Below are 72,089 nucleotides of genomic sequence, written 5' to 3'. Positions count from 1 at the left end.
TCCAAACAGCTGATTAAAACATCACAATAAGCCACAAGTAATCCATACCTATACAGTCCATCAATTAACATCTGTGTGTTTGAAAGAAACAAATCCATAATTAAAGTATTGTGACTTTAAACCATCGCTTCTAGCCAAAATATGAGTCCATAATCCATAATAACGCTTCCTGAGGTGAAAAAGTCCAGTCCCTGATGTCCTCTGATGTCAAAATCTACCCACATATTTGTTTAGAGCAGTTTTGGCTGGCGTGATCTGTGCATATTTCTCTCCTGATTCAGCTAAGACTACTTTTTTACTGGAAGAAAGTGTTTTTATGGATTATGATCTCGTATTTTAGCTGGAAACAATGGTTTAAAGTTAAAAAGGCCTCATTGATAGATTTGTTTTCGGAAACGTAATTTTTCACTTAAAAAAAGAAGCAAACAAACTAAAAAATCATTAATTGATGGACTGTAGTCATGTAAATTACTTGTGGATTATTGTGATGTTTTTATCAGCTGTTTGGGCTCTCATTCTGACGGCACCCATTCACTGCAGAGGATCCATTGGTGAGCAAGTGTCATAATGCTAAATTTCTCAAAATCTGTTCTGATGAAGAAACAAACTGATCTACAGTTTGGATGATGAGGGTGAGTAAATTTTCAAGCAAATTTTCATTTTTGTGTGAACTATTCATTTAATATTTGTTTAGAGACTTGATCACACACATCTGTATTTGTATTCATGTGTACATTAATTATGCTGCAGAGAGACTCTAAATCAAACCTTCATCACAATTCATTGAGCACAACAGCAGTCTGCTTATGTGGACTGTCACATGGGTGACAGCATGTCAGGATGGATTGACAGCTATAATTACACATATCACTCAGGCCACAACACCTGAAATTAAGCAGACACTCAGTAATGGGCAATCTGGACCTGATCCTGTTCTGACAATTCATTTCCCTGCTGTGGCAGTTTTAACCAAAGGGGAAAAAGGGTTATTCAATGCAAAACTAACAATTATCAAACATTCAGAGCAGCTTCAAGGAACAATAAAACATCATAAATGACAAAAAATATAATGTATGCTAATTGCTTATTTATTGTAATAAGTATATTTTTTTCAGCAAGAATGCATTAAATTGATCAAAAGTGAAAGTAAATACATTTATGCTACAACGTAAATTAATATCATGGTTCATATCATTCATATCATTCATTCATATCATGGTTTCCACAAAAATATGAAGCACCAACACTGATAATAATCAGAAACGAGCATCAAATCAGCATATTAGAATGATTTTTGAAGGATCATGTGACACTGAAGACTGGAGCAATGATGCTGAAAATTCAGCTTTCCATCACACGATTAAATTACATTTTAAATCAAATAGAAAACATTAAATTATAATAATATTTCAAAATATTACTGTTTTACTGTATTTTGATCATAATTACAGATGGGGTTTTTTTACATTTTTATTTTTTGGAGAAATGTTTACTGTCGGAAAAGTGTGGTTTAAACAAACAGCAAAAAAGTACTCAGCATGTCATCTTTGCTCTTTTAACAAATCCAATATATTTAAATATGTTAAAAAGGTCCCTGACAGGAACCTCCAATAGATCAGTGTCCCTACTCAAGACCGAATATATAAGAAAAAATTATTCAAGAATGCCGGGGGATATTCACACAGACAGAATCGGGGTCGGGGGAAAAAGAGAAAGCTGCAGTTCTGGGCTCAAGTTCTCTAAGCTCACTTTACTGCTGGGTATTAACCAATCAAAGATCGTTTTTTTCTCTTCCTCCTCTGTCTCTCCTTACCACTTTTCGCCCGAAAAGGCTGCAGGCTCGAAAATAATCGTAATGAACAATTCAAAAAGAACAATAATGAGCCTTTTATATTCTCTGGCTAAAAAGATTGTAATAATCAGGATAATTATGTTATATTTCTCCAGGTCATCCCTCATTAAGATCAGAGGCGCGGGCTGTGAAACAGCTCGGTGTTAATTCGGTGTCCTCTTTGTAAGAACAAAGTCGTCCTGCGGTCAGGTTAGTCAGAGGACAATCAAACCCGGCCGATGATGTGGTGAAACCATCCCTGTAGGCAGACACCATCAGGAGCCAGAACCAGAAAAAACACATTGAATGAGAACCGGCCGTGAAAATCAAGTGAAGAGCCCAGTGATCTGTCAGAGAGGCAGTGCTAGAGATAATACAACATAATCACTTGTGTCTTTATAACCAACAAAGTCACGGCAGAGGCTGCCACACAATTAGTAATGACAGAGAAACGGCAGCAGTTACACAATGCTTTTTATGTAAGATTACATGCTGATGGATGAACTGATCCAGTTCCGGACAGTAAAAATAATCAAAGCCTTCTGATTATAATGGACTGATATTTTGTCCTATTACTATTATTATTATTTTTAATAATTAATTAGTGTTGTTTGCAAAGCCAAGCATTACATTTACATTAGAGGAACCCAAACCAGGAGGAGACTAGAATATCATAGAGGAGAGGATAGACTCTTTTGCCTTAGGCCAGTATGCAACTAAGCACTAGCAACCACACATAATACCCTAGCAACAGCATAAACATTAAAAAGCACATTAGCAGCGACATAGGAACTCGTTGGCAGCCTCCTAGAACACCTTAACCCACTTAGAAACACCCTAGTAAGCATAAACAACATATTAAACATTCAGAACACCCACATACAGTAGCATCACCCTGGAAACCTTCAAGAACACCCAAATCCACTTAGCAACACCTTAGCAACCACACAACAATGTGATAAACATTCAGCACACTTTAGCAACCTCATAGGAACACCCTGACAACCACCCAGAACATCATAACCCACTTAGGCAGTGAAGAAAATGCACAGTCAATTTTTATATTTGCGCTAGGGATGCATGATATTATCAGACCGATATTGGAATCGGCCAATAATGGCTTTAAATGTAAACATCGACAAAGGAGGTAAGGGAGTTTTTATTCTGATTTATTCTTGAAGGTAAGGAGTTTTTATTCTGATTAAATAAAGCAGCAATGTCATAAAATCCTGAGTATGTTTTGATTTAAAGGTCAGAAGCTATATATAGCTTACATCAGTGGTTCTCAAACCTCTCCACGAAGTACCCCCAGCACTGCACATTTGGTATGTCTCCCTATATCTGACACACCCACTTCATGTCTTGCAGTCTCCACTAATGAGCTGATGAGTTGAATCAGGTGTGATAGATGAGGGAGACATACAAAATATATAGTTATTTTCAAAGCTTTAATGTAATGTCCTTATAAAAGAACTTCATTGTTGTTTATTTAATTCTAACAAAGAAGTTATTGTTAAAAACGAACCTAAATGAAAAATTAGCTTATAATTTCTGCACAGGAGATACTTGGTGTTGTTTCCAAACAAAAGGAAAGATATCGGTATTGGCATCGGCTATTGGCTATCGGGCAAAAATTATTTGAAAAATATTTGCATATGGGATATCAGCAAAAATCCAATATTGTGCATCCCTAATTTGTTCTATGTACATATATAAAGTAATAAAATATTGTTAATTTTCCATCAAAAAAACCTTACAAGAAAAGGCATTCTGTTGTCATTGGTAACTCCTCAATAAAATGTGATTTTCTTTCCTAGGTTTTTTTTTTTTTTTTAAATACACACACTAACTTTTAATCTATCATTTGTGCTTAAAGACACATTTGAAAACCCATTTGAAAGCTAAAAATATTTACTCACCCTCATATTGTTCCAAAAGGCCATTTTTATAAGCAGCTCTTGTCATACAGCAGCAGTTTGGAGTAACCAGGGTTTGTCACGCTCCTGAATGGGGGGGGTTTACACCATAAAACTATTAGTGAATTATTTTTTAAAATATATGTACTTGTAAAATGCCTCAAATTCAGTTTTGTCTGCTTTGTGAAGGTTCAAGCTTTAATTAGGGAGGTCAGACCCCCTAAACCCCCCATAATTCAGACCCTCGTCTTGGAGAATGAATGGGAATTTTCTGAAAACATTGCAATTCGAAAGGCGTGACAAAATTCATTGCTGAAGGCTGGGGTGAAAAAGAGAGCAAGAACTGACCAAAACTAACCTCTGTCAGGGCCTGGCAAGACTTCAGCCTCTACCCGGCAGGGCTTCAGATACGGCTGACCCCTGAATTAATCTCTGTTCTGCCTCCATCACACACACAGCACAACATCCTACTGATGCAATGAAAGTACTTTCTAATAATAAACTGCCTACAAAAAGAAAAATGCATTGGAGGGCCACGAGTCCAGGCCTTAGATACCAAACCTTTTGACCAGCAAAATACAAACCATCTGGAAATCATAAAAAAAAGCCACAAGACAGTGGTTGAGTGATGAGATACACAGGGAAATGATTTGTTACCATGTTCATTCTCCAGATTGAGGATAATATTTCAATTTTGTATTTTGGGAATTTAGTTTCAGTCAGATTATTCATTTGCATACAATTGTTATTTTATTATTATTTAAATGCTATTATTATTTATTAATATATATATTTTCAGTTTTCATTTTATTATTCAGTTATCAGATTTTGTCATTATTTTATAATTATGTATTAAAATGTATTTAAAGCATTTATTAATAAAATTATTTCAAGTTTGTATTTTTTTCATGATTTGTACATTTTATTTTAGCTTGATTTTAACTACAGATTTTTTTTTTTATAGTTTTAGTTAACAATACTGTTTTACAAGTTGTTAAGTTATTCTGAATGATTTTAGCCTGTTGTAATGAGGTTTCTTACTCAAACGAGTCCCTCTCAAGTGCCTATGATATTCTGGTTGCTAGATATGGCTTGGATCCCTCCTTCAGTGTAAGTCTTAAGAGATCTTTTGGCACATTGACGGTTATAAACACACTGAAAAGTAATGTCACACCTCTCCTCAATAAACCAGCCAATTGTGGATATCATTTATATCCATAGTACTCAAAGTTTGCATGTCGAAGTTTGATACTTATTGTTCAAATCCCTAACCCCAATTATGAACATAAGTAATTAGCTCATACTCTGGAATTGTGATTTCTAGAGGATTGCTTGGTGGTTCCATGTATGACTTTGTCCCAAAAATATGTTCATAGATATACTTGGGGGACAAAAAATGGGGGAAAGGATTGTACATTCTGTCCAAATCCATACACCCCTGCAGGTCTAAGAGTCATTTATTACGGCGCTTCCTCTTGGAAGACAAAGAGAATTCAAGCGCTCAGGAACTCAACATAGCCAACGCTTCAGAGCGGTCCAGAGGGACCGAAAGGGAGGTGAGGAGGACGAGAGTTAGCCACGGGCCTGTCCAAATCCCCCTCCTCCCCTCTTTACTAACCCCCCCACACATATGTCCCTTTCTGCCCCCCACCACCGGCTTTATCATGGAACCAAGCGAAGTGCAGGCTTGCCAAAATGGGAAGCTGATCAGGAGGTATGCCAGATCCTCTGCCACCTCGCCTCAACTGCTCCAAGACTCCGACTTGCTTAATTATGATTAATTGCTGCCTGGATAATCAGATACAGACTCAAAAGGTTGGAGATGACAGTCCAAGGACATGCCGAGAAAGGCAAGGTATGTGTTCATTAGGAAAGAAGCAGGTACCTCCACAGCATAGCCTCACCTTCCTTATTTCCAGTATTCCAAATAGAATTAATTCTAAGATTATGTGAGAAGACTCCCCAGGGAGGAGTGTGTGTATTTCCAGCTCAAACACACTACCTCTCTCTATTTAGCTCTTTCTCAGGCTCACACCTCTTGCAGCGCTGTCAGTTTGATGATTGGGGCGCCTTCGGAATGACTGACGGCAATAACAAGTCTTCATTCACTGCCGTTACTCGTTGGGTGGCACAAAGAAAGAGAGAGGACATTTCATGACATATCTCTCAACTTTTCTTCTCAATTAAAGGCCATTAATAAAGTAAACAGAGGAATTTTGAAGAATATTTTTCAATACAAGTAGTGTTCACAGTCACCACATCAAAAACAAGCCCCACCAAAGTAGAAACAACCCAATCTTACAGTATGGGAAAATGCAAGTATTTTATTAGGTGGCAATGAATTTGTACGATGAATTCGTTCAATTTTAAGGAAAAAGCACAAAAATCCAAGTCAAACATAACCATCACTGGGGGATTAGCAGATTGTACAAAAACATACAAATTACAAATTAATATGAATTAGCCACCAATTCGCCAAAACGTAAAATAGTTATGAACTGCCAGGATATTGTGTTGGTCTACATGACTCGTGAGCTAAATTTAGAATTATCTAAAGACATATGATAGCTTTGTACACTTTGAAATATCATTTGCGGTCACGCTCCTTCATGGTGCATTAATGTGTTGCGCCACGCTATAGACATAATTGGTGCCAAACACCGTTGTTCATTGAGTATACCTAGTAACTGAATGTGATGAAATCACAACAGCCCAAGAATCTTCTTTTTATTTAGGGAATTTATAAAAGTCAGGTAAAAACTACTCAAGTTCATATATCTCTAACAAAAACATTACAAGGAAAAGTATTGCTTTGGGATTCCTGAGATTTGTGTGTTCAGGCCTGCAAGTAATTGTGTTTGTTTTATAGGGAATTGGGCTATTTTACAAGCAATATTGTTCTCCCTCCGAGCCATTTAATGTGCAATTGCATTGAAACATCTGCATATCAACTTTAAACATTAAAAAAATAGCTACTCAGTTGGTTTCAAGTTATTTGTCATTTCCTGTCAAGGATTTGCTGTTCTACTAAAAGTGCATTGTAATAATTCAGAATTTTTGTAATGAATGCCACAAACAAGGTCCTGCCTGCTGAAGCGTTTAAGGTGCTGGTTGAAAATCTGATGAGTCAAAATTTGGAAGTTATTTGAACACAGCCACAAGAGACTGACTAAAAGCAAAGCCTAAATCTTTTCCATATGCAGAATTTAAAACTCCTAACCAGTGTCATGAGATCAAGACCGCATTTATAAGAGTGTAATCCTGTCCGGATCTCAGCCCACTGGACTTACATTAATGCAGAAATAATACTGGCATTCTGAAACTCAGAGGGTTTAATAATCCAGTCCCCACAATGATCAGGTACGTTTAGGGTTGGTCTACATTAGAGTACTTTGAAAGAACTGCATAAGCTTCCTTAATGGGACAGTTCAGCCCAAAAAGAACATGTTGACAATATTTATTCTCAAACCCCTATATATATATATATATATATATATATATATATATTATTGATTTTTTTGTAAGGGTGGGTAAATAATGACTATAAACAATAATGGGTAAATAATAATTTTAATTTTTTTGATGAACTTTTCCTTTAAATTCCAAATCAAGTTCAAAGGAATAGAGAAAACCCTCAGTTTGCTCAGGATCCCTTGGGAAAGCCCTGGCCATCTCATCTTGTAGTGATGGTGTGACACACATCCATTAATTATCTGTGTACTGCTGTATAATATATGTAATATCATTTCTACTTGGTTACACTCACAGCCTAATGTTCAGAATCTAGGAAAAAAAAAAATTCATAATTCACTTGCGTTAATGGGCTATGTGGAGTAAAAGCATTTTTACTCATAATTGCATGGAGATTACTTCTAAAACATCTATTGAAAATTTTCTCCAACCATATCTGATTAAATATTCAAGCCCTTACTGCATGTTATTCTATGTCATATTACCAGAAATATTGATCAGCGAAATTATTTAGTGCTCAAACAGTGATCCAAGACTATATTTTTCAGGTACATTAAGCATTAGAGAAGTTCGAATAAATAATGAATCTCTTGATGGACTGTGGTGCATTGGTAGTTTACAGTGGGAACAGACTGTTCAGCGACTATTTCTCTAATGTTGAATTCAGATAAACCATTTGCATTTGCAGTGATTTTGCCATAGGTAAGGAGTGTTCAAATCACTGCAAGTTACAGCCTATCATAGATTATTGCTGTTATAAAAAATAATTGCAACAGGCAAATTATACTAAATATACTACTTTTATAAAAATGAATTATCAGAATAAATAATTATTCTGCCAACTAGTACAGTTCATGGGAACTACAGATGCCAAGAAATGTAAAAACCAGGTGCATAAATAAAAAAAAAGTGTGCAATATATTTATGCATTAATAATTTATTGTAAAAATAATATAAACACTTTAAAATTTTCATATTGTATGTGGCATTACAATGCTGGACCTCGGTTTCAATTTATACATCCTATAGTGTTTTTTCAGCTGGAAACACTTTTAACTGTTACTCAAGACTAAATGTATTTTGCAGGCTTCTGCTGGCTTACATATTACATATGGATATAAATACTAAGTGAATTAAATCAAAGACAAAAATGATGAACAGGGCTATTCATTGGACACCCTGCCAGAGCTTCATGGGATACTCGCAGCAATTTTCCCAGCGGTTTTAAACTAAAGCCTCCGCTGGTTTATATAAGCTAAAGCGAAACCGCAATAAATACCTTGAAACATTGACGGATGGGCTTATTCATTATTTAGCATGTAGAAGAATGGGGACAGTCAGGCCTGATAAAATGAACTATTTGTACAATCCACAATCAATATGTGGCCCTTCTCCCACAGTGCAATGCCACAACAATTATTCTGAAACAGCCACACAGATACGTACACATTCAGGCACTCTGTTACTCAAACGAATGAAATCTTTTCTTTGCGTGAGGTCATTTCATACAGTAACAGAAACTGAAAGCATTTCATTAGTGTAAAAGGAACGTGTCAATTGGATCCAAATGAGAAAAGCAGAGAAATTGTGTTCGATGTTCATGCACAGTAAATCTTGTACATTTGTCTGTGGAGTATTAGCACTCTCTTGGGGAAAGCGTCGCTTCTAAAGACTCCTTCAACCAGACGGGCTTTGAGTCTGTAATCCTTTGTTGACATTTATCATATACAACCAGAAACACGGATTTAAAGATCAGAATTATGCACTTTGGCTATCAATCCAGTCAGGAATGCTACAAAACAGTTGCTAACATCCATTGTTGCCAAAATCAGGTAAGGGTCTTTTTCATGCACTTTGTTTATAGTCTGTATCTGTTCAATTTGACCGATTTTTAAAATGTGAACACTGAATACTGTTGATTAGCAGAATTGTTTTCTTCCTCCCATATCTGACACTGGTCAAATAAACAGATAGTACCTCCTCAAACTCACACCGTTGGTAGAGTCTTAAGTACTCTACGTTCACATGCACTAAACTTACATCAACCTGAAGGAATCCAATCAGTTTTCAGATTTTGAAAGTTTCGCAAGTATCAAGAAAGTGTCATTTTTGCCATTTGAGATGGCTTTCATAGGATGGCATCCAGGGGTAGTTCTGTTTCAATCAAAAGAGTCACATTTTCTGAGCCATAATGCAACATTTGAGCTGGGAACGGCAGCATTTCCAACTTAATACTTGGAAGTGCAATAAAAAGCCAGTGAGACTTCCAACTTGGAAACTAGCAACTCTGATTTCACCATGATGCAGGAGAATGACACCACGCAAACATGGTGGCAACCAGGAAGATATAGAAAGTCAATGAAAAAAATTCACTTTTCAGTATAAAATCTGCACCAATGAGTCAAGATTCTGAAAACTCTGTATATATGAACCCTACACTCTTAAAAGTAAAGGTGCTTCACGATGCCATAGAATAACCTTTTTGTCTAAATGGTTCCATAAAAAACCTTCTGAAGAAGCTTCTGAAGCATCTGAAGAACCTTTCTTTTTCACAAAGGGTTCTTTGTGGCAAAAGAAGGTTCTTCATATTATAAAAAGATAAGAAAGAGAATGGATTGGTTCTTTGTGGAACCAAAAATGGTTATTCTATGGCATCGCTGTGAAGAACCTTTTAAGCACCTTTTTTTTTTAAGAGTGTAAATTGCCATTTTTGACGTGATGTCATATCTACAAAGAAAGCTGACATAGGTTCCTTTTTGTAATATATTTAATACATTTTGCAAGACATTTTGTATGACATGAAATGTAAAGAAGCATACATGAACATCTGTGAGATGTAAAGCAAGGTATTTTAGAACCTGGTTGAGTAAATAGTCAAATTATGTGTTTAAATGCTTAATTTTTCCTGTTGATTGTATTATTTCAGGTCTACACCACTCCTTTCAATCCCGTCGAAATTTAATTCTGATCAAGCTCGGTCAAATTGAGGAGTTAATAAACGAAGGCTTTTCAGTCTGATTGATCCGTCATTCCCGAATAATAAACAGATTATTTGGGTGCATACATATGCAATAAATCATAACTACTGTTGCTATGCGGGGGTGTCCAAACAAATACTGAACAAGCCACTGCTTTTAAGCTTTTAAGGGGAAATAGTTACAAATAGTTCATAGTTGTCTCTGTAAATTATAAGAGAACATATTTTAACATTGAAAATATTACACATCACCTTTAAAGTTTAATAGCTGACTAATATTTCCTGTGTGATCGTAGTATAATTTTTCCAGCCGTGTTTAAGTTGACGTAACATCGAGGTATATTACTGCAAAGCACTTTATAAGAAAATCCAACAATCAGACAATTCATTCTTTCTGCTTTCATTTAATAATCCAACCTGCGCAATGTACACTTTTATGCGACCCATTTTAAAGAGACAAATTAGTCTCGTAGGAAATGACAGAGTGAGTGTTGAGAATGTCTTGATAATGGTCTAGTAATACTCTAGTACTCTGACTTCATATTAAACCCTGGAGCTCATTTCCCCACAGAATGCACAAGAGGGCACTCACATTACTTTTTAATGTATATTCACTGGACTCTTTTGGGTTTCCGCTTATTTATTTCTCAATTGCTGCCAATGAAAACCTTGTTTCCCAGAGCAAACCTGTATATTCGCTCAAGCCCCCAAACACACCGCGTAGATCTCCACTTCTGAGAAACATCAGTGTGTGTTTAAGGGAGTGAATACTCACCGTATGTGTGTGTAGAGGTTAAATGAACTTTAATGGAAATAGGAAGAGTGGTCCTGCACGTCGGTTCGGCGTGGGTGTTCGGGAGGGAGCGGAGATCCAGCCAGATGCCATTCCCATTAAAGCCATGATTCAAAAGTTGGAAGCCACCTACAGCGCAGCAGAGAAATGAAGGGAAAATGGGCTGTTGTCATGCCGTGAGGATTAGGCCACTCTACCGTAGAGATGACTTTCACATGATGGAAAAGGAACTTCATCCAGGTGTAGTTGTTTCGATCAAAAGTGTCACATTTTCTGAGCCACAGTGCAAGATTTGGACTAAGAAAGACAGCGTTTCCAACTTCCTACTTCGAAGTGCAATAAAAAAGCCAGTGAGACTTTTAACTTGGAAAATAGGAACTGATGTAAGAGTATGATGTCACACAAACATGGGGGCACACAGAAAGATCTACAAAATTAATGATAAACATGAACTTAAGCATAAAAATTGCATCAATGATTCAAAATATACCAGATTTAACACCAAGTCAATAAGTTGTGATGCCATAAGTAAATAAGGCATCCATAAGTCAATACGGCATAACACCTTATTGACTTATGACATCAAAAGTAACCTTAAATATCAGATCAGAGAGAACCAACTCCTTATGTACAGTAACAAGTGCACACTTTCATATTTTATATAGGCTGCAGGTCGAATGGTTGATAATTCAGTCATTGCATTATTTCCTCTCTTGGCTTGCTTTGAAGTACTGCTGAAAGCTTTGAAATCGATTAATTTGCAGTTTGTATCAGTATGCATGCCATGAAGGCAGATTGAACTTGTGCTTGATGTCAAAGTTTGTTTGGAGGTCTAAAGTCCACCGTCGGTTCATGTGCATTCATAAATAGCGTTTCGTTACAACAGATGAAAGACTCAAGTCAGTTACGCTGAAGGTTTATATATGCAAGGTCTTTTTAAAAGTATCTGTAAAAATTAATTAGCATCAAACTGTGAAAGAAGGTAAGGCTGAGAGGTAAAATGTGGTCATTTTCACCAGATGAATGAGTAAAGCAATGAGTGCTGTCGTGTCCTTTCAAATATCCTCAAAACTAAAGCACAATTCTGTGATATATTTGTTTTTGAGTAACTTACATTTCTGACGCGATATTGCCAGTTACTTCTTCCATTTTTGCTCCACAAACAAAAATAATTAGACTCAGTCTTCAAATACCACGCTGTAGTGTTTAACGGTTCCATCCTATACGAATCAGTTTGATCAAATGAATCATTTGAGTGAATGATTCAATGACTCGCTCAACTTGAATATGAACAAATCGGTTGAATGAATGGCTCACTGACTCATGCATAAACACAGTTACTTCTCGGCACCTAGTGAGGAGTCGATGAAACATGCAGAAAGTCGATAGCAGATGAGGTGCAGACTTTCAGAGAACATAGCTATTTGCCATCATATATAACTTTATTTTTTAAATAATCAACAACATTGTTTATTAACACAAATAGATCCCCACTTGGTCTCCCTTTAATTTATGTAAATCAACCAATATGACTAAAATAAAGTAAAAACAAAATAAAATAGCTGTTTATTTCAAAATCTGTTCATGTTGCATGTATTGTATAAAACTGGGGAAAATGGCAACATTTTTTAATTGGTTTTGAACTCTATGTTCCACTGAAGCACATTAAAAATGAGATGTAAAAATACATTTACACAAATTAAGTCTTGCTGTGTTAAGAACAAAAAACATTAATGAAGGTTTTAAATGATATACCATGTGATAAGTAACTTACCTTGACTGAAGTTCTCTCTGAAACTTCATTAGGCTATAGTTAAAATGGGCTGCACTGTTTAGAATTATGTGTAATAATGGCTCTCACAGCATGGTGCAAACTGCAGTACTTTCTCTCATTCTGGGCTTAAAGATTCATTATTCCTCCTCCAAGATGAAGAGAGCCAAGGCCTTGAAGAGTTGCTCAGCCCTTTATAAATAACAGCACTCAGCCTCAGTGTCACTGCATTTTGTAAAACAACACTTAAACGCACATTAAAACCCGGGTCCATACACACGTCAGACATATGTTCCACATGCCGGCTTGTTGTAAACAAAAGAATAAACATGCTTGAAACGTGGCGTTCGGAAAGAGGCTTAGAAGGAAGCTGTCGGCTGCAACTCATTGTCTGCAAGAGATGAGAAAAAAGCTGCCCTCCATTCGAAGTGTTTTCAGCGTAAAGCATTAACATAATTTTTCCGACTGCGGTTCTCCCAGGACCTGCTGATGAAGGCTCTACCCATAATTCTAATTGCATGGACTGCATTCTTAATTAAAAGCGGTACAAATGGATTTTATGCCATGCCAAATTAAATCTAAATTCATTAGATATAAACCCCTTTTAAAAATTGATGCAAATATTTGAATTTTTCAAAAGTTTGAGCTCACACTCTCCATTTTAGATGAGCACGCCATTATACAGGAGGAAAATGAATGTCTTTTTGTAAATGAATTATCTAGTTTTTATAAAATATTTAACAAACCTTGGAACGTTGTGTCCTTTATTTGGCCTGTCTTTCATATCCATATGCCTTCAATATATTGCTGTCGACACTGACAGATAAAAGAGAATACCAGAAATCTCATTTGATGCTCTAGAAACAATTAAGAGCGTTATATCAATGCAAACATGGATTTCAGCCTGATGTCTTCAACCATCTTACAATAACATCAAATTAGAAAGAGACAGAGCATCCATAAAAATGCATCCTTTATTCTATTAAACTAGCTAAGATAAAGCCCAGGAGGCTGTCTGAAGATAGAGATGATAAAATAAAAGAAATTACCCATATATAAAATAGCATTTCATCTCACTGAACTTCTAAACACCTGTCCTTAACAATTTGAAATCAAATTGACACTGTTTACTTTTTTCCTTATCTGGTCTCATTTTGCTACATTTTTAAAGTATAGAATTGTGATATAAAATGTATTCCATTAGTAATATATATATATATATATATATATATATATATATATATATATATATATATATATATATATATATTTTTTTTTTTTTTTTTTAGGCCTGCGAATATTATCCAAAATACATTAAACACTGTAATATGGTGAGATATTATTACATTTTAAAATAACTCTATTCTATTTGAATATGTTTTAAAATGCAGCTTATTCCTGTTATTGCAAAGCTGAATTTGCATCAGCCATTTTCCTTCTCAAATGGTTTTAGCGTCACATTTAATCAATTTAATATATCCTTGCTGAATAAAAATATTAAAACAAATGCTTGTTCAGCAAAAAAATCTCTCGTTATTTTGTTAAACGTTGGAGTGATTTCAGCTTATAATAAAAAGTAAAATTGTAGAATTAGAGATGTTACTTTAACCATGGAAACAAAATTATGCCATTTAATCTCTCAATTACTTATACACATTTCTATATTTTTAATATACTGTATATGTATTTTAGGATTTTGCAATAAACTTCAAAACATTACATTTATTAAATATTTATACAATGTTGCTTATTTGCATAAAGATTCTAAACTTTGTCGCATTTTTTGCGACAAACACATATGCACATCATAAACCATCACTATCACTTATGTCACTACAAATCACCAACTCCTGTTAAAAATCAATGGCTCTTGATGGTTTTGCGGCTGCAGATCCCTGCATGTGTGAACGGCCCTTTGGACTTAAGTATGGAGGGATGTGGGATGAAGGCAGAGTGTTAGCAAGAGAACGAGGGAGGAGGTGTGTGGAAAATATGTTTCCACCAGAGGCCAAAGATTTATGGATGCTTCTCTGTGTCTTCTGTACTCTGCAGGGCTGCAGTCTCACAGTAATGGATAAAACAGATGTTTGACACACCAGCACCTCTTCATGGGTCTGTTGCTCTCAGAAAGGCTTTTTTTACAGTGGCTACAGCTTGGTGCAGGACTGAGCGGGGCAGCGAGGGGCAGAACGGAAGTGGAGGTCATTGTGAAACATGAGGCCTGGGATAAGAGTCTCTTCAGTCATGTGTGCCACAGCTGGACCTGAATTCCCACACATACACACACTCCTCATGGAAAAGTCATATTTTATGTCTTTCAATGCTTTTCTTACTCTGACTAGTTAGCACTTTCTCTCCGGCTCCCTGTTTCTCCATCCGTCTCGCCTTTCACCATGCCTTTTCACTACTCTTTGGGATAAATGTTTTCTTAATTTATTATTCTAGAGTGTGTTTGACAACAGTTTATAAGTTTCTGTTTAAATGTAATTTACACAATAATTAAATATCTTTTTAACTGTGTTTTGTGGGTATTTGCTTCTTGCAGTGTGTGTGTATGTATATATATATATATATATATATATATATATATATATATATATATTTAGATTAAATCATTTAATTATAGATAATAATAAATTTAAATTAAATTTAAAGTTCCCTATTGACACATATTGCTGACATTTGACATTTTAGACCAAAATATTTACGCCATTATTCATTATTATTGTGCCAAACTTTTACCTCAAATACTGTTTATTTGGATAAAAGTTTCTGCAAAAAGCATAAATGCAAATACAAATACACAGGATTATTTAAAGAATGAATGTTAGGAAGATTTTGAAAACCCGAAAGGACAGAGAGGAAGGATGTGGTCAACCCCACCACTTTATCCTGCCCTTACTCCCAATCCATCTTTTTCTCAATCATTCAGGAGTTGATGATGTGTGGGCGTGTCTGTTTTCCTGTCCTCACCTCAGCTCTTCCTGTTTCATTCATTTCCAGAGGGGTGAGACAGCTCTGGAGGAGGAGGGAGACAGATCTGGGTCTGCGCTCAGCACCTGAGGCGCCCCGGTGTCATGAGAACTCAACGCAGCCCTGTTCATTTGTGGAACATCTGTAGCACACAGACAAAATTATTAATAACTCTGCGTTCTCATCTGCCAGAAAGGGTGATGAAGTGGCGATAGCAGTCCAGCAGCTAAACCTGAGAAAGGAGAGAAAGAGGGAAGGAAGCTAGGCATTTAGTGCTATAGCTGAGAGAAGATGAATACAGATACATAGCAAAGTTCTTCTTGGTGTCAACACTGTGGGAGGTTTATGGTCATGCGGTCTATAACAATACAGTTCATATTATGGTGCAATTTCATGAAAATGAACTGAATGTAATGCCAATGATAGAATCTGCAAAGAGCATTCCCAAAGAAGATAAAAATCATGGATTGTTTTTAATTGCTAATCACAGAAAACTCAAATCCACTTAGCAACACCCTAGAAACCACACAACAACCAGAAAATTGTAGCTGATGCAACAACATTGTCAAAATGAATTGTTTAAATTAAGTGCATTGTAAAACACGATTTTTCAAAGTTGTTAAAAAACATACACACACACACACACACACACACACACACACAGGACTACAGTTATAATAATAATATACTAATATTATAATATATTATTTGTCGTTCTACTTCAAAATTTGTTTAATTCACTGTTAATTGCAGATTCTTTGTAATTATTTGGGAAATTTACTAACAATTTCTGAGCAGAAATTGTTTTAAGATACAAGAACAATAATAAAAAAAATTGAGTGAATATGAAGTTAAATATTTCTCATGCTATGCTGTATTACTACCTCCATTCTGTACACGTATACACTAAGAACTTTAAGGAGAAACATCTGAGACAACATTAGCTATGAAAAGCCAAGCTTTGAGCAACAATGTGTATTTATAATAATACAAATTTAACGGGTTTTTTTGCATCAAAGGCACCTTATTTTCCACTGTATTACTAAAAAAACAGATCAAAACAGACTGAAGTTAGACTGAAAAAACAACTCAAAAGATCCCTCAGCTGTTGTCTCTTGACCCCACATGGTATGAAAACAAGAGGCGGAGTGTAAAAATAGGGTGGATGTGATTGGCTGTCGTGTTTGAGACCCCTGATGATTGGAAGTTATTCCCGGAGGACGGCAGACAGGCGTGTGCGCGATGAGGAGCCCTCGGGGACCGCTTTGCTTTTTTACAAGCAAAACAACTTTGTGCCCGAGTATACCCCACAGGGTTATTGTGTAGGTATTAGGGAACAGTCAAACAGAGAGAGCAGGATTTGCTGACTTCCTTTTCTACGTTACCTTTGGACGGAGGAGCTAAACTCTCCTTTGGCAGCTTCTGAGAGCACTTGGGGCAGGGTGAACGTGCTTTCTAGATAGTATTCACCAAAGACATTTGTAAATTAATGTTTATTATTTAAATATTTTTAAACATAGTAAATAAACAACAAATAAACAAACAAACAGATAAGTGATTAATTTTTGCATTTATTCAATATTCATTTAAAAGCATTATATTTTGATTCTTATGTCTTTAGCCAGTAAGGAACCACCCAGAACAGCCTAATCCACTTAGCAACACCCCTGCAACCAACGTGTTAAGTATTCAGAATAACTTGAACTGCAGAGCAACACCCTAGCAACCACCGAGAACAACATCACCCACTTAGCTTCACCCTAGTAACTGTACAGCAACATCCTAAACTTCATAATGCTTTAGAAACTGCATAGCAACACCCTAGCAACCACCCAGAACACCATAACTCACATAGCAGCACCCATACAGCAATATCCTAAACATTCATAATACTTTAGTAACTGCATAGCAACACCTTAGCAACTACCCAGGACACCCTAACCCACTTAGCAAGACCCTAGCAACCACACAGCAATATCATAAACATTCAGAACTATTTAGCAACACCATGGCAACCACCCAGAACACCCTAGCCCACTTAGCAACACTGTAGTAACAACACAGCAACATCCTAAACATTGAGAACACTTTAGAGACCACATTGCAACACACTGGCAACCACCCAGAATAACATAACCCACTTAGCAACACCCTAGTAACCACACAATAACATCCCAAACATTAATTTATTTTAGCAGCCACATTGCAACACCCTGGCAACCAATCAGAACACCCTAATCCACTTAGCCACACACTAGTAACCACACAGCAGTGTTCTAAACATTCAGAACCCTTTAGCAACTGATTACCAACACCCTAGAAACCACCCAGAACACCCTAACCCACTTAGCAACACCCTAGCAACCACATAGCAACATACTAATCACTTTGAACACTTAAGCAGCTGCACAGCAACACCCTGGCAAGCACCCAAAAAATAAAAAATAAAAAAAATAAGTAAAAATTATCTTTTATGCCTCTTTTTCACTACACAAAATAAAATAGATTAAACCCAAATCAAAATGTCATGTTCATATACCGTTTTATTTGGCAAGTAGTAAGCAAGATAGCAGCAATAAGCAAAAATGTTCACTCAGCTAGTTATTATTGCAAAATAATCCCCTTCAAGAGGATTCACTTTTCCAATTCCATAACCGACCTTGTTGTACTCATTGTAATTTACAGTACACAATAAAATGTAGTTCACACTGAGATACAATATTAGAAGTGAAAACTCAAAAGACCACCACATCAGTTTGGCACGCTGCTAACGAAGGCTCTCTGTGCCAGCAGTGTGACTGACAGCGAGAGCAACTGGATGGATTAATTAGCATATAATGCTATTTAAGGTCCAAGCATCTGTACCTCTGCAAGTTAGCACACATCCAGCACCACAGCTATCACCACCATCCGCTCACGGCCACAGAGATCTGGCGGAGTCCTTCCTGTCAGACAGCTGCTAATCACCCGCTCTCATAATTGAAACGAAGGTGTAAGATTGCGCAGGTGGTTGCGAGTTTGTGGAATGACTGAACTTGGTGATGCAAAGCTTCTACTGAGGCCATTTTATTCTGAAACATCTGTCTGTTTTGGATCCTTAAAGAAAAACTTGCCCAAGGCATTTCTTTTAAGAAAAAGTAACTGTAGCATGTTGGACATCTTTTTTGATCTAAGAAAGAGAGAACGCTGTGATCTTCCTTTGGATCTGGTGGTTCTTCCCTGGCCGTGTCGTTTTCCAAAGAGCCATTTATAACCATGACTCTATACGATTCGCATAGATACAGCGTGAGCTCCAAAAGACAGAAACCACGTTGAATTGGATGCGATTTTCAATCTTGACATATGCAATGCATGCATCTGAAAATTTCATGTCATTATTTTATTGCACTTTTATTTTATTTAAATGTATTATTTTAATGCATGCAACTGTATATTTAACACCATTGTTTTATTTTAAACTGACTTTCTATATGTAGGATTTAAGAACAGAGCACTTCATTTCACCTCATTTCTACATATGGTAAATAACTTGACATGGTTTATGTAAATCATTAAGGTTTTAAAGTCACATTTACATAGCAGACTCTTTAATTTAATAACTTCTTGACCAGCTGCTTGATTCATTGAGGTTTTGTTCAGGAGCATCTGTGGCCATTACTGTTAAGAACATATTACCTTTCATACTGCAAAAGCTTTTCTATGTATAAGATTTTTTAATGTATAAAGCTGTCTGACCCATATTTGTCAATCTCATTTGCAGGAAAGCACAAGGTAACCTTAATAAAGTGCTCGCTGAGAACAATGTGAAGCCTGGAACCCAAACTCTCAGGGTGACACACACTCACAGGGTTGTTGAATTTCTTTCCTAATGACTATGCAGTCTGAGTTATGGCCAAGGTCCCATCAACTTCCCCGGGAAAAGAAAAAAAAAAAACTAAATACACTATTAGACGTCCATCTGGAAATGTAATGCTTTGGACTTCTGTGCAGTTCTTGGTGAATTACCCCTTAAACCATTATGGTTTACCATAATTATTGCCAAATACAAGACTCCTGCTATGTTCTTTTTAAACAGATATATTATAGCACTGAAAAAATTTATTTTGCAGCAGCCATTCTGTAGTATTGTGAAATAAAAAGTTATGTCAAGTCAAACCCAAACTGTTACTAGCATAAAAGAGCCCTTTCATTATTTATGGCAGCACAAATGCAAAATGGTTGTTAAAAATGTAAATATTTAGTTTTTAGAATACATACTTAAAGTCTGGGGTTACTATAATTATTATTTTTATTTGGAAAGAAATGAATACTTTTATTTAGCAAGGATACATTTGGAGGCAACTAACAAAAAGTGACAGTTAACATTAAAAAACATCTTACCGACCTCAAACAATAGTGTAAATATGGTTTATATAAATAGCTGCTAATGTTTTGCTAATGATAATAAATAATAATAATAATTGATTTCTGATTTCTAATCTTATAAAATGCATATCATGTAAAATAACAAGTCTTTAAAGAATGGGGTCCAAATACCTAAGACCACAAGTCATATTATTATTATTTTGCATTATTCTTTTCTGTAAATAATTTATATATATTTATTTAAATGTATAATATTATTTTGCAACACCATTATTTGCTTCAGGAAAATTAAATCAAAATATTCATATTTTAAAATATATATTTATATAATATCATGTTGAAATGTATGCTTAAGTACATTTTACTCCAAAATTAAATCACAATTTCCAAGTTTAATTAGAATTAAACTTGGAACTGTTTTCAGATGTTTTGACACTAATGTACATTACAGAGCTAAACTGAGAACTGCTCCAGAATAAGAGTGCAATATTTATACTCTTGATTTTCTCAAGGTGTAAATATGGATGTTCAAGGCGCTTAATTGAAAACAGGCATGTTGTTTAGACTTGTAGATCATGTATGTAAACATCATTAGCTTTTTGAACTTGTTCAGTGAAGTAAAACTGCCAGGCTAATTAAAGGCCGTGGAATCGGCTCTGGCTCCGACGGCGGCGTGTTTTGCTGAGCGTGAGGTAGGGTTCTGAACGCGTGGGGCTGCAACTTATCATTTTCCTGTCGGGGGAGGTAAATTGAACCCTTGGTGGGGCACGGCGATGGGTCAACAGGCACAATTCGTCCACCATCAACCACTTTCAAGTTGGATCCGGCAAGGAAGCGAGGGGAGAGAGCTACTGTCAATCAAACAGTGTGACGATCATTACTGGTTTGCAGCGAAGCAGAAAAACACGGTAATAAACAGGTCAGGCTGACTCCATCGGGCCACTCGCACCGCTCAACGAGGGCGCAGCCCTGTGGCCTCACCGGGCATCAAATCCCCGTCTTCCTGTTTGACCCCATTACTACAGCATGATGGGCCTGCCTGTCACCGCGCTGAATGCAACAGTCCGACGCGCCGAATCACTCTTCCCGACAGGTAAGCCACGGCATCATTTATTTCAGCCGCCAGCTACGCTCGACTTCCTGTGGCGACGGGGCATCTTTAATGCCGCAGAAGTACAGAAACCCTCCATTGTTGCTTCCGCAGACACTCTCGCCGAAAGATGACAGGACACTGCGATCTGGAACGACAGAGAGTGGGGGGAAAAAAAAATTGCGTCAGGTGCTTATGCTAGCGGTGATTCGATGAAGGTGGGCCTCATTTGCTCTCCAGTGAGGTGTGAATTTGCTGTCTATTCAGAAGACACCTAATGCTCCCTGTCAGACACACTTTGCATGGCATACATGAACAGAATGATACCAACCATGATTAAACCACCAAATCGTACTTAATGGAGAGTGCTGGGAGTGGGGAATGTTCGCAGTAGCTGGAATCATTCTTGCATACATGCCAGAGTTGAACAATTAAAAAAAATAAAATAAATATATATATATTTTATAAAATTTTTATTTAATATTTTAATACAAATAAATTCAATTCTGGATATATAAATATATTTAAAAAAAATACTTTTATGCAGCAAGGATTCATTAAATCGATCAAAAGTGACAGTAAAGTTCTATATAATATTTTATAAAAATATATATATTTCAAATAAATACAGTCTTAGTGAGCATAAGGCATTTTTTTCCCAAAATCATTAAATTAAACTTTTGAACAGTAGTGTAAATAAAACGTAAATAGTTTCAGCAAAATATTTGTTTTAATAATTATATTTATAATAAATTAAACATGTACAATGCCTGAGATAACAAGTATACATATTTTGAATTTTTTCCTCCTCCACAGAAAAGTTCAACTGAACCATGAATTGGATAAAATCTGATGAATTTGTTCTCCAGCATGATCTGAAAATCATGCAAACAGCATTGTTTTCTTCAATAGAAGACTGAAATAATTACACTAAGTACAAATTTTTGCATATTCTGTTTTTTTTCTCAAAATCATTTCCAATTCTTTTTATTTTTAATGGAATAAAAACCCACATAAAATCAGTCTCAGACATTTGAACACATTTTAAATCGTATTAATATTTTACAATCTTATACTGTTTTTACTGTATTTTTGATTAAATAAATGCAGCTTTGTTGAGCATAAGCAACAACTAACAGTACACGTGCACACACACACACTAAGTATTAATATTTTATGTATTTACACTGTAATACACTGTACATATATACTTTTTCCCTTTAAAATGTAGTATTTTCTCCTGCTTCAAGCACTCATTAAAGAGGAATTCATTCAGATCAATTACCCACAGCTCCTTCCTCGATACAGGCACAGCATTTAATGTAATATGAACACAAACAATGCATGCTGCTGTACGCCTCTATGCTGTGTCTGTTTTTATTTGAATTTGCCTTTGGTCTCAGCTTCGCCTTTGAGGATTAGAGGCGGACGGAAGAAGGGGCAGGTTTGTTGCTGCACTAGTGCATAATAAGAGTCGCGTCTGTGGCCTCCAACTCTACAAAGGCTCCAGATCTAAATGCTATGCAGTATATATGCATTCCTAGTACAAACACAGGCAGAGACTAGAGCCCAGGCGTTTGATCCTGAACCGCTGTGTTCCCCTTTCATCTAGTTCAAACTTTCCAAAACTGTCCCCGTGACTTTCCTCACAGAGAAGCTCTGATTACGACTTGTGATGCTTCTCCAGCCACAGGTACACGAGATCCATTCGCCTCATCCTAATATTCAAAGCCTTTGTTGTTGGGTCATTAAGTTTGCCAGTGGTACTCTCAAAAGATGTCAGTTGTTTCGAGGCACGGTTGGTGCTTTACAGTCATATCTCACACTTAAAGAGAAATTCTCATTATTTACTCACCCTCATGTCAGTTCAAACCCAAATGCTGTTGTTTTCTGTCGAACGTAAGAGGAGAATTTAAAACAGCTCAACTTTCATGTTTGAAGTAGCTGTTTAAATGCAATTCAATGGAAAATACAGTTAAGTAAACATGCATTTTAGTTAATCCTTAGCAAACAAGTCCCTGACCATGCAAAAACAATGTCCTCCAAACAATCGACTATTTAAAATGGCCAAAGATCACATAACCTGATTATTAGCTCATTCAAGTATAGAGCAGACTACAACAGCTCTTTTCAATAAAATTAATTAATTTGACATCAAACTAATGCTGGTGACCTACAGCGATCAATCCACACCTTTTCAAACTCTTACTCAAAAATAAATATATAAGTTGCATAACTGTGATCTAATCATGGGACCGTGAAATACATATGACCTCTTGTCAAGTGGACAATTAATCAATGTTTGGGAAATTCAACTTATACAATCACACAAGTAGATTTTTACAACAACATGCCATTTTTCTAATTTAATACTCTTTTAGAAATTATTTATATTGAAAATACATTTGTTGAACTGGTAGAACAACCCCTTATACAGGAATGAGTGCCATCAGATTAGGTTTTCTTTAAGTGTTCAAAAACAATCATTAGTGGAGATTTACAGATTATGATTATGTTGGTAGGTGGTAACAAGTGACCTTCATTATGAAAGAGTCTTAATGAGTGAGCGACTGATTCATTAACTCATTCGCTTTCGTCAACAACATTGATTCATTCAGGTACTAAACAGTGACTTCCTTCCATGAGTGAATTCATTACATCTTTCATGAAACCATATTGATTTGTTCAAAACTTAAATTAATTTATGAACAAAACAAGTGACTGTGTTTAAAAGTGAATCAATGAATCATTCCCAGAACAGAATCAGTTCGTATCAGAATCAAATCGCAAACATTTGGTGAAGAACTTATTACGTGATCGACGAAACAAATAAAACAAGCAAATTACTTATCATTCGCAAAACTCAATTGTTTCATTTTCAACATTTTCATTCAGGAACAAAACAAGCAAATTCCTTTATGAGTGAAATTAATAATTTACTATTCGTTCAAAAATACGCATTTAGGAATGAAACAAGTGACAGTCTTTGTGAGTGATTCACTGAGTCATTCCAGAAACTTCATTGGTTAGTTCAAAAAAAGTTTATTTAGGAAGAGTAAAAGTGAGTCTCTAGCTATGTTTCCAGCACCCTCTTTTTATGCACATTTTGAAATACCGCATCAGAAATGAGTGATGGAAATGCCAAATTTCGAAAAGAAATCCATTATTTAGCAAAAACTTTTTAAGCTCGCTTGAGGTGGTTTTTGACTCAACAAATGCATTTTCAATATAAATAATTTCTAAAAGATTTTTAAATTAAAAAAATGGCATGTTGTTGTAAAAATCTATTTGTGTGATTGTATAAGTTGAATTTCCCAAACATTGATTAATTGTCCACTTGACAAGAGGTCATATTTATTTCACGGTCCCATGATTAGATCACAGTTATGCAACTTATATATTTATAAGTATAAATTTTGAAAATCCTAACATCCTAAAAGATTCCTATAATCCTAGGCTAAAATCGGTTGTCTAGATCGCTGGTTTGACATGTTCACCGACAGCCGATTAATGGCCGTTGCGATCAATTTTTTCCTCCGATTAAATTCTGGCAGTGTCAGAAGATTTCCGACACTTTCCTGCAGTGTGACATCTCCTACGACGACCGTCAAACCAAGAACCAATAGGAGCACTGAACTAGATGACGCAATTAGCGCGACAACTTCAAACCATTCATTATTTGTAAAAAAACAATATATGTACAACGTAAAGTTTACTTAAAGTTTATTTATTAAGGGGCAGGATGTTTAAACTCGAATAACCAAAATTACCTCAAGTTCTCTCTGTAGAACTGGAAGTCCATAAAGTCCTCTTTTGCCCAGCCATGACTTGCTCCACACACGTCGTCTTTTTTTTTTTTTTTTTTTTTTTTTAACATCAAGGCATGTAATTAATAAAACTAACGCTACACGTTGCTGTTGTTTGCTAGCTACCATTATAGCGAGAGAACGCGGGTCACGTATTGATGACGTAAAACTCCGGACAAGTCTTCTTGAGTACGTCCGTTTTTGTCGCGTCTTGACTGTCGTACAGTCTGACATTAAGACAACTGAGATCCTACAGTCTGACATGGGGATCATGTTCGTACAGTGTGACAAGCAGCAATCGCAAAAGATTATTAAAAATCGCACAGTGTGAGCCTGGCTTTAAATTCGCAATTTAGCATGGAAACCCGGCTACTGTCAAAAACCACATACATTTGGTGAAGAACTTTGGACCAAGAAATGACCCAAGAACTCCAGTCACCATTCGATAAAGCTCCACCATTAGGCCATGCTTCCGACAACACTAAATAATTTTAAAGCAGGTTTAATGTGTTTCTAAGTGCAAAAAACCACATGACTTTAAAAGTCACCCCATTCATCGCCATTTAAACATGCTTTCCCATAGTCCTCGGTTAAGGTCCTCAAAATCCAATCAATGTGTCAGTGAAATGGCTCTTCATCTGCGGAGATTAAGAGTGCCTCTATTACCTCCGTTTTAGCCGTAGACCCGGCACACATTTCCGCACAGCTATTAGTAACACCTGGAGTCTTTCACATTAGTTGAGGATCTGGCATCATATATTCCGGCCTATTAATGATTATTCTGACTTCTTGGGATAAATGGCTCAATGTTTTTGATAATGAAAATATACACTCTGCTCCGAGAGCCCGTTCCTGCACTCACATTACCTTTGTAATGTACTTCATGGTTGATCATATCAGACGACGTCATAACTTTTACCAAGACGGACTTATTAACTCAGAAATGCATTTCAGAGAGTCTGAGACTCTTCAAGCTTAAAGTCCCTGATTTAATGAAAGGTACTTACTGTCTCTGTACTTTATTTGAAGTGATTCTCTGCCGCTTTTAAATTGGAAAAACGTCAGAAGGTTTCATTGTGGAGTCGAACATGTGAAATACGGCCTCTTCTATGTGTAGTTAATTTTGGAAGCTCATTTACAGTGTCATTTATGATAAAATCTTCATATTGGATCTCATGTTAGAATATGCTACAGCTGTGAACAAGAATCATGGATGAGGATTTATGTGAAACCAGACATTTTTATAGTTGAGTTAGGTTGGCCAGCTAAACCAGAGGTCACCAATTAGCAAACCACCTTCTGGGTCCAGACCTAAGACTAGTTCCACAAGGACCATGAATCATTTATCATAAATTAATATTATTTTTCCCCACACAGAGAAAAGGCATACAGTGCTAGGTAGATTAGCATACAGTGCTAGGTAGATTAGCTACCTACAAATTAGTCTGTTACTAATATTTTATTTGTTTACCTGCATGTCATATGAGCATTAACTAATGTCAGAGAATCGCAAACGTGCAAATTTGTTACTTAATTATTAATTTATCACTTGGGGATTAGGTGAAAGAGGTTCGGCTGACAAAAACAGTTTGAGAATCTCTGCATTACATGTAAATAAGAAATCATGTTTATTTGTGCGGTTGAAAGACTAAAGCCTTCCAAATGTAAAAGGTGAAAAAAAGAAGAATTAGGGAGAATTATGAATAATGTATTGCTATGTTGTGAATAAGTAATCATGCATTAAAAAAGTAACTGGAGTCCGAAGTGTTTTAAAATGTAATATAATATTATTGCATGCACTTAATTTTTGGAATATGATTATGTAATCCAGATTACATGTTATCAGTTACTATGAGCACTTCATAAATGGCAATAAAAACATACTTTTATTTTTTCTTCTTTTTTTTACTCCACATTCACCATTTTCTATCATTCTGATCTCTCTAAAACTGCAATTAATACAATTACACTATGAAGTAAGACATAATATGTTTGAATGGAATTTAATTATTTGCATTCCTATGCTGGACAATTGAGCAATCCTGTAAAGATTATTTTGACTTTCATATTTAGAATTTCTTACATACTTGACTTGACATGTGCATAATCATACAACATATTGGCAAAGACGTAAAATCTTGAGTAAAATAGAGTTAATGGAGAAATCAATATCTTACCCCTTATCTAAACTTCTTAAAGCGGGCAGAAAGAAAATAAGGAAAACATGTAATTTTGCTTATATTAAATATTTGCATATTTAAAATACAGTCCATAAACTGCCAGTAAACTGGCAAAAAAAGTGAAAAGCAAATAAACTAATAAACAAAACACATTTTTTTTTTAGGTACAAGCCCATGAACTCAATAGGAGCTTTTTGTATTGCATTATGTGCAGAGCCAAACTAAACGTACTAGTGATTTTATATTACAGTGGAACAGAATCTGAAACACCGCTGTGGAAAATAACCACACTTTGGTTCTATCCCATGACTGGCAGCGGTATGCAAGAGGGACTCCAACATTTTCCAGAATTATATGTGGCTCGTATCATGAAAATTGATTAGTTCAGGGAAAAATGTGACACCATTTAATCGAGACCTTAAATAAAAGATATAATTCACAGGGCATGCTGAAAATTGTCACTCTCAGCGCTTTTATGACTGTGACAGCCTCTATGACTTCAAAGAAAATGTCACTGGCAGCAAACGACGTGCTACTGAATAACGTCGTTATGGAGAGGAAGACATTTAAAACTTGACGGTCTCTACAATGGAGGGAGTACTTCTGCTGAACATACATTTTCTCCAGCCGAAGAGGCTAGACAAAGATACCCAGACCCTTGTCTTCTGTCACATTCACATTTCAAATGAGCTTCTGCTGGGTAATTTCTACCTTCCAGAGTTTATCAGCCAGGTCCTCCTAAATTAAGAAATCATTGGCTCTGGGAGCCGAGATGACCATGTCATTTACAAAGTGACATGCAGCGCTCTATTACAGTAGACTTTACCCAGCTAAAACCAGCCTAAGATACCCAAGCTACAGTAGTTATGTTGATCTATTTAATGGGTTTTTAGGCAAATGTCAACTGATCAGACTGGAAGACTTACTTAAACAACTTAAACCACCTAGACTTCACATATATATACATATATATATATATATATATATATATATATATATATATATAAAATAGTGTTTAATGACAACATCAGGACAAGACATGGCAGGACAAGGCAAGGTTTGGAACTGAACAGACAGGACTATAAATACACAGGTAAATCATAGATAATTAGACAAACACAGCTGGACAAGAATTAACTGATGATTACATATAACAAGGACAGGAAACAAACCAAATATGGACACAAGAGGCAGGAACACATGACACACACGACAGAAGACTGACACATACAGTATACAATTTATTTTTCGAATTTGTAAGTAAAACAAAGATGATTCAAGTACATTTTACAAGTATTTTTTTTTTTTTTTTTTACAAAAAATAAATAAATCTTTATACTTCAAAAATTTCCCGTTTAATTCAATGGTTTATTTACTGTTTTTTTTATTATTTGTGAAATTTACTAGCAATTTCTGAGTGATTTTTTTTTTTTGATAAAATTCTATTACTGTATTAAACTTTTACACCATTAACAACTTTGCTTCTGCTAATGTATACATTACTTTCTGACGATCTGAGAACTGTACTTCAATAATAGAGTAGAATTTTAATGTATGTATGTATGTATGTATGTATATCTATCTATCTATCTATCTATCTATCTATCTATCTATCTATCTATCTATCTATCTATCTATCTATAGTAACTATTTATTGGGGAATAAAAATATATATGCATATATATATACATTACTAAGAGTTGTTCACATGACTTCTGCGCTTGCTGGAATATGTTGGAAAACATATTTCACATACTCTAAATGTAGAATTAAAAAGAATATTAAAATAATTTTAACCAAGAATTGAATGTCAAGACAAACTTTGGATGCGTGATAGCCTTGGTCTAAAGTTTTTTACAAAAACAAACAAAAATGTTTGAAGTGTCCAAAAAAATACACTTAATTTTCTAGAATGCCATTTTCTGTTGAACTGCAATCAAGTAAATTCTACTTCCTGTCATGCCAATTTCATTCAAATACCCACTCAAGAAGTTTCATGTTTCAGTTGCTCCTCTGAATTTATAGAATTCCTCATTTCTGTTTTCTGTTTTATATGCTGGACATTGATGCGGTGTACTGTTCTATTGTTTAAATTATTCCAGGATATAATTAAGTGCAAGATGTTGTACTCTACAATGCTGACAAACACCAGAATAATAAGTGAACTAACTCCTTGATTATCTTCCGTATTAGTCCGCAATTTGAATCTGAAACTTTTCCTCTTTAAATGCTAATCTTTCCATCCGAATCTCTGCCTAATCTTCTACATCTAATTACTATGATACAGTTGATAAAATACTACTGCTAGGTTTCCATCTGAAGCTTGTACACAATTAGTGTAGACACAGAAAATAAATCAATATTCCCAATTCAACTGTAAAAAACAATTAAGGAAAGTGGCCTGGCTGCGAAAATAACAGTGAATAATAGTTATTATCCACTTCGCAATTCACCACGGAGAGCCGTACCCAGAATGCACCCTGCTCAAATGCATGACTGCAGCTAATACCAGACGCATGACAGAGGTGACAGATGCCAATAACGCCGTTCAGAAACATGCGTGTGGAATTGAGAGATTTAATGAAAAACAAAGCGAAATGAGTCTCGGCCGAACCTGAACATGGAAAGTTGGGTGAGGTCTTACGGATGTGGCACATACGAAACAAGCCACGTACAAGGTCATGCTTATTCTCTTGCATTTCCTGAGTTTGGATAAAAGTGCTCGCCCTCTATTGTTTTACTAGATTCTTTTCGCATTTCTATACCGGCCGTTCACTCATCAACTTGTGGGGAGAAGAATTACACTGCCATTACGTTTCAAACAAAACAATGTGTCGATACAATATGTTTTATAAGGTCAGGAGAAACCCTGAAATAAAAATAATTGAACATTTCCTTGCTTTAAGCAAATGTGTACCTGCAATAACATGATAAAGTTTAAAAGCAAATTAAAGAAGAATGTCTTAAAACAACAACACCATTTCATAATTTACTTTCTCATTGTTTTATAAAATAATGACATGGTACCATTACTCTCTACTTATATATAAAAAAAAAAAAACCCTGTAAGACTATGATTCAATACTTCATACATTAGAATGTATATTATAACTTTATATGTGTATAACATTTCTACTATGTCCTGGCAAAAGAAACGCTCCTCTTCTGGCTATAGAGGCAGGAATGTAATAAATGTTCATCCTCTCATATCATAAAATCTGGTTGTCAGTCTCTGCTTGTGAACGGTGACGGACACACAAAGAAGAGCGAAGTGAATCTATTAATAGGAAAACCACCCTCATTAAAGCTCCCGGCTTATTTTAGGAGCAGGATGAAGACCCATAAACCTCTTCATGATTATCACGGTATTTATTTCAATGTTAGTGCATTCTCAAATAAAAAGAGGGGGGAAAAATGTCTTAAAGGAGATACAAATAAATGTATAAATTTGATTGAACCTCAACTTTGACTTGAACATGACTTCATGATTTGAACTGATTTCACACCAAAATAATGAAATAAATGAGTGATGTCAAAACGATTAATCGCGATTAATCGCATCCAAAATAAAAGTTTTTGTTTACATAATATATGTGTGTGTGCTGTCTATATTTATTATGTATATATAAATACAAACACATACAGTATATATTTTGAAAATATTTACATTTATTTACATGTATATAATTATATTTATATTATTTATATTACAGATTATATGTTTAGTATATAAACATAACATGTTTTTCTTAAATAAATACACGCATGTGTGTGTATTTATATAGACATAATAAATATACACAGTACACACACATATATTATGTATAAAAAAAAATATTTTGGATGCGATTAATCGCAATTAATCGTTTGACAGCACTAAATTAAATACGTAAAAAATTGTAGTAGAAATCTTCTGTATAGTAGTAATGTTTTATATGTAATTTTAAAATATACATATGAAATACAATTCTGTATTATTTCATTAGTTTCTTGTTTATAGAAATAAAGAATGTTTGGTCGAATTTCACCTTCTAAATTAATAAATAAATGGAAATATATATATATATATATATATATATATTGTAGGTCAAGTTTTACCTTAGAATTAATACATAATTTTAACTAAATAGCTAAATCCAAGTCTAAAGCTAGTCAAATAAAAATATATATTTTTTTAATTATACACCTAATTTTCTTCTGCATTCATAATGTATTATTCAAAAATATAATAAATACAGCATTCATGATATAATTTTCTTAATTTTGACTTTTGAGGGACAAATATAACCAGTTTACGAGTCATCTAAACAATTCAAAATTCACATCACCTCTAAATTGAGGTTTTATGAAGTGACTGAGTTGACTGTACCTGTAAGTGAGATTTATCGTGACCCTTGGCTACTGTGCGGTAACCACCGTCTGGGATCTCCTCACCAGCCCTGCAAACACACTCAATGTTGGTATTACTTTGATGCCAGAACTCCAACTTTTATTGGCCAAAAACCTGCATTACTGGATGGCTACACTGCATGACACACACCACAGTTTTTGCTCTGAGACTATATGAATATTTCAGCATGTCAATTAGCCAACGGATCATTTGGCTTTCCAGAGAAAGTAAACAGACATAACATAGTACACAAACATGGTTTTACAGGCTCCGAAACGCAAACGCAGCCTGTGGAAATACACACCATTGACACGATCATCAGGCCATGATGTCAATAAAAACTCCTTCGTATAAACATTACTTTTGGACTGTGTGAGAAAGACGGACAAGGGGATATTTAGTAATATGCTTGGATCTGGTGACATTGAAACGAAACGGTATATTTAGTCAGAAATGGCCAGACAAATATCTTAAATATTTCCAGTCATGTACGGTTTTAAGTGTGCTTTTTCACAAAACATTAGCAGATTGTTTATGTCTCATGCACCGCTAGACTATCGCTTCAGTTGTGTTCCAGTCTGAGGGTGTAACTTTAGCTAAAGAGTGGCTTGCCAGAGGAAGATATTGAACATGGCTCAGGCTGTAATGCCACAGGTCTTCTCTCCCAAATCCCGCCCTCCAAAGACTTGTCAGCCAATGAGAACAAGCAAATTAGCTGACAGGTGTCTCAAAGCTTTCTGATTGGCTAACAATCTGTATTTCTTTATTTTGACTTATTCGATTACATTTTTACAAACAAAAAATGATTGTTCAACATTGCTAAAAACAAAAGTGTGTTTTAACATATAATCAAAATAGGCAATTAAGACTAAACGTCCTACAGTAATGGCAATCTAGATAACGTAGTAATATGTACTAATTGCTCATGTCATGCCACTTTTTTACTCAGTAAATAAAGAAGAACGAGTTTAGACGATCACTTCATTTGACAGGTGCTTTTCTCATTCTCTCTCCAGGTCTTCTGAATCTTTTGTTAATATTATTCTCATTCTGACTTTTCCCCCACCCACACTTTAAACTCATCTTCTGTTTTATTTCTGACTCCCTCTCTCTCTCTCTCTCTCTCTGGTAATAGATTTGCTGTAAGAGTGAGGTGGCGATCAGACTCCGCTGGGTGCTTCGTTAGTTAAAGGAATCCAGCAAATGGATTTCCATAATTCAGAAGAATCATGAAAAATTCAAAAAGTAAAGTTTGTTCAAAAGTGCTAAAATCTTCTCTTGGGTACGTTGCCTTATTTATGTGACATTTCCACATCTCTCATTTTTACTTGTTTGAGACATGCAGAATAGACAAATAAGACCTAAAGGTCTAACTATAATTATAATCTAATGCAAAAAAAAAAATCATAATACTGGAAATCAGAAAACATACTTGTTAATGTTATGAAATTGTTACAATGTCATAATGGAAAATCCTTAATAGTCTTAAATTAGGCTTTACTTTTTGTGAAATTTAAGATTTAAGATTTAGAGCAACATATTTACTTTTTCATCTAATACCAAGTACTGTCACAGCCGATTTTAATGGCATTTAAATACAAATACCTGTAATAAATTTGATTTATGTGGAAAAACTGATAACTATACCAATATAAAGGTACATTATTAATAATAGTCCTAAATTGTAAATCATTACATTCCTTTAAAGTTTTCCATTAGAAAATATAAACATGATCAATCAACTTCTTTAGTTCCCAGTCATTTCAAACACCACAAAAAAACTATTATAAATATAAATAATAAATGTCTAAAATAAATATATTTAGTAAAGTGAAATAGCTAGGTTTTAGTTTTGTTAACTAAAACTAAAACTAAAAAAAAAAAAAAATTATATTCTAGAAAGTTGGTTGAACTACTAGAATGACTAAAATCAAAACATAAAGCTAAATATTATAAATATTATTTTTTTATGTTTTTAAAGATTAAAAAAATTATAATAAATAACACAAATTTGAAAATAAAAGCTACTTTGTTCCTAAATTCATAAAGCTATTCCTAAATATTATAACAGTACATAAATAATACTAAAATAACACTGAGCACCATTTCAGTGGAAAAGAGGTGTGAGAAACTGAGAGAGAGACCCATGCAGTTCACACGTTATTCAGAGCAGGTATTTAGTGGTCAGAGCCCCTCAGCTGCTGTCCTGTCACTGCCTCTTTGTGTCTCATGCAGCTAAACCGACTGTCATCATTTCAAACAGGATTTACAGCAGTCAGACCGCAAAACATGAGCTCTAACCCGCTCCAGACCTGCAAACGATCACCAGAAACTTAGCACAGGGAGAAAATCCCCAAACAAACTCTTTTGTTAATGTCATCCAGCGCTCTGCTGGAGTTTTTGGTTCCTGGGAGAGCATAAGTCTGATTTTGTGAAGCATACTTGATTCTTTCCAAGTGAAAGACACATGGGCTGCTTAAATGTTTTACCGGTCACTTCTACATAGAAAATGACCTTTCAGAGTAAATCAGTCAAACAGTGGATGGTTATAGACCTATAAAGAATATCAAATTTATTGGCAAATTATGAAACACATATTTTATTGAAACTTGGGGGCAAGTTTCAGGGAGGCGCCAGAACATTTTTCCAGTGACAACGCTCTCTGTTGAGTTTTAGTGCATTTTAAAGGAGCTTAACGATGACGTAAAGTCATTTTTTCTCTGTCCCCTCTCTCTCAATTGTGTTCCGTTGCCGAAAGCGTCTAATGAATCAAGTGACTTAAATGGGCCGCAGTGTTCACGGCGTTTACAGTTCTACAGGTGTGTGACTGGGTCAGAGTTTCTGCAGTTCGATACACAGAACACAGTCACAACGTGGGGTTTGGTGGGTAACCCCATTACAGTCTGAAACTATTTATTGGGACTGAACCATGTTTGCTTGAGTCTTATGCAAGTAATAAAAAAAACTCAACCAATGGATTTCAGGGCGGGGCTATCTGTTTGTCTGACTGATGAAGACTAGAAACAACCGGAAAAGAGAGTGGGAAATGGGATCGGGAAAGGAAAAACGAACAAACCTGCACAGCAATAAAAATAAAACAAAAAAATAATAATTGTCTGCATATCAATAACAAGAAAATAAACAAACAAACAAACATATTAATTAATTAACAAATTAATAAAAAATAAAAAGTCTACATATCATAAATGAATGAATGATTGAATGTGTGAGTGAGTGAGGCTTACATGGTCTACATATATCAATTAAAATAAATAAATCAGTGCACCCACCTCAGGTCATACATATATGCATATAATAAATAAATAAATACACAAACCCATATCTACGTAAAAAAAAAAAAAAAAGTCAAGGTCTAAATATCCAATTAAATTAAATTAAATTAAATTAAATTAAATTAAATTAAATTAAATTAAATTAAATTAAATTAAATTAAATTAAATTAAATTAAATTAAATTAAATTAAATTAAATTAAATTAAATTAAATTAAATTAAATTAAATTAAAATTACTTTCAAGTTCCGCATTTTATCCATTCATGTTTTCCCTGAGCAATTTCTAACACCATGCTCTGTTGTTTGAGAAACAGGAACAGGAATTCATATTAGTGCCACAAGTGGCTCAAAAATTACACACTTCACCTTTAAATTATCAGTTGACACAATGGTCTAATTAGTGAAAATTGATGTCATAGTCCTATCTTCCACACAGCCTGTTTACACCAGTGGTATTGTTTGCACGATACTAACGTTTGCTAAACCCAGCCTGAGGCCATCATTATGCATGGAAAATCATTCCTTTTGGACAAATTTGCACTCATCTGTATGGCTGTAATCACATTTAAACAATTGGACATGCTGAGATTCTTCTTTCAAACAACGTAAAGCTCGTGTTTGGCTTTAACATCAGTCGTATCACATGCCCTGGAAACACGGTTGTTTGGTGACCCATCTTCAAGCATTTATATTTCCATTTGAAAACTGCTTTTACTAATGTGGGTAATTGTAGCTTTAAATAAGACATACTTTTTTACTCTTTGACAAGGTGACAGCGTTCGATGATGGCACACAATGGCAGCTAATGACTCCTTTGTTCCAGTAAATTGCGGGAATACTCATTACAGCTATTTTAAATGCGCCCAGTCTTAGAGCTTAAATTGGGCAGTACTTAACCTACTTAAACATAATAAAACGTCCCAGCTGCTTCAGTCCTTGGCAAACTTACGCAAAGATGCAGAACTTTGATCTCAGAAGTCAATTAAACGCTTACTAAGATTTTAAAACTAGAGCAGAATCATTTTGCAGGATTTATATGCATTTGTTTAAAAACTAAGAGCAGTTTGATTTAAGGGTGACGTGGCATTTCTGCAGCACTTAAATAAAATGATTGCTTTCAAACAAGTTTCTGCAGATTTTTATCCTCCTCCACTTACGATGCAAGTCTATGGAGCATAAATAAACGTTAAAATGAAATCCATGCTTCAAAAGTATAATGTAACTTAAACCCTACATGCATTACCATGAAATAAACAAATTGCTTACAAGCCTTGATAAGTTATTTCCAATCTTTTTTCTTTTTTTTTCTAGTTGTAGAAGTTCATTCATCTAGAAATGGATGATCTAAATAACTTTATAAATGAAATAACATACCTTTTGCACAGGAAAATCTGAATGATTCAACAAATATACAAGTTAAACTTCCAAAGAAATAAGTACGTCAGATGCCAGGAAGGGATGTGACATAATTCACAATATCAGAAGCACATTTGTTTCTGAAAAAAAGCACAACTTTTGCTAAAGTACCTACAAAAACGGTCCAGCATCAATAGACTGATTTACACAACTATACAGCTTGAAGATTATTTTTCAAAGAATGATTTACCTAAAACAATACAAGCTAAACCGTTCTGCTTTTAAACAGTCAGGTCAACCTGTCCCAAACTTCACCATGTAAATGTATTATTATATATGTGTTTTTACAAATTTGGGGACAAAATATAAATTATTTGGTAATCGACAGCAGAGCACAGAACATTCCTTTAATATCTAACGTTTGCCACATATAATAAATAAATAAATAAATAAAATCTGTGCATTAGGCCTAAATAAGAAATAATAGACCTGCCACACTTCATAAAATGTTTAATATTAATCAAACAACAATAGTGAAAAAAATATTTTAAATTTGTAATTAATTTTGTACTTATTTAGGTAGAAAGACAACATTAATATAAATTGAAAATGGTTATTATTAAATAAAGAAAACAGTATTTAGTTTTAAATATTTAATTAACTAATTATGTGCTTGAAATTGAGTAATAAATGACTAAATTATATATACAGTATGTATATATATATATATATATATATATATATATATATATATATATATACAGTATGTATATATATATATATATATATATATATATATATATATATATATATATATATATATATATATATATATATATATAATTGGCTTTGAAATTGGTGCAAGTGTGTGAAATATCACTGGTATTAGTATTCATTATTAATAGATAGAATTATGTAGAAATTGAAATAAATAAAAAATGAATTATTATTGAATAAAGTCTATCTATCTATCTATCTATCTATCTATCTATCTATCTATCTATCTATCTATCTATCTATCTATCTATCTATCTATCTATCTATCTATCTATCTATCTATCTATAAACCTCTTTCATGTTATTTGTAACTCTAAGAATGAAGATACATTTTTCTCATGTTTGTATGTTAATTTTTTTTTCTACATTTTTTCTATGTCGCACCATAGGACACAGTCCAAATTTTATTTGTCAACTATATATGTATATATATAACCTAATTTTAAGAAAGCATGACACTATAAACAAGCAGTTGATGTCATACGGATGTGTAATAAACTGTAATAATAACAGGAAGCTGTCAATCAAATGAGTGAGAACCTTTAAACATCAGCAGGGAAGGATGACATCACCGATCTCTCAAAACATTACATTCACGTGCAAGTTTGTGTGTTGCTGTAGTTTGTAAGTGACTAAGGTGTTCATCTTCTCTTCTCCCCCTTTAAAACACGGCAGATGCCAAGCGAAGTACCAAGATGCCACAGGCATTCGCAAACACACACGCTGCCGGTGAGAGTGGGTAGGTGGGTGAGGACGGGAGAGGATGAGAACCTCCCGCGGGGCAAGTCTGAGAGAGCGGGAGGGATGGAGGGAGACGGGGATGACAGTGGAAGAGACTGAATATGACTGTGTAATATTCGCCGTGGGCCTCAGAGGCAGAGTCCTTATAACTGCCTGTAAAAGATGCAAATTTGGTGAAATTATCAGCTGTAGAGCCGCGGGCTGTTTTCCAGCGGCCCTCTCTCGGCCCCCCGGCCCCCGCGCTGGAGGAAGTATTAGAGCGAGGAGCAGAAAGAGGCAAAGTTCAGTTAGCTTGGGGCGAGCCCCTAACCAAACTCCTCCAATTGGGGACATATGAGGACTCCTTTTACTTGAAAGACCTCTTATAGCCCTCCACCACTCAAACCAAACACAAGCAAATAGGAAATAGAGATGCAAAGAGCGGAGGAGAGAGCAAGTGCCAAGGAGAAGCAACTGGAAAGGAACCTTCAGGCGGGTTACAGGGTCTCACAAAGCAATAAAAATACACATAGATATAAGCCTGGAAATATTCATATGGCTTACATACAGAGTCCTAAACAAGGATGGGGTGTTTCAAAGTCGAGATGAACTCAAATTCACATTTTTAACGCAAGTTTTTGGTGCACAAAAAGGCTTGTTTTGGTAATCAAAATTACCTGTGAAACAATTTTAACAGTTTAAGTCCCATCTCAGAAATACGTCAGATTATGAAAGTAAAATTGGTTGCAAAAGGGTTTGTGTCGATTTAAACATGAGGCATCTCAACTTGCCATGATAGTGAAGTGTTACTGTTTTGGATAAAAACAACTATATTGTATATACTATTGACTAAATTGTGGGTGTTTTTAATACTTTTTTACATATTTTTAATGCATGTTGGCTTGTTTTGAACAAAATCACCTCCAAAACGATTCGCAAATCCCTCTTTTTTAATCTATTTTAACATGCAATAGATAGATAAAACAAAATCTTGGCTATGTTTTCCTCACTGAATATCTTGTTTCATTTAGAAATGTACCGAAATTTTTATGCACGTTTTTGGTGCACATAAAGGCTTGTCTTGATCAAAATCACAAAACAATTCTAACAGTTTAAAGCAAGTCCCATCGTCCACTTTTTTTTTTTCAATCAGAAACATGTCAGATTATGGAAGTAAAATAAGTTGCAAAAGGGTTTCATGTTGACTTAAAATGTGGCATTGCAACCCTAACCCTAACCCCAATTTACATTGGAAGCAAATGTAAATTTACAAAGAAGCAAAAAGCCATGCTTAAATGCAGAGCGGGACATATCCTAAATAAGAAAGGGTGTTTAAAAGTCAAGATGAAATAAAAATTTACCTTTTAAATGTTTTTGGTGCACAAAAAGCTTTTCTTAATCAAAAACATCACCAAAATTATTCACAAATCCCTTTTTAAACTATTTTAGCATTCCATGCAATCAAATCTATTCCAAATGGATCAAATTAAGTATTTTTTATCTCATTGAATATCTTGTTTCATTCAGAAATATGTAATAGTTTGGAAGTAAAATGGGTTGTAAACAGGTTTCATGTTGACTTTAAGCTCTCATTGTCATGTGACATCACAGTTTGGAGTTAATACCATCCTTGTCATATAAGTTTAATGTAAAAATAACTGAATTGTCATGATGTGAAATGATTCTTTCTGTGATGTAAAAGTTTGGTATTACTGCCCTCCTCTATGCATAGACATAAAGAGTTCCAAATGGATCATTATTTAAGCAAAGGTACAGGTTACAGATGTGCTCGTCCAACAAAGAGCCTCTTTCTCCTGAAAGTATCGACTAGGAAATAAAAGTCCACATCCAGGGCTGTAAACATGAGCTAATCTTTTCCTAAAAGAGGGGGAAAGGACGTTTGTGATTGGAGATGAAGTCCATTATGTGAAGAGCTGCTCTCTGACGGTGATTGGTGGATCTGAGGGTGGAATCGCTACATTGAATGATGATTGGCGTTTATTGCAGCCCAGCCTCGGCAGGTTGAGTCTCAGGGTCTCAGAGGAGTAACCAGTGTGGAGTGATGGGGTGGTCTGCTTCTGTGCCGTCCCTGATGCCTGATTAAAATCTCAGTCATATTATCAAAAGCTAGGGGGCGCAATCAGATGATAAGATTGACAAATGATTTTAAAAGGATGGTGGTTCTGAAACAAAGAAGGTGTGTCTATGCAAAAGTAATATTATGTTTTGATCCCAATCCGACTGAGCCTCATTTTTGCCTGCATAGGTAGCTGCCTTCCAAGGCAGGATCCTAACCGAAATGGAACCTTATTAGTGACTGATTTGGAACACTCTACAAAGGCAGCATCTCGGCACACAATTAGCACTTCTCATAGAAGTCACTATTTAATCCAATTTTGAAATTCCAAGTCTGAAATGATCATGTTGCTGAACTATAATTTTACAAGGATTAAAATAAAAATAAGATGTAATATAATAATGATTAAAATAATAATAAAATTATAATTTGTTTTAATTTAAAACATTTTTACATTTTTGATGGCTAATGTCTGCAAGAAGCATAAATATGTAGCATACACATTTATTTTATTTATTTAGACTACTAAAAACAATTTGTTAAAAATAAATTCATATCACTAAGCTTGCATGAGAGTCTAAATATCATTAAGAAAAAATATAAAAATATAATTAACAAAACATGGAAAATTCTAAAATATTTTTTGAATAAATTAATACATTATACACACACATATAGCAGCAATAATCATAAAAATACATAGCACATATTGTTTTTTTTTTTTTTTTTTACTTTAATTAGACCATTAAAAACAATTAAATTCAGTACTTTATGCTAGGATAAGCATCAGATGACAAACACAAGTATGTCCAAAAACGTAAGAACTGTTAATATTTACTTTTTTTTTTCTTTTAGATTTCTTTTTAGAAGTTGTTTATTTCAAAAGTTGTCAGCTGCTACTCAAAATATTGGTTGTGACTCAAAAAAGTTAACTATAGAAAAATTTAATAAAATAAGCTGTAGTATAATTAGCTGTACAAATTGCATTACATCCCAAAATAAAACACTGTTAAAAAGACAAAGGTGATGTTGTGCTGAATACAGAGCGATGTACTCTTGTAGAGCAAACTGTTGCATAAAGAAAGGCCACGACACCAAACGCATCTAAGCCACATTTAGCCGGAGGTGGATGGTGTCGGTGGCCACCCTGCGAGTGCGATAGGGACTTAAACATTTCACCTTTAACTAATTGTGTTTTTTAAGCTCGGGTTCCTGTAATTCTGCAGGACGAGGTGATCCTGGGAGGAAACATATGGTGTGGGACTTCTAAAGCTCTTAGCTGAGGCCCATCACACGGAGATGTCTCCGCAAACGGCGAATGTCACGAGCAGGGGGTGCACGAGCTCTCCACTCACCCATTAAAGCAGAGGAGAGGACAAGAGGAGAGAAATATCCAAGGCTGCGCCATTTTAGCTGTAAAGAAGTTAGCGGTTCAAATAATGCCAGAGTCTCGCTCCCCCCGGTAAGCTGTGTGTGATCTGCTGGGACCGAGTGATCTGAGATTGCTTTTCCCACCAATCTCTTCCAAATGTCAGAGTTTTTTCTTCTTTGTAGAGGAAGAAGGATGAGAGAAGCCATACAGCAATATACGAGAGCACGACACAGGTGGAGACGAACGCCGATGCAGGGATAGAAGCGGCCAGGACATGAGTGGAAGCACCCTCTTGAGACAGCACAGGTTGGGCTGTAAAAATCCCAGGGTCTCACACACGCACACTTGCATGCAATATAACAGTAGTAGGGACAAAAGCGGCTGCGTCACATCAGCAATGTAAGAAATTAATGTTCACTTTCAAGCCCACAGAATCAACTGATTTGAAATTGAGGAAAACCTGTAGAAAGGAATGGAGACATGAAGAAGAGAGTACTTCACTCTCACTGAAAACCATTATTAAATTAGTCAAACTAATTAAATGCATCAGTTCTGCAAAACTAGCATCACCAAATTAATTGCAAAAATAATTAGCGTTTTCAGACATGTTTCCAGAAATAGATAGTCCTGATCTGAATGTCTATATTGTGCTGGTTGAGATACTCAAACAAAAACAAACAAACAAAAACGGCAAAGCAACAGAATTCAAAATTGAATATAATTAAATATCAGTTCCAATTAATTATAAATCAGAAACACAATTAAATATCCGGTTCAAGTTGTAATAGGACAAATGTAAAATTTTAATTTAATTTATAAAATAACAATGTTCATGATTGCTCACATTTTTCTGCAGTACAACTTTGCAAATCATATTTATTATATGAACACATGAAAAATACAACAAAGGGAATTTCCAAGTTGGGGCAACATGATAGTATAATAAGCATTTAAAAACAAGAAAAACAATGAAATATATAAGTAATAAATGTAAGTGTATGTATATATATGTATATATAAGAAACTCAGTTTTTTTCTTTTAAACCCTGACTGCCCGTTTAGCACTATCCGAAAGCACTATAGGATGGATCATAATTACGGATATTAACTGTAGAAATAATTTTGCCTGCATATTGTACACTGTTTATGAAAAATACTTCTCATTGCATGTCAAAACTGTGCATCATTTCCCTGTTGCAGAACGAGAAGACTAAACTGCTTAAAGCATTGATTAAACACCTAATGCACATGCTTTGCTCTTCACTTTGTTGCTATAGCACAAAAAACTCCTCTTTATCAGTAACTGAAAAAGACTAAAATACATCTAAATCTGTTCAGTGTATTCACATGATAATTATGACTTCTGAGCTTGCGAGAAGGAACTTTCCAGGAGTCTTAGAAGGCAGCGATAGTTGCATTTGATGCAGAACTGTTCAACTGACTGAGGGAGAGAGAAAGAGAGAGCGAGGAAGAGAGAAAGCATGTAACTGTGGTTGGAGTAATCCAGTGTGTATACCACAGGGAGGAGCTGTGGTTCTGCCTTCATCAAACACACTGAATTAAGTCTCTCTCTCTCTCTGAGAGCTGAATAGAGTATGTCTTGGCTCTGCGCCTCTATATGAGCAGTCAGAGTGGTTTTGAAAGGCTTTCTGAAGACTAAAAGTCTTTCCTGTTAGTGTGGACTGGAGAGACTAACGAAAAATAATAATCCTTTAAGTAATCATATTTGCAAAGGGTTACTTTGCATTTTAGAGGAAATTTCAATAATAAATAAAATCCATAAGTGGATATGAAAGCAATTTGTTCATTGTTTTATCCTTTAAAAATCGATGCATCACAATTCAGTCGAGAAATTGACAGTAAATGCACTTTCGTGTTGGTTTTGTTCTCTAAATCGTTCGAAAATACTTGATAGATCACAAGATCAACAAGTCAAATATTTTTGAATGAAAAGTTAACATTCTGCTTCAATGAAACGTTTCATTCTTTTCCAGTGGATTTATTTTTCTTTGCTTTAAACATGTCATCATAATAAACCCTCTCGATCCCTTCCTGTTGTTTTAACCCCTGAAAGTATGCAAGCTTGTTTTGAGATGCATAAAGCAGTCAGACGGCACACAGGGAGCTCTGCGAAGAACTCTCCGGCCACATGTTTCACAATCTCCAGTCCCCCGATGAGAGAACTCCATCAGTAAGATGCCATTCCCAAAGAGTATCCGTTCTCCTCGGAGACGTGTCAAAGTCACTATTTCAAGCTCTCAACGCCTGATCTGAACTGCAAGGTGGTTCCTATTTGCGCTCGTGTTCTGTTATTGTGGGGTTTCACTGGCACATGTGGTTTAAACGAAGCCTGCTGAAATATGGCGAGGAGAAAGGCTTGCTGTTGTGTTGTTTATTTAGCCCAATGTGGAGCATTAAATAACCCAGGAGAAAGTTTTATTGCACAGAGGTTGCTCAGGAGACTTTTTTTTCAGATATCAGATGTCTCAACTTTATCTCAGATGTTCCTAGGGAGACATTTTTGACAAATGAGAAAATTGTTTACATACTGTGCAATGATAGAGCAACAAAAATTCAAAATGTAAAAAAAAAAACAAAAAAAAAACAATACTTCAAACTTTCACTTTAATTCAATATTACTTGCCATTCCTTCGTTATTAATTGTGCATTTCTGTCATTTCTGAGTGTAAATTGATTCTACACCACATTTCTTTCAGGTTATAAAATTATCTGTAATAGAAATAATTTAGAAATAGACTTTGGATTTCAGACTTGAGATTTTTTTCAGAAACTCCAGCAGAAACAAAACTGAAAAGCCAAAGATTTCAGTAAAAATTCTAATTTTCTCTCATTTACTGACATTGCTGTCTAGAAGAAATAATAGTTTTTTAGGCATTTCAGGTTATAAAATAAGCTTAAATGATTTGCTTTTGCAAAATTTGATGAGAAATGTTTGAGTTCCTATTGAAATCACTAACTTTTGATTGCACACTTTGGTATCGGTGTGACATATTTTCCTGAAACTCAAACTGGGAAGCAAAAGTCTTAAGCAAAACTTTCCACTCTCTCTCCATTTAAATTACATTGCAGTCTAGGGGAGAAACAATTGAGATATTATACAAATCTCATCTGAGGTTTTCTCTATCCTGCGGGAACTTGTATCTCAAAGTAGAGTTAATGAGCGCACTAGTTAATTCTCCATCAGAAAAGTATCATAAAATCGGTTTTTATTTTTTTTTAATCTTTCCAAATCAATTGACCCCGCTCTTTGGGTCAGTCCTATTCTGTTGAGATGTGCTCGGGGTTGTTGCATTATTTCTCTTGATTAATAGGGGCCCTTGGATGCAGCGCTCTGACCTCACATCAGTAAACTTGCTCTGAACACAAGCCGGTGGTGTCGGTACATCTGCGAGCGTTGTGAAGATGGCATATTTACTGCCCCTGCCAGCGGGGTCAAGCCTCGGGCCTGTTAAACGTAGTGGAGGATGTAAAAAGCAATTATTCATCAACGTGTGACCTTTAAAGCCGCCATCGCTGGCTCCTATCTGCTCTTCCTTATCATAGGTGATGATCTCCTACTTGTTCTGTGAGTTCAGCATACACCGTACGTCCCACTCAGAAGAACGGCACCTACAGCAGTGAGGGTTTACTGGATGATGTAGATGCATTTGGTCATTTTGAGCACATGAGTTCTCAAGGACAAAGGGGTGAGATTGAGTTCAGTGTACAGGATTTTTAATTGTTAATTTACTACAGTATATATGCTCAAGACAGACAGTTTTGGCCATTGCCTCTTATTAAGAATATGTTTTAATATAAATGCAGATATTTTGAAGAACAGTTTTTGCCCACGCAGTGAAAGTCAATGGGGTCCAAAACAACATTGGACCCATTTACGTTCATTACATGGGCAAATAAACAAACATATATACATATATATATATATATATATATATATATATATATATATATATATATACACACATACATACACATTGTATAAAAATTTATATATTTTTTTCCCAAAATGTAATAAATCCATGACGTTTTTTTTTTTTTTAATTCATTGATTCATTGAATCAATATAAAAGTGTTTTTTTTTTTTGCATAAACTAAGGAGAACATCACATTTCGGAAATAGACTCACTAAATGGAATTTCAAAAATTATTATTCTCTGAACTTTTTCCCCAACTTCCATTTTATTAGCCAAACAATTCCGGTCCCAAATGTATACAATTTGAGCCAATGTTGCTGTGTTGAGATGCTCAAAATTATAACAATATTTTAATTATTATTTAGTATTTTTTATATTTTATTTATTTATATTATATGATATATATCATATTTATATAATGATTTTTACTATTATTTCAGGGGAATTAACCTTGAATGTTACAGATGCCTCTGCGTATTAAATTGGTTTTGAAGAAAGCTTTGTAATAGAAAAAATAAGACAAATCACTTTTGTTGAACTTAAAAAAATACATCTCATAATAACCTACCAAGCAAGAATGCATTTAGTGTAAATCCTATAATCACCATATACAATATGTGTATACTGTTCCAGCTCTAACCAATCAGATGCAAGTTGCCACTCAAAAACACCAGCAAAACCAATCACAAAATTAAGTCATGCAACTGTTCATTGTTGTAATTTCTAAACTACCAATACCCATCCATTCTGTATCACCCCATAATCATCACCCCATAATCCCAAACTACACAGGGCTCTCAAGAAATTAGAAAGGTTTTTTGATGTGGGTCGGGGGTTTTTGAGATTAAGAGAGGATAGCAGAGAATGTCAAGTTCTCCAGTCATCCTAATAAAAACACAGCAAATAAGATGTCGTCCTGTTTGTATTCATTATAGTTCTTACATGCACACACTCTTGCATTAAACATTAGACAGCCTCTGATGTCTGCTTAACAGTTTAATCCCCCCCCCTCACCATTCAGCCTGTCATAATAAAACCAGCCAAGCACACAAAGTCAAATATAAGCACCGAGAGGGAGGGCGTGCATGCGTTCTTTCGTTCGGCGCTTCGCTTCGTTCACACGAGTCAGAGAGGAAGCGTCGTGATCTCCCCTCTTCACCTCGCACTCACGCAGGGCCGATCGCACCGTACGCCTCAAGTGTGACACTTCAATTCAATCTTCCCAGCGTGCCGGGGCTGGCCTATCAGCTGGCTGCAGGACGAGCGCGGCGTGCATGTGGCGGGACGATAGCAGGCCCTTCAAAAGACCCCCTCCTCTGGAGCCCCTACAATGGAGCCCACTTCTGTCAACAAAGCACTGAACGAAGGAACCCACATATCTACTCTATGGAAAAGATTAACTGTAGCAAATCCCTTTAGCCTGCCCTCAACACCCCCTTCCTCGACAACACAGCCCTTATTCCTCTTCTGGTTTTGTTTTTTCTATACATGCAAGTCATTTGCCGGATGCTGATCTGGAAGGAGAGTGTTAAAAATGAGTAGAAGGGTTTAAAAGTGACTGATGAAACTAATAGGACAGACAAAGATGAGAATCTCTTTATCGTGTTAGTTGTTAGTTGTTCGACATGCCAGCGATGAGAGCAAATGGAAAGACTTTTGCTTTTTCCTAGGAAAAAGACACATTAATCTCACCCATGTCTCTTCTGGAGCCCTAAGAAAAGGACTTTTCTCAAACTGCTCAGAATTGCTAATATTCCCAGGATAAGATGTCGCAATGTGAACTCAAAAATTTCTCATTATAAACCAATACACCTGCTATGCTATTCACATATTCTCTATTTTTAGAACTTCAAGATGTTTTAGGAGAAACATCTAAGACAATGGTGAGTTCTTCCTGTCTAAATGAACCTCCACCCTCCACCTGGCTCTTACCCACCTAGAAAATAAAGACTCCTATGTTAGAATGCTGTTCATTGACTTCAGCTCGGCATTCAACACAATAATCCCACAACAGCTCATAAATAAACTAAACTTGCTGGGCCTTAACAATTCCCTTTGTAATTGGATCCTGGACTTTCTATCTAGAAAACCTCAGTCAGTCCGTGTCGGCCACAATACATCGAGCACTACCACACTGAGTACAGGTGCCCCTCAAGGCTGTGTGCTCAGCCCGCTGCTCTTCACACTGTTGACCCACGGCTGCACTGCCAAGTTCAGCTCCAACCACATCATCAAGTTTGCTGATGACACAGCAGTGGTAAGTCTCATCAGCAACAACGATGAAACACACTACAGAGAAGAAGTGGCACAGCTGGCTGAATGGTGTGGCACTAACAATCTGTCCCTCAATATGGGGAAGACAAAGGAGGTTGTGATGGACTTCAGGAGAAACTCTGTTGACTACCCCCCACTGACCATCGACAGCTCGACTGTGGAGAGAGTCAGCAGCACTAAATTCCTGGGGGTGCACATCACAGAGGATCTCACCTGAACCACCAACACCATGTCACTCTCCAAATAGGCACAATAGTGCCTACACTTTCTCCCCCGGCTGAAAAGAGCAAGTCTCCCTCCACCCATCCTCACCACATTCTACAGGGGCACCATTGAGAGTGTGCTGACCAGCTGTCTGGGACGGGAACTGCAGTGCTGCTGACCGCAAGAACCTCCAGCGGACAGTGAACACAACTGCAAAGATCATCGGTGCCCCTCTCCCCTCCATCCTGGACATTTTCCTTACACGATGCGCCAGCAAAACCAACAGCATCGTGAAGGACTCCACCCATCCCTCCCACAGTCTCTTCCAGCTCCTACCATCAGGAAGACGGTACCGGAGCATCAGAGTCCGCTCCGCCAGACTGCTCAACAGCTTTTTACCCCAGGCTGTGAGAGCCCTGAACTCAAACCACCCCGCCCCCCTCTGAAACCCCATGCAAACCCCTACCTGCTGAAACATGGACCACGCCCCACCCCAAACCTTACCACACCAAAGAAAAAACTGTATGGAACTTGTTTGTGCAATTCGAAGTGTGCTACACACAGGTGAGTGGACCTGTACAAACCACCTGTAGTAACACACTCTCCTCTATGTGCACTAGACATTTTACACACACTGCTGCGTGTACACAATCCCACAAAAGACTCAGCAATAAAAGTATGTTTACATGCTCATGCACTACAAATCATCCTGCACTGTTCCCCAACCAGCTGCTTGACTCAAAATGTCTCTCTTTGCACATGTACTGTATTTATGTGAAGCATTCGTAGTTTGTATTTTTTATCTTTAATTTTTTTAGTTTGTACTTATAGTTAAAATCTGTCAGTAGGTTAGTTGTATATAGGTTTATAGTGTTTTTTTTTACTTCATTGTTGTATGTCTGTATTTATGTAGCACCGTGGTCCTGCGAGGCACGACATTCAACTTGACTTGACTTGAGTTTCAGAAGAGAGCTCAGCAGTCTCAAATGATGAACTCAAAAGTTTCTCATAAAACAAATCCTCAAACCAGTTATGCTATTCACATATTTTATTTTTTCAATATTGCATAAAAAGATATACCGTAAAAAGATACTCAGACATTCTGTATTTTATTTTTAAGGCATTTAGGAGAAAGACATGATCTATAGGTTCAGAAGAGATCACAACAATATCTCAATATGAACTCAATGTTCCCAACTCCTTAAACAAGCAATGATGTCCACATATTTTTTTTAGCTGTTGACATAATGTCTATTTTATTTCTCCAAAGGAATTTTAGGAGAAACATCTGAGACAATGGTGATTCTTAAATGTAACATACCTGAAGCCTCCATTATTAAAAAAAAAATAAAAATAATAATAATACACCTTCCTGATCAATCCATTTCTACTGTAGAATCTATAGAAAAACACATATAAGATCTCATTAATATCTCAGATTATTCTCCTAAACAGTAATGAGATCGCAAGGATATTTTTCACCTGGGAGACCCCAGCAGTCTTCACAAGATCTCATGTGTGTCAAATATTTCTCATCAACACTATTTTTCTGAATCTGAATCTGAATGTCATGAAAATAATCTACTGCCAGTATGTTTTTTATACTCTGGCCCTAATTGTTGTGCAACATATTCATTGTAAGGAATTTTAGGAGAATCATCTAAAACAACTGTGATTTTAAAATAAACAAAGCTGAGACCTCATTAAGTCTCCCAAGCTATAAAAGAGCAATTCCTCTTCCTCTGGGAAGTGAAAGAGTTGGACAATAGGAAAGAAGGGAAAAGCAGTGTAGCTGAATGGTTGAAGAGTGAGGCACTGAAGCTCTCCGAAAACTACTTCACAATGGCAGTGATCCATTGCAAATACAGTTTAATATAGAGAGAGCACATCCAACGGCTCGCGCGCCGCGTGGGTTGAAACCACATGGCCATTTCTCCATTAATTCCGGAGAGGAAGAGAAAGAGAGAGAGAGAGAGAGAGAGAGAAGAGAGAGCAGGGAAATACGAAGTGACTTGCATGCCACCAGTGCGAGGTGGAAAAGCTCTACAAACAGTTCAATACCGCTGCCACTGTCCAAACAGCGCTCTCCACTCATTAATTTTAAAAAGTTGTGTGAATCTGCCTTGAACAGTAAATATTTAACCAGCACTCTGCATCGGCTGGCCCTCGTAAGCTTAACTTTAAACACACACACACATGCAGGCGCTCAGACCGAGAGCGGCTGAAAACTAATTACCAGAGGCAGAGCCACTTGTCGGCCGCCATAAGAAATAGAAGGTCAAAAGAGTCAGTTCGGCTCTGACAAACAGTCACGCTACTGAATGATACAAATTAGCCATAGGGCAGCTCTCTCGCTCTGCCATTATGCGCCAGGAGAGAAGAGAGCGGCATGATCCATACATCAGCGCGTGATCGTTAAGATGCTCGAAAAGGGAATGCTATGAATACAAGAGTCGCTGGAATGAGGCGGACTTTCTTACAGGGTCTTAATGATGTGTTTCTCGAGCCCTTTAACCATATACTGTGAATATTCCAGCAGCTCCTCCAAACTTTGTTTCATTATTGACCTCTGGCCCGAGGAGGATCTGGCAAAGCAGATGCGGAGCGATGCAGTAACGCTGCATATGAAATCATCTGGTGCAAAGTCGAGCGTTGGCTTGATGGATTTCTGGGTTCGGCTCGACGATTTAGCAGCCGTGCCTCTCGGACAGGAAATATTTTACCTCCTCTTGTGACAGCGTGAAACGTATCAATCTGACCGGACGGAGAGGGGAGGGAGGGTCATTTTGGGGAAATGAGAGCTGGTTTGCGGATGGAGCGATTGATAGTTCAGAGAGAGAAAAATGCTACTGGGAGAGCGGGAGTCTCTGGTGATCGCCGCAGACTGATGGATGACCAATGGGGTGTGATTTGCAGGGATGACTTGATAAAGAAGATGAGTGAACATCAGTGAGAGTTTAAAAATGAGTAGTGAAAAAAAAAAGACTCAAGTATGAGGGAAAGTCACATTGTAAACTTCACTTCTTGAAGTTGTGCCGCAGCAGAAGTGATATTAAAAGATGAAATGGTTAGGGTTGTGGCTTTGTGGTTGTCGAACACATCATGTGTTCGAATTTGGCCAATACTGAGTAGTTGTTGCTTGGAGATGAACAACGGTAAATTCTGCTTTGAATTAATCTGAAACTACTTTCGTTGGCGAAAATAGATAAAACAATTGTATAAATGCTAGCTACCCAATATTAAATTCTTATAAACATTCAGTTTCTGCAGAAATGTAGAAATATTGCACTATGAAAAAGCACTTTTCGGTGCTTTTGTTAGCGAACGCATAGTTTCTCAAGGCAACGCAATGCATTTGTGAGAAAATGTAAATGTTTTGCAACAGAACGTAAAGTTTCTTGAGGGAATGCTATAGTTTTGCAAGAGAACCGTTCTCGAGGGAACGCAATACTTTTGCAAGACAATGCAAATATTTTGCAAGAGAATGCAAAGCTTCTCAAGTGAATGCAAAACTTTTGAGAGAGAACGCAAACGTTTTGCAAAAGGTTTCAAAGTTTCTCAAGGGAACACGATACTTTTGCAAGGGAATGCAAAGTTTCTTGAGGGAAAGCAATACTTTTGAGAAAGAACACAAATGTTTTGCAAGAGAATGCGAATAATTGCGAGAGAACGTAGCATTTCTTAGGGAACGCAATGCTTTTGCAAGAGAACGCAACGTTTCTCAAGGTAACACACTGCTTTTGCAAGTGAATGCAAATATTTGCAAGAGAACACAAAGTTTCCCAAGGGAACGCAGTACTTTTTTGCAAGAGAACACTTTTTTTTTTATGAGCAAACACGTTTTTTGAGAGAATGCAACAATTCTTGGGGAAAGGCAATACATTTGCGAGAAAATACACATTTTAACATTTAAATATATATATATTTTTTTCTCATCTCTTATTTTTTTCATTCACCATGATATGTAGGGGCTCTGCACATTTCCAATGAGCCTGGGTTGCCATGCTAATCACAGTTTTGGAGTATAGTTACTACTACACATAACTACAGATGTTACACCTTTACTTACAGTTTAAGCCATTTTCAGAGACTTAAAATCTGTTATTTTTTACACTAACATTGCGACTAATGTCAGGTTACCACATGTTGTAGCATATAAAATGGTCTATGGCAGAAGCAATAGCTACAATGGGATTTTTCACACACAACTACAAAAATTCTGAATATGCTGTAAGAAAGCGTATATAACCTCAACATGTGATTCTGGGGAGTTTCTGGTGTCAGCACGTCTTCACAGTTTGGCTAATGTCTGACCTGGTGCTCACAGTCATGAAGTAATGGCCTGATCGTATAGGGCACCTGGTGTTCATTTAAACTATAGGAAATATCCCCCACACACAAATCCATGCATGAATACCAGCACAGAGCACTCCCACAGCCAGCTGCAGACCACTATTTGATGGAGAAAGCGTGTTTCTGGTTAGCACGGCCACAGGAGTGAAATCCTGAAAATCCCAAAGTCAGATCCTCACCATTAACCAAATTCAATTTGTCATTTGAGTAATTATCCATGATGGTAAGAGCCCAGCGATCATTCCTGATGAAGGGGGAAAATAGAGGATGAAAGACAGAAAGGGAGAGAAGGAACGTGAAGAAAATAAAGGTGGAAGACATCAGAAATTGTTCCTCAGCTGGTTGCTGTGATGTGGTGAGCGGGATGACAAACACACACACACACACACACACAAACGTAGTGTTTGTGCCAGTATGGACGGCTGTGTGAAGCTGTCCTGGGACTGGTGGGAGAGAGAAAGGCTCGCTAGTTCTTGGCAGAGCGGCTGAACATCTGCATTTGGGCGTCGCAAGGGGAAAACCACGTTCTTCAGAGAACCGGCCTCGCGAGCTCGGGGTAGAATACATTTGGAGGTCAGCGTGTGTGGAACAGTAATTATCAAAGAGAAAAAAAGTCAAATGAAAGGAAAAGAAAGTGTCCAAACATGCAGAACGGACCATGGAGTCACGACCCGAACACAAAGCGAGAGACAAATCGCCTGTAAATGTCAGGGCTGCAAACGCTGAATATTTGCACACTTATCTAACCAGCTCTGAGAATTCACCATAAGCTGTTTACATACATCTTTAATCGGCTCAATATCAACATTTCAAAGAACGCCTGAACATGCACAAGTGCTGAAATGCGAAGGCGATCCAAACCCATGCGGTTTCCTTTTGCTTGGGTTGGATGGTCAAACACGGACATGTGTTGTCTAAATTAGTACTAACTTTCTTAATCATCACTTTTGTCTCGCGCACAGATAATCACACATGCCTGCTGTCTTCCAGCTTCTGCAGAAACGTTAATTACGAATGATTAAATATCTCGCTGCCGCTTGGAGACGGAGGTATATCTCTGGCTCGCTGTCAATCAAACACAACATACGCACACCAAAACCTTTCCACTGCATCACAGAGCAGTATGTTCGCAAAAACGTCTTATGTTTCTTTCCCACATTTCCAAACAGAGCCGAGTAGAGGAGTTATCTGAATGCATAAACTTCAGGTGTCAACAGCGGTGGGACGAGAATAAAGCAAAAATCAATCAATAAATCAATAAAAATAACTTGTCTTTCTAGGGCACATCATTTCTGGGTCTGGAGAATGAGATTATGCCCATGCCTGGTTTTGCTAATTATGTAAGGGAATACTCGGATCCTTGAGCTGTCTATCAGAGCGCTACCCCAGGTGATCCAGAAATGAATGTTTATCTTGGACCTTCAAAAGGAAATGACATCATGAAGGCGTCCAGAAAACAGGAAGGAAAGATGCTGCTGGCAATTATAGTCTGTGATAAAAAAAGAGGGAAGAGAGTTGAGCTACAAAAAAATAACGGAATTAAGATAAATATTAAGTATATTATTCATATTAATATTATGTTTTATTCAAAATCTTGTTTTTATGCTTTTTTTTGTTGCTTTTTTTAATTAATTATTTTAATAAAATATTAATGTATACTTTAATAATAATGTATACTTTAACAACAACAACAATATATATTGATAATAATAATAATAATGTTTATTATTAATATTGTTTTTGTTGTTGATGTTGTTGTTGTTAAAGTATAAAAAAGCTACTTATATATATATATGAATTTCAGAATAAAATGTGTATTTATTTATTTTTTTTTAATCCCAAATTGTAAGATCTGTTGGTATTAAAGGTGCAATAATTCAGATTTATCCAGGTCTACTGGACAATATTATTGGGGAGATCCTACTGGTGTTATCCCACTGGGAATTGTTTTCATTCATCTGACAAGTGTGCTTCTGCTTTATCAAACACTGGAAAAAATTAAAGACATTTTATGAATTTCCTGTGAAGCAAATTATTTAGTTTGGGATTATTAAAAAAAAAAAAGAGCTGAATGAATGAATGCATACATACATACATACATAAATGGATGGATGGAATATTAACACATGAAAAGGTTAGAAACATTATTATTATATTAGTAATATTCCATTAATATATTTACATCTGTAAATTTGTATGTAAATTGGTTTACATTTTACAAGCTATCCATACATTCATAATTTTCATGTGAGTGTCTATCCAAAAGACAAAAGAAAGAAAGAAAGAAAGCTGTGCACAGGCACAAACGCCCCAGCAGGCATGGTTGTGAAGGGCAGGTGATGATTTGTGCGGTTATAAGCACTAAGAGCCGCAGGACTGTATTTCCAGTCACTAGACTGTGGTTTACTCTTCTGTGAGATCTGCTCAGAAAATACAGACCTATTTCACTCCACACAATCACGTGTCTGTCACTCAAAGCATTTTAAGAGAATTTTATTAGCGCCTCATATGTGGCTAATTTATGATCCACTAGCAAAGACTGACATGAACTAAAAAATGAAACAATGTTTTATTATTTTGAGTCAAATATCACCTTGCCTTATTCTCAAAGTATCGAGGGAGGAAATATATCTGTTCACAATGAGCTTGAGGCCATCGTTTATGCACCAGACACAAGCAGATATGTATTTGTACAAGTATACAGGAAGAAATGGCTTTAGGGCTGCATGATATTTCTGTGATGTACATTAAAAGAAATCACATTTATTAAAAAGGACTATAAAACTTACTGGTCATACCTGAAAGGTTTTAACTTTAGTAGAGGTTCTCTAAAAAGCATATTTAGCCGGCAAGAGATATATCCTTTATTTCCACGTTTCACTTAAAACAGGACTGCTGTGGAACAATTATCCAGTGATGGTATCAGAATATAATAATAAATGCATTACATATAATATGTATAAATAAGTTAAAAAAATATTGTTATTATTATTTTTTCTCCTTTTATTATTATTATTATTAAAATTACACACATACATATACATATACAAACATATCAATAAACAAAATTAATAAATAAACAGAATACCATGGTATACTACAGCGGTATATTTTGTTGGTGTAAATTTAAATAATTAATATTTAATTATAATTATTTATATATACAGTATGTGTGTGTGTGTGTGTGTATGTATGCATGTATAAATATATATATATATATATATAATACATTACATCAGTAAATTATGTACTGTAAGGTACTGTATGTACTGTAAAGTGATACCATGGTATTATCATCAGGCTACTGTCTAAAGACATATGGTATTACCCTGGTTTCCCATGGTATATTTTTAAGGGTTATTATAAGTTTCTCTCTCTCTTCCTTTCCCTCTCTCTCTCTATTTTCATATTTAATGCATCCCCCGTTTCTCTCTCGCCATCTGCCCTCCCCCCTCTAACATTCTGGAATTTTCATGAGACAGGACAAAAATGGGCATTTCCCTTATTACCATCTCACAGTGGAAATCAAATATGCAAGGGAAGTAGTGTATACACTAATTAGTGCGGAATTCATAATTACTGTGCTCATTGATGGAGATACATTTGAATACGTTCGGGTCCTAGGGGACCCGCACAGGCTGTCCAGAATAGGCAGAGAGAGAACAGGAAAAAAAAACTGCCCTCAGCCCCTTTTTCTTCTCGAAATTAGGGATCTATGGCATGCCGTAGCGCCGTGCGACGAAAGATCCAAAGTACCCACAATTTCTTTAAATATAATTAATCAAGTGGAGCGTGTAACCTAATGAATGTATTTGATAACAGGGCCTATTCAAATATGAGCTTTATCTGGCTGCTGTTGGGTTTGCTAAACGCGTCTGCAGCGACAGGAAACGCGGCACCGTGATGCTTCCTGTTCGCGTCTCCTGCGTGTACACGCTCGTCAACGAGAGGAGGGGAGACATGTGACAGCAAAGACGCTCACTTTAATTGCTGTAGATTAATAACAATTAGAGATGCTGGGTAGAGCAGAGAACTCGAGATGAGAAACATCACAGCCCTGGGAAGACACACACACACACACGTCCAACTCTTATTATCTTGATGACATTCAAGATCTTCAGATCAATTAGGGACATGAATAAGACAATAATACAGAACAAAGTACTGTGGTGTTACCATGGTGCAGTGATGGTACATGATATAATATCGCAAAAGCATTATGGTATATATACCATGGTATATGCATGTGATATAATAATACCATTTTATTGCCAGGTTATGTATGTATGAATGTATGTATGTATGAATGAATGGATGCATACAGTACATACATACATACATATACATATATACACTCTCACACACACACATATATACACACACACACATATATACACACACACACACACACACAGTATATACACACACACACACACACACACACACACACACACAGTATATATAAACTTTCTTTTAATAATCTTTAAATATTATATAGACATTTAAATATAATAATAAAAAAATTACAAAAACACACCAATTGACTAAAAATATAACTTACTAAAATAAAAAATGAAAATAAAAAAAAATACAAATTAATTCAAAATCTATAATTGTATCACATTGATAGTAAACTGCGTCACCACCATCATTTTAGGTTGCGGTTGTTTATTAGAATTATTTATAATAATTATCATTCAGTGTTATATCTATTAATAAATACATATGCCACTGTTAAATAAGTAAATAAATAAATAAATAAATATGTATGGTGAATGTATTTCATAACACTAAATAACAGTCCCCAAAACTGCCATGGTATTTTTATTTATTTATTAATTTTAAGTGTTAAAAGTGCAAATACAAATCAGGATGAATCTATGTGCTGGTGTACAGACAGTTACTTGCCCCCAGTATGAAGTGCTGTACTGTGTTAAAGTCCAGTTGGGGGTAAACTGCCCTGGCAGCCGCTGCTGGTCCAGCGCCCAGAATCTGAAAGGATGATGCCCATCGCCAAGCAGAACCCAGCGGGTAACTGGAGACATGAGCCTGGAACTCTGGACAGACTGCAGCCAGGAGGAACATGCACTTATAAAACATACATTTGAGCAGTGTTTTTGTCTGAATTTATCTACTTTTTAATATATCTGTGCACTATTTTTTACATTTTCTGCACTGACAGAGAAAATCTTGGAAATTTTTGGAATGGATTTAAATATAGCGAAATATAGAGAGCTGTGAACTGTGCTGGAAAAAGTGCTTTAACCAGTTATTGTTTCATATGGTTCAACTGTCTCTCCCAGCACCTGTCTCCAGTGTGATAAGTCTGTCTGACATGATAGTATGTGTTTCATCTCACCGCTGATGGTGTGACTGGAGCTCCGCGTGAACTCCACCTCTGCGCTAATGACGCGGCTGGGAAGTTTTCTGTAATTAGGCCCCACGCAGGAGCTCTTGCAGTTGGGATTGCACATGCAGCCATATGTGGGGCCATTGTTGCATGCATTAACATACGGCAGGTCAAGTTAACATATGCAGACTAAGAAATGACTAATGACTTATCACATGCATATTATTTTTGGACTTTCCTAAGAGCGTGCAACCTTTCAGAGGAGCATGTGAGAACGCGAGAAGAAAAGAAATTAGTTTGTGCCTCATCAACTGTCACGATTCCCATGAAGAAAGACAGAAGGAGGTAAAAATGTGAAATGACATGTTTAGAAAGGAGTAGAACATGTACAAGTAAAAGTGGTTTGAGAATGAGTCACAAGGATCTAATCACACCATAATATAATAATAGATTAAACAATTGTATAATTATAAATTATTTATATATATATATATATATATATATATATATATAATGTTACATATATATAATATGATATTATTATGTATTATATAATATAGCATATAATAATATATGTATTATTAAAATCCAGAAACCCTAAAACCTAAATGACTGTAGGAAAAAAATTATTTGAACAGCCATACAAACCCAAATATGCATGTTTTAGGAGAAGACATAGTGTAAGTGCTTTTATAAGACTATAAACTTCACATTTCAATTCACTGGAATTGAGCTTAACCCAGAATACACCCACACCAAATAGAAAAAAAGTGAAGAAACAATTCCTAGTAAATTATTACAAAGAACTGGCAAGTGACACATTGAATTAAACATGAAATTCTGAAGTTAAAATAAATAAAACTGAAATAGTATTTTCTTGTATAATAATCTTTGTTTAATTTTCAGCTTCAAAAAATATTTTTTTACAGTGCAATATATGCACTAATATGCTCCCTTTAGGGGTAGATAAGTTACACAAGTGAGGGTGCTGTTAAGGGAACAAGTTTTGAACATTTCTTTCTGAGAGTGTTGGATGCATCCGTTGCATGAGGTTTATTGCTTGTATTGAGTGTATTGGCGGTGAGGAGAAGCTTTCATTTGGCAGGCTGTAAAAATGTCTGTTTGTGTGTGTGTGTGTGTGTGTATGTGTGTGTCAGGGCTTGAGTTTTTGTGATGGAGGAAGCAGGTATTAGCTCAGAGACCTCGGTGGTCCCTGCTAGCCATCAGTTTCCCCTACAGCTGCAGTAAGATCCGCACAGTGAATCTGCCACACTGCCTCATTCATCAGCCTCCACATCCGCACCAGCACACACACATTCCAATAACACACACACACACACACACGTACAGCTCGCCGCTCGCTTGAACTTCAGCACGTCCACTGCAAAGCGTTCCAACACAGAGAGAGATGAGCAGAAAGGAAAACACGGCTTGATGAAAGCCGTTGTTTATTACTTACGATCGGCACGCTTGCGGTTCTTTCATGCTCTCAACTGAAGCGTCTCCGGTCAACGGTGCAACTTCCTGCCGCCCGCCTGTCTTACAGGAAGTGTTTAAATGTTGGCAGGAGAGTTGTGGAATGGCCTGTGGAAACAGAGAGGACGGGGTCAGACCCGAGAGGTCAGCTGTCGAGACCTGCTGCATCTTTGTCTTTCTCCCTTACAGTCTTTCTGTGGACCTGATGCTACATTATTTGGTAGAGCACATTTGCACTGTCAAATCAGTCGGCCTGCAGCCGGTTGCACAAAACTATGTTAAGATCACTGGTTTATTTGTTTATTTATTTTCAGATTAAGTGGTTTTGTGCATCTGTGTCATATTCAGTTTATGTGCTTAAACTATAGTTGCAGTTTTCAGTGAAGAACATTTCACCTTCAAAACTACTTGAAAACAATATTTTTATGAAAATAGACATTGTCTATATTTGTCTTATGAACTATATGTGACCCTGGACCACAAAACCAGTCTTAAATCGCTGGGGTATATTTGTAGCAATTGCCAAAAATACACTGCATGGGTCAAAATTATTGATTTTTCTTTTATGACAAAAATCAGTTGGAAATTAAGTAAAGATCATGTTCCATTAATATATTTTGTAAATTTCCTACTATAAATATATCAAAACTTAATTTTTGATTAGTAATATGCATTGCTAAGAACTTCATTTGGACAACTTTAAAGGCGATTTTTTTCAATATTTTGATTTTTTTTTTTGCACCCTCAGATTCCAGATTTTCAAATAGTTGTATCTCGGCCAAATATTGTCCTGTCCTAACAAACCATACATCAATGAAAGCTTATTAATCTCAATTTTGAAAAATTGACCCTTATGACTGGTTTTGTGGTCCAGGGTCACATATATTACTAAGCAGATTGTTTTGTGAATCTGTCACAGTATAATGCAACTTTGTAAAAATATTTTTTGTGCAACCAGCCCTACGTCTCTGTCACATTTCTTCTCTTGACCTCAAGAATTCACTTTATTGCAGAAAAACTACTTAAAAAAACTGCTTAATTCTTTATATATTGTGATAAAAGAGATCACTACTGTGTGAAAATATACTGAAACTTTCAACTTGAGACATCATAAAGCATTATAAAAAGAATTGTTCCCACTGGTTGCAGCATTGTCTGATAATCAACCTATAAACAACGTATAATTCTGCTCATGAACAAACTAAGCTGGTTGTTTTGTGAATCTGTCACAGTTTAATGCAACTTTGCAAAGGAATGTTTTTGTGCAGCTGGCCCTACTTCATCATATTTACGCTCTTAAACTTTAATATCCATTTGATGGCAGAACATTTCACTTTTAAAGGGGTCAAATCACATGAAAACTACGTTTTCCTAAATCTTTTGCAACAAAAGAGTTTATTGCAATGTGAAAATATACAGAAACTTTTGGTTTAATACAGAACTATAAAACGGATTGTCCAACTCTAAATTCTGGTTGGTTGCAGCATTTCTTGACAACCGTAAACAGCCTACAATTCAGCTCATAAACTTTAAATGGATTGTTTTGTGAATCTGTCACAGTATAATGCAACTTTGCAAAGGAGCTCTACTTCTCTGTCATGTGCAGTTTATGCTCTTGAAATTTAATATGCATTTAATTGCAGAACATTTAACTTTTAAAGGGGTCAAATACAAAAATACTTTTTTAAGTAATATTTTGGGATAAAAGAGTTCATTGCAATATGAAAATATACAGAAACATACAGTTTAAAAAACAGCATTATAAAAAAGGTTTGTTCCGTAATTTCTGATTGACTGCAACATTGCCTGGCAATAGTGAACAGCCACAGTTCAGCTCATAAACTATTGGGTTATTTTGTGAATCTGTCACAGCATAATGCAACTTTTTGCAAAATAAACTTTTTTTTTGGTCATATGCAGTTTATGCTCTTGAACTTTAGTACCTATTTAACCACAGGGTCAAAAGTGTTCATTACAGTGTGAAAATACACATAAATTTTCCCCTTACAACATCATAAAGCATTATAGAAAGAATTGCTTCAACTCTAATCTGATTGGTTGTAATTGTGAACGGTTTACAACTTGGCTCATAAACTATATTACCAAGCGGATTGTTTTGCAAAATTATTATCTTGCAAAAGAGCTGTTTTTGAAAGGCAAAAACAGATTTTTGAGGAGTGCAAACCATATTAGACCTGAAAACAAAGCATTCAAAGTCAACATGAAATCGATGTATACTATGTATTTATTTTCATAATGCATGTTTGGAATCATTAAATAATCCATGCATAATATTCTTAATATACTGTAATATTTAATAAAAAATGATTTGGTCCACATATTAAACAACATTCCTTGGCTGCCTGACGTCACCGAGAGGTGAGAGCAGTGAAAATTTTAACCAATAAGTGTTACCTGTCGACTCTTCACGATCCAATCAATTCCCAATAAAATGATGTGCTGCCCCTTATTGAATGGAACATGTCTGTGAGAATGATACAGAAAGTAATAAATATCACATTACAGCAATATAATTGTGTAGCAAATACAGTTTCATACTGACTTTAAAGACACAGCAGTACAAAAATGTCTAGTTTAAGTGTCAGTTAAAGGGTGGAAAACTGTCATTAAAAAAATAATTATGACTGCTTTGGTGCAAAAAAACACTAACATTATAAGTGGACCTCAGGGGGAAAAATATAAAACAAAATATATATTTATGATATGACCCCTTTAATAAACTACAGTGAGGTTATGATTACGAATAAAAGCATTTTTTTTATTTGTGCCAGGATAATTGCAGCTCTCGCAAATGAAACACAAAGCCCTGGCCCTTAATTTTGATCCTGGAATGAGAATTTCTTTGTCACACTTCACAAACACCCAGATAAATTAAATAACCGTGTGTGCAGTAAAAGGAAAATATGTGCATTCAAAGACGGCCTATACTGCCGGAGCAGTCTTATTTAAATTGGATGGGAAATTAGTGAAAAAGGCCTGGTCATTTTCGTGGAGAGAGCCGATCTGATGGCTGGGGTAATTATCCCGCTAAAGCGGCTAACTGACATGTATGGTCACATAGGTCAGTTAGTGTAAGACAGATTTTTCCCCTCTCCCAGTGCTTACTGGGACTCATTAAGTCCTTTAGACCAAACAGAGATAAAGAGTATTGTTAACATACAGAAGCCCTGGAAACTTACAGACTGTGGCAGAGAGAGAAAGCAAGCCATCCGCAGTGATTTGCTTTGTTTTTTTTCCACAGAAAAAAATATCTTGATGATGCGATGAAATAAATCACAGGGGCTGAAATCCAGAGGTAACATCTTTTATGGACTTCTTCATGTCATCCATCTCCGGGCCAGGAGTGAATTATCAGAGCCACAAAAAAAGATCTATGTTTTCTGACTTCCAATAATGGCTCGGGACAGAGATATATATTTATTTCCTCATAAGCTCGACAGGGCGACGGTGAGTGATAAGTATCATTATTGTTTGGCGAGATTGTAGTTTATGTCTCATCACCCGAGATGTTGGCACACGCGTTTTCAAAGGAGGAAACAGATCAATTTCAGCCTGACATCCAGGAACATATGCAGAATGTAATAAGGAGGAGAGAGACGATTACAGACCCCTGCATCTCACTGTAGCCTCACATATACCTCCATAAACTCACATATGGATGCAATTTCTCTCTTCGCTTCGCATCTAGAGGAAGGCTGCGTAATATATCATGAACAAAAAGTCAATTTTGAAGGATAATCAGCCACTATATAAAGTATTCAATATCATATTCAATGTCACCTAAACAATCTTATTTTTATTTGTGTTTGTGTAGTTCACATGAGAGGTTGTTTTAATGTCCGTAATATTATTATATTATATATTTTCATAATTTAGCTGGACAGTAAACACTGATTTTGCCCACAAACACAAACTTTCATTTTCACACTTTTTAATTTCAATAAAATGTGTAAATTGTCCCCAACTTTTTAATTGGGCAGTGTTTTGGTGATGCTTCACAATGCTGCTAATCCCAAAATGAAGTAAATAAGAGATTTTCAAGGTTATGTACAGTATTTGTACATGGGAGAGTTTTGTCTCCTACTATGAATTACATTTGTAATGTTTATGAGGAACTACTTTCAATGTCATTTATTTAGTTTTATGGTGTGACGCCTCCACATAAAGAAAGAGATTTTAAGCAATGATAAGCATAAAATAAGATAAAGCATATTTGTTTATTTATTATTTATATGAATGCATCATATATGTTTAACTTTTGCCAACTGTCAAAAAGCAAAAAAAAAAAAAAATCTCCAATAGTACAATAACAGAGTGATATTAATATTTTGTTACCTGCAAACTGCCTGGTGCATCTTCATTATGGATTTAGGATGGCTGGCATCATATCAAATCAAAAATGTATTGATACGAAAATGAAAATGAGTACCACATCGCAATCCCATCCGAACCAGTAGATGAAATGACAGATGTCCTGTGTTAATAATTATAAATCAAACATCATTTAGTACACTAATCCCATTGGAATAGTGCTTTTGAACAGACGAAAAACAAGGAAGCGCACAAATCAAGGAATCAGACTCCACCAACAACCCACAATCTTGACTGCATGAACTTCCTTTTATTTAATTTCCTCCTACATACACACACTCACTTTCAGATCCAGACTAAAATTGAAAAGGTGAAGTGTGTTTTATTTCGTGCTGACCCTGTCTTGATTAATACCGAGTATTCATGAATATAAACAGCGGCATATTAGCGTGCATTAATGGCAATAATAAATGCATAACCTGCTGGTTTGCGGCCTTGACCGGTATGAGGAGCGCCTCTGAAGAGCATCGCTCACCTCAGCGCTATCGTCTTTGCTCAAGGGGGCCTGCACGGGGCAGGATTCTATTACCACAACTGACCCCTGTCTCTCCAAAATGCCCCCTTCCCTCTTACTCAGCTCCGTTCCCCCCTGAAGAGCATCTTGGCGGTCTCTGTCGCGCTTTGCTCCTCTTCACCTCACTGCTCCTGTAACTCTGAGCTCATTAACCGTGCGGTTCCAAACGGCTGCTGGCATACATTGGCGCCTTTATCTCCAGCAGCCCCTTCAGATGCAGGCATTGTCTCTTATTTTTAATTAGATTGGTTCATCAGCAAGCTGATGGGGATATTTGTGCACTGGGCACTGGTACAACATTGAACACACTGATTTCTGTCTGCACAGTATATACAGGCCTATATAATTGTGCAATATGTTTGCAAATGTGTCATATTTGCCATGGGAGACAGGAAAAAATAAAAACATGTTTAGCTTCGATATTGTGCCAAAATGAGAATGCACTAGGCAGTTTGCAATTTGTTCTGATATTTTATAAAGTCTATATTTAATATTATACAGTATCAGCTCTTTTAGTCAACTTTTTAATGTCATTATTTTATGAGTTCTGCAGTGTGACAAATATAATCTAGCCATTAATATAAGATGTTAATATGAAAACACAGGTTATGTCATGCATTTTTTCCCTTTAATGACTATTTTATTGAAGGTGATTTTCCGGCTCAATTTGAAAAAAATGGATAAAATTATAAAAAAAAAAAAAAAAAACATTGGTGTTGAAATGAAAATGACTAAATGACATCTGAAAATGTATCTTTTACACACAGATTGATACTTTTACAAAATATTTTAACAGAAAATACGGTCAGTGCCTCAGTTTGTAAAAAAGTAACGAAAATTGATAGAAATGCACGTACAGCCGACTTGATTTATAAGTGCAGAACTGCTTTTACACACCTGTACAAGTCCAAATTGTTTTACATTAATGAAAGGACATTAAATGTAAAATTTGGTTCATTGTTGGCATACTGGCCCTTTTCTCTAAAACAAGAAAATCAAAATTGAACCTATTTAACTACACATTCATGGTCTTAAACATGTTGGCACATCAAATATGTAATCATGTTGTGGAACAGCTTAGAATTAGGCTCTTGTTATTTTTTACTGCTGTTGCAATTACAATATTTGTAACACTAGCCGTGTAAAAGTGTTCCAAGATAAGCAAACATACAGGAAAGGTATTTTATTATAAGATCCTGTCATGTCACTTGTTTAACACTTGACCTGCTGACTCTCACATGCATAAATCATGAATGAATAAACATGAGGATTCATAATACGGTTGGCATGTGTGTTTATCCTTTGCCAAGTCAAGGTATTAATGAAATTAACTGAATTTAATTAAATAGCACTGTATGTAAATTACATTTGAGACATTTGCAAATTAGGACAGCCCAGGTTTGTTTTGTACATTATTATTCTATATATTTTAATTTCTTTAACAGAAAATTAATTGGGAATCAAATTCTTGACAAGAATAATTTTCACATGTTTCTCCACCGAAGAACAAACTTGTAAAAAACTCTTTTTACCTGGATTCTCTGAAAGCTATAAAATATTAATCATCCCAAACATGACTCTTAAATTAGGGTAAATTCCTGAGAGAATGGGATCAGTCATTAAAACAACATCATTAGGATGTAAGCAGAGCCCCAAGGAGAGACCGGGCCCGACTGCTGATCATTTCTGCTATATTTAATGAACAGTCAACGATACATAACTTCAATATTGGCAAAACATAATAATGAGGCAATTTCACAGAAAATATGTGCAACCCCCCTGTTTTGTCACACTTTGATAATACACTTGATTGCTTAATCACGCAACTTTGTGTAAACAAACAAGTCTTGGGATTTCGGGGTTGGCACATTTGTTCAGTCACCTCTTAAAAGGTACTTTTTAACAATTAAACACATTGACTAAAAATGAAACTTTTACAGTTGATTGACGCTGATTTAGCTCAGGCTTGTGACAGAAAAGGGAGAAAGACATACAATATACTCATATTTAAAGTCTGATTAAATCAAAATCATTAATGCATCGCTGACGAAACATATAAAAGTCTCAACAGCAATTGCATGAAAGGGTCTGTAAGGGGCCACACAGGAAACACTCACGTTCATTTTTCATTCAATCTCTTGTCTTTTGCCTGAAGCACATTATAATTTGGCTGCAAATATTAAACTTTCTTTTATTTTTGTTTTCCTGAAGTATGCCTTTACAGTTATGATGTAAGACTATAGCTCTACGTAGCATTAAATAGTCTTTAATGGGCCGTGGTTAACTCCAGCAGTCTAAATTTCTCATAAAGTGACACTTTTATAACTTATTTAAGCAGGAGTAACCTGTCTTGTGCAATCATTTCCAAAACAAGGTCCAAAAACAACATCAGCCGGTCCATATTTCAGCTCAGAGGGAGAAAAAATAAATAAAAATACCTTAAAGGTGAAGTGTGTACTTTAAAATACTTTGTGCAGAGACTATAAAATTATAAAATACTATTTTTTTTTGAGTGTGTCGTCACATTTATGTCATCATCAAACAGTCTCCAAACTTATTTTACTTCTGTTATGTGTTATATTTTGGAATGAAACATGTTAGTCAAAAGGCCAAAATATAAAATAAAATAATTTCTGATTATTCATTCTAAAAATAAAACTTTGTTTTTCTTTGGAATTACATGCACTGATAAATCATTAACAATAACAAAAGGGTCAAGTTTGATTTTTTTATGAAGCAAATTGCATTAAAGAAATCAAATGAAATCCCAAATAAATAGTTTAAAATTATAAATATTATGTATACATGAATACGTATATAAAGAGACTAATATAATACTACTGCAAATATTATTTATATAGTAAACTTAAACATCTGAATTTATGAAGGGATATTCTGATCTATTTATGCTTTTTTATATACAAAATACAAGTATATATTTTAAATAAGTTTTTTTAATATACATTAAATAAATTATCATGATGGTAAATAATGCCAATTTTAATTTTAAGAATATTTATTTGAAAAAAGCAGGATCTGCACTCACTTGTAAACTTCTTAATGATTTGTAGACTTTTTTTTTATTATACAAAAAGCACAAATGGATCAGAATACAAAAAAAAAAAAAAAAAACACTGGTTTTGAAGGCCTGGATTTAGTTTTATCCACAATATGAATCAAATTGCATATGTCTTGAGGTTGAGCAAACAGCAGAAAATGTACATTTAGGTGAAGTTTTACTTCAAAATAAAATATATTTTAATTTCATGTTGACTAAGAAAATAGAACGCACTGGTTTTGAAGGCCTAGCTTTAGTTTCCTCCACAATGAATCAAAATATAAGCATCAAGCTCCATGATGCCGAAACGAAGCCATGAAACATGTGCGGTTATTTATTATGTCGGACAAATGCAGCCATGCCAGGCCAACGATAAACATGTCTACCTCGTGTCAGGCCTGTGGAGTGATAAACAGAATTCAGCCATAACACTCCTAGTAACGTAACCCCTTTACTTCTTGTAAATCCAGTCAAGTGTGAGAAATAATAAGTGACCAGAGGATGACCCACTCCTCAGTCTCACTGTGGATAAAACCTCTGCTGCTGGCTAATAAAACCACACACAGATCAAATGCAATAGAGTGGCATGACACATGAATCTGTGTTTGTGGCCTATTACCTGTGAGTCAGCATTTGCGTTTGTGTAATCGGCTTCAGAGAGAGACGGAGAGAGAGTCGTGGATAACCTTTGAGGGGGGATTACAGTGTTAACAACGCTATTATCAAAAGCGCTGATGGGCAAGCCAAAGGGAGACCTGTATGGGAGAGAAAGGACAAATGCTGTAAACAATGCATTAATGCAGAATGTTTTAATAAGTTAACTAGCACATTGAAATCTGCTTAAACATTTTACATGACCGCTTTGAAGCTTAAATTGTGCAGATGGAGATCTTAAATGAACCATTTACTCATTTCGTCCAAATTTCTTTTCTTCTATATCATCTCAAATAAATTGGGACAGGGGCTGTCCAGCTCAAAAATTACAGAAGGATGCATAATTCTTTAAATTCTGAACACAAAGGTAAAGAAAATAGAATATCAGAATGCAAAACTGTTAATCCAGTCAATACATGTGTTATTATATATTTTAATAATGATAAATAATGCAATAATAATACAATATTTAAAATAGATTAATATAAATTAATAAATAATATTATAAATAATAAAATAAAATGTATGACACAAATTGCAGATTATATCAATTGTATATTCTAATGATAATACTACACATGTTTTAATTATAAATATAATGATATCACGTGTTATTATTTTTGTAGTAGTAGTAGTAGTGGTAGTAGTATATATAGACAGACTCATGCAAATTTCATAAGGATGGATGGATCAAATGACAAATAACAATAATAATCAGAATTAATTTTCAGGTGAATTATTCCTTTAACCCCACATTCTGAATTCTACTTAAATTAGCCTGTACAAAATATCTCATGTGACCTTTTTGAAGCTTAAATGTTGCAGATAAGAGAATTAAAGTCAGAAATAGCAGTGAAATTATTCATCTTTACCCTTACTGATGATGAGTTATGTTATATATGCCGCGTTTAACTATTCATATTATGGAACACGAGTGAAACATGGAACGCAAAGGCCACAAGATGTTTGTCTGACACCGAAATAAGTCTCATCAAGCCTCCTCTACCTCCATTACAGATTATCATAAATGTTTCACATTCACCTTTACCGTGGTGGAGATATTAAATCAAAGCAGACTTTCCCTGTTCCTCTCAAGTCAGCATTGATTAAAGATCTCCCGATAAAGGGTAGGCAAATGTCAGCTTAGTAGTAATTGAAAGAGTGTCTGGAGTTCTGATGTGCTGACCTAGGAATACAACGGAAAGCTTTTCCTGAGGATGTGCGGATGGAGATACTGTACGTGTGTAAATGTCGAAACTCTGTGTAGACCAGCAAACTGCTATTACACTCATTATCATATAAACACATAGATAAAACTAATTATCACTTCATATGATATTAGTTTTCCACAGAATGTCACCTGTTGTGGGTGGCTCAAAAGGGCACTTTTATGCTACAGACATGAATGATAAAGGAAAAATAAGCCATTAATAATTGGATTGGACTGGTGGACTAATAAAATGTTATGAAGAGGCACAATTATATGTTTATGGTGGTTAATGTTAAAAGGGAAGTTGATTAAGAGTGGTTCATTCACTTTATGTGCTTTAAACATTTTCATTTCACATCATTATTGATTTGATCAGTTTCAGTGATACAAATCTCAAAAGAACCAATTCACAGAAAATAACTGAATTTCCCTGTTTGCCTAAAGCTTTGGATTCCAGGTAATAATGTAAAAAAACTTTCAGTTTCTTGCACAGACTGATCATTTCGCTTCATAAGACTTCGACATATCTTTAGGAGGTATATGGGTCTTAATTTTGCATTGACTGATATGTTTTTTTTTATTATTATTCTTAAAGTGCCAGTAGCTAAAAATCTTATTTACTGTTATAATGAAAGGAACAAAAGTTACCTAGATATTGGATGTCCCGAGGGTGAGTAAATTTACTGTACACTTAAAAAAAAAAAAAAAAAAAAATCTAAATTCTTAGCATTTTTGTCTTGTTTTCCATTACAAATATCTAAACATTCTTAAATCAAGATACATTAATTTACTTAGGCAAACATGACTTAAATATTAAGTGTTGTTTCCTGAAAAAAATAATCAAAATTTGTTGGTTTTTACTTAAAACAAGAAAAAAAAAAAAATCTGGCAAGATATTTGGCAAGAAAAATGATTTTGGTTTGCTGTTGAAGTAAGATAATGTTTCTTACCCCATTGGCAGATATTTTTTCTTGCTTTAAGAAAAATGTACAAAACTTAGAAATGTTCAGAAAACAAGACTTAATATAGGAAATAGTGCATGCAAGACTTAAAATAGCAAATGTATCTTGATTAAAGAATATTTAGATATTTACACCCAAAAACAAGACAACAATTCTAGGTAAGAAAATCTTAGGTAAGAAAGAAAAAGAGGTATCAAATGACCTTAACAATACAAAAAAGAGAAGAAATGTCTGACCAAACCATCATTAACCTCTGTGGTTGAACTACAATGATGTATCCGTACCGCATGGTGGGAAATCCAGACATCAGAGATGCAGATTATCCTGAACCGTTTCACACAAGCACACTCCGGTTTATACCCCAGGTGGCTGGACGAGCAGCCCTGATCAATAGTCTTTTCCATATTTTTCGGAGTAAAAAAGGAAAAGACTCAAGGTAACAGACATGCGATTGAGCTCTTCCATTGAAGCTCCATCTGCTTGCCGACACACAGATTTGTTTGAATTCTCACAATTATGAGTGGCCTGTGAAGTGAGCAGCGTCCGTTTGTAGTGCCGTCTTTGAGAGGCAAACCTGCCGTATTAAGGACACTATGAAGGTGGGGTAGAGTAATGTCTTCTCTCCAGAGGAGGTCTTCTTTTTCAAAAATCATCCCTTTCTTTCGAATACCTTGACACATAACAAAGTCTGCTTCCCACCAACCCCCCCAAAAAAGGTAGATCGAGGTAAAGGGTAAACTTGGGAAAGTTTTTTTCTCAAAGTCATTTAGGTGTCACTTCTACAACATCAGTTTCATGCATATTTCATCATGTTCCTCACCAGCTCTTCTACTGGGCTGAAGTCTTACAGTGTTACAGCGAACACGGTGAGGACCGTCGGTGTGTATATATTGGATTTTGTGACTTGCTCATTTCCTCACGAGAGAAATAACACAGCCACAAACGCGTCTCTGTGCCAAGCTGCACTTGTGCTTGTCAGGAACTCCATCAAGTTCATTGGTGTTATAGATTCATGGGCGAATCAATACGTCTTTGCACAACAGAGAGTGAGAGAGAGTACTAGCAGGAACAATTGAGACAAAATAAACATTTATGTTTGAAAATGTGCACATGCATGCAAGATTTTTATTCAATTGGGTTGTCAACAGCACTTAGGCCAATGCAAAGTGATGCCCTCTCAAGAACCAGACGTAATATGGAGCAGCTCAACATGGGACTTTTTTTGGCGTGTTTGGTCAGCACAACACAGACTTATAACAGTTTTATCTTAAATAGGTTAAGAACCTATAAAATACAAATTAATCTGTTCTTTGAGCATTGTATGCGCAGCAGGGATGGGAATCATAAGGAAAGTATCGATTCTAGTTCTGATTTCTTTACAACTACATTAACAATTCTTTTAAGAAGGAAGTATCCCTCCAAAAGTAATATTTGTTATATTTATGTGTGTGCTTTTTTACATTTAAGTCCCATTTATTACATTAAAACTATATGCTGAATTATAAGAATTATCAATAAACGCTCTTATATATATATACAGTATATATAGCTATACATACACACATACACCTCTGTTCCTCTAGAAATAGAAAACCTCTAGTCACCTCCGCACTAAGTCAACATATGAATATAGTGAAACCGACTAAACTGATGTATGTCTCACAAACATCAAGTAAGAGTTCCCTGCAAATTTAAAGTCAGGCGTGACAAAAGTATCAACTTGTGGTTCAGTAAAAGAATCGTTGTGACTGATTCCGTGGGTGACTCAGTAGAATTATTCAAATTGATAAGTTGATAAGTTCAAGACTGAATGTGACATATATTGCTCTACATCAAGAGTCATACTGACATATCATACAGTATATGTTACTTATAATGTGATATATCATTTTCTCATATATACAGGGTAGATGAAGATAGGTTTATAACATAAAATCCCCATAGTAAAAATTGTATGTGTGTGTGTGTGTGTGTGTGTGTGTGTCTATATATACACACGTTTAATATCTATAGGATGGTTTTTATATGGTATTATATGAAGCAACCACCTTTCTGTTCTTATTCCTGAAAGTTGCATAAAGTCAACCAATCAGATTTGAGCTTACTAGATCGAGAAAGTGATTTGTGTAAACTAAGTAAACACTTTTATAGTATTTTACTACAATAGTACAGGAAGAATGCAGGCGTTTAAGAACCATTACCAAAATATTGGTTAATTTATTTTTATTTTTTTAAATGGAACCATTTCTCTGGTGTGCACATATAAGTATCTCTATCATCTTGAAAAGAAATCATAAGGATATCTGTTTTCCTTCCCTCTTTCCTTCTCTGCATCTTTCTGACATGACACATCACTTGTCACCATTCGCAGATTCTGTTTGTTTAGTTGCTTTCTTCACAACTCCAGGAGGATATTTGTTTCTTCCTAACACGTAAAACGCGCCTATAGTTGCTCTGTTTTCTGTCTTTTCAGACTTTTCACTTCCCAGAATCCTCTTGTGTCTCTTCTTGCATCCAACTCAATCAATACCTCACACTATGCCTGGGGC

This window comes from Barbus barbus (genome assembly GCF_936440315.1).
Source record: "Barbus barbus genome assembly, chromosome: 32".
NCBI lineage: Eukaryota > Metazoa > Chordata > Actinopteri > Cypriniformes > Cyprinidae > Barbus > Barbus barbus.
Note: the sequence above shows the minus strand (reverse complement) of the source record.